At 40.6% G+C, this 72,089-nt stretch overlaps 1 protein-coding gene across 1 annotated transcript; it reads right to left on the bottom strand.

The window, feature by feature from the left end:
• Positions 1-27,293: 27,293 nt before the first annotated feature.
• On the bottom strand, positions 27,294-44,784 carry LOC122862131. The gene is made up of 3 exons (XM_044167395.1): positions 44,652-44,784; positions 28,404-28,686; positions 27,294-28,267 (listed from the first exon to the last, which is right to left on the bottom strand). The coding sequence occupies exons 2-3, from the start codon at positions 28,674-28,676 to the stop codon at positions 27,599-27,601; spliced, it is 942 nt and encodes a 313-aa protein (XP_044023330.1). The 5' UTR covers positions 28,677-28,686; positions 44,652-44,784; the 3' UTR covers positions 27,294-27,598.
• Positions 44,785-72,089: the final 27,305 nt, after the last annotated feature.

Raw genomic sequence — 72,089 nt, 5'->3', positions numbered from 1 at the left:
TATGAGCAGAATTCTTTTGCAACTTGTGTTTTAGCAAAGAAAAATGTGTTAAGATTTATGAGAACGGAGGATTGTGTATTGTGAATTGTGTCTTTATAATGACTAATAAAGAGCCAACATGCTACTAATACGCATGCTAATAAGCAACTAGTTAATGGTGTACCTTTTTAAAGTATTACCAAATACTGATTAGTGCAGCTTTAATTTGTTAAATATTATTACCAACCACATCTTCTCTAAGCTTCATTACACTTGCATTATTAATAGGGATAGACATTTTCCAGGAAGTATTGGAAGTTTAATGATAAGGGAAATGCATCCTTTTTGTAATATTTTTGGCATTTATTGGATATTATTAATGTATTATGTCATGTGAAATCGCCACACAATTTGAATAAATCTGTTTTTATTTTGTTGTGACAATGTGCACTAGGGCACAACCTGTGGCTTGCTGTTGTGGTGTCGTGGCGCAGAAAAATATCTGCGACCTGAGGCTAAGTTTGGAATTCAGCAAGCTCAAATTGACGATCTGAGGAAGAAGAACGATTTATTGAAAGGTACTGTGGCTACTATTCAGAGAACAATGGAGAATATCACAAAAGAAAAAAAACATCTTAAGGAAACTTTGCTTGATGTGCAAAGTAGATTGATGCGGGTAAATCTGACATTTTTTCTGGGATTCCTGAGAGAGACAATGACGTCGTAGAGCAAACCAATATGGGATTGTATGTGCCAGTAATTAAAATTATCCCAGGAATCAGTGCAGGACATTTCCTTCTTGAGGGTCCACATGCTGGGAATGAAGGAGAGGAATAAAACTCATCCCATCATCGCTCGGTTCGAGCATTTTAAACAAAAGGAGCTAGTGAAGTCCGATGTCAAGGCTCTTAAGGGTACAAACTTTTGGATGAATGATCAATTCCAGATGGAGACTAATGAGAGGCGGCAAAAACTGATTCCCATCCTAAGGGAGTATAAGATAAACCATAGAGTTTCCTTAGTTGTGGACAAATTATAAATTGATGGGGCAGTTCAGTACAGAGATTCAGAGATCACTCTGTGGCTGTTTTAAAGTTTAACTGCCTTGTCAGTGTGTTTTATCTTTTAGAATGAAATGGTACACTCTCAGCAATTTAATCCAACACAACCTAGTTACACTGACTTTATTAACTTACACTTTACATATTTACATTGCCCTGGATGAAAGGTGAGAATTTTATGTGTGGGGACTATAATTTTGACTGGATAACAAGAGTAAGTTTACTCAATATAAAGAGAGTCAATTTATTTCAAATGGTACAAGGTATCACAAGGTCCAAATTTGGGCATATAACTGAAAGTATTATTGATCTGATATTCTGTAATGCTCCGAATAAATGCTTAAATGCTAAATCTGCCCTGTTGTCTTGGGCAGATCATAATATTGTGTGCATTACTAAATACATTACTAAAGTGCCAGAAAGACCTCCTAGAGTGACTGTAAGAATTTTAACTTAAAACACTGGAGATCTGGTCACTGTTTCATGGGACCTTGTGTATCTTGAGGATGATTTGGATTGTGCTGTTGATTGTTTTACAAAATTGTTTACAGATGTTGTTGAGCACTATGCTCCTATAAGGAAAAGTACAATTAAAGCCAAACCATCCCCCTGGATTGACAAGCAATATCTCAGAGGAATGAGGCAAAAGCTGTGGCATCTAGGTCAAGATTAGATTTAGATATTTAGATATATAGATATATAGATAAAATTTGTTTATATTGACAGAAAAGACCCTATGTTATAAAACAGCTTTTGAGGGATGCAGAAACAATTCAAAACAGATATGGCATACGTCTGCTTGGTAGGTCAAATAGTGTAAGTCCTGGTAGTGTGGAGGTTAATGGAAAGACAAAACCAGTAGACATTGCCAGTTACTTTGCCGACTATTTTGAATCAAAGGTAAATGACCTCAGGTCCAATATGAATCATAATGCCTCAAATAAATTACTGGTAGGAGAAAGACAAAAAGATTATGAAGGGGAAAATTGCAGCTTTGTATTACCTGTATATCATTAGATGAAATTGAGAAAATATTTTTCACTTTCTGATAATAAATCCCCAGGGTATGATCTTGTTGACATGAACTTGCTGAAATCTGCAGTCCCATATATTGCTAGACCAGTAAAGTATGTATTCGATCTTTCTTTGCAACAAGGAAAGTTTCCCACAGAATGGAAACATGCAAAAATTTGCCCCATTCCTAAGGATGCTAAAATCGTTTTTACCGCACCCAACAGTTGCCCAATTAGCTTGCTCTCCTCCTTAAGCAAAATGTTGTAAAGAGTAATAAGTGATCACATTTGGAAATATATGGAAACTAATAACCTTCATGCATGTTGAGCATGGGTTAGCTCAACATACATATCGTAAAAATCATTCTACTGAAACTGCTTTGATACATATGACAGATGAGTGGCTTGATCAAGGTAAACTTGTGTCCCTACTTCTTGATTTCACTGCAGCATTCAATTTAATAGATCACACAATTCTACTTAAAAAATGTATTCATTATGGCTTCAGTAAGAATGCTATCAATTAGATGAAATCCTATTTAAATGGTAGAAAGCATTCTGTCTATGTTAATAGATCCTTTTCTTCCCCACGTAAGATCACCTGTGGCAGCCCACAAGGGAGTTGCCTCAGACCATTATTGTTTATTGTATTATATACACAAAAGATCTTCCTTTAGTGTTAGCCAACCCAAATGCACATATGTTTGCAGAAGATACAACAATCACTGCAGTAGCAGATTCACAAACTCAGCTGTATGAATATTTATCAAATGGGGGGAAACAATAAATTCGTATCAAATGTAAATAAAACTAAAAATGTAATATGTACTGCAAGAAAGTCAAAGACATCGAAGCCATGGTACTTAACATATGGCAGTGTTTGAATTAAAGAGGTTACAGAAGTCCATTTATTGGAAATTAAAAATACAAAATCTCTCATGGACGGCTCATATTACAGATCTTTCTAAAAGAGTGATGAAAATGGCAGGAATGGTTGGACAAATTGCAAAGTTTTTATCTAATCCTAAAATCAACGATCATCTCCTTGGTTTTGCTGACGTTGAGCAGTAGGTTGTTCTCTGTGCACCACTCTAAGATTTTTGATTTCCTCTCGATATGAAGTCTCATTGTTGTTTGCTGTGAAGTTTGCGGATGACACCACCATCATCAGCCGGATTACAGAGTTGTCTCCATGTCGGGGGTTACAATCGTGGGTGTACAGCGTGAACAGGAGGGGGCTGGGCACACAGCCCTTCGGGGCTCCAGTGTTAAGCACTAGAGTGGAGGAGGTGCGACCGCCAATCTGACCTATCCTGTTTGTAAGGAAGTCCAATATCCTGTTACAGAGTGTGATACCACAATGAGTTTCATGGGGGAGATTGTGTTGAATGCTGAGCTGAAATCAACAAACAATATTCTGATGTAGGTGTTGTTGGATATCTCTCTCTCTAATCTACAGTCACATTAATTATTGCTGTGCAGTGCAGGGCAATGCAGCTCAGAGATATGAGGAGACTACAGATCAAACTAAACAAGGCAGCATGAATGCTCTTAAGGTGTAGGTTCGAAAAAGGAGTGACTGAACTACATATTATAATGGGATGGCCAACAGTAGAGCATGTGAGACAACATTTTATTGTACTAATTTAAAAAATTCAAATGTTTAAAAAGCCAGTTAGTATTGAGGACAAACTATTATTAGTATGTGATAAACATCAAGTTAACATAAGAGTTAAAAATGATGTACTACCAAAAATAAAAACCTTTTTACATACTTTACATTTCAACAGCTTATTAGTTGAGATTTAACAATTCAACTGTTTCACAAATAAAACAGTTTTCTAGCCCCTCTACCACTCACATGCCATGCTCACAGAAGCTGTTCTACAAAAGCTCATTACAAACATAATACACACAGATATTGGTCACATACACCTACAGTTATTTCTCCATATTTGTTGTCTTGTTCTGAACCAGTTCCTGCTCATTGTTAGCTCATGAGGAAGCTAATAGCATATTTGGCTGTTGATTCTTTGTATCTGTATGCAAGGTCTCAGTGTGGCATTTCGCTGAGAGATATGCTTGTGCAGCATGACATTATGACAGCTTTGACATTTTAGATCTTAATGTTGTGCACACTGTTTTGCATCATAATATGTCTCTCTAAAATCATGAATCTTATTTCCTCTACCTTTATTTTCAAATACCAACATTTGACCCCAGCTTTCAACACAAATAATGAATTTAAGGCCTAATTTAAAAGTATTTTTAATTAAATTTTATTAGACAAAGGAAAGAATGCTATTTGCAAGCCAGGCTATCAAGTGGACCAAAAATACTGAATATTGTTTTAGTAAAGGACCCACTTAAGACAGCCCAGCCGTTTCATCAGTGTTTTCCCTTGTATTTTACCCCTCCCGCGTCTCCTGTCAGTCTCTGTGTGAGTGTGCGTGTGTTGTGTGGGCGTGCCTTCCTACTGGCGTTCTCCCAGTTCTCTCCTGATTACATGATTCAACTCACCTGCTCCGACATACACACCTGCCAGCCATCTACTCAGCAGTATTTCTACTCTGGTCTTTCATCCACTCATCACCAGATCGTTGTTTCTCCTACGGTAGTCACAGTCATGGCCGCTTAGCAGTATTCGCCTGAGTTTATTCTCCTCATGTTTTTGTGTGCTAGTAACACCATTCGATAAATTTGTTCAGGCCTGCCTGCCTCCTTGCTTGCTAACCAGAAATACACAAAGAAATGAAACATGTCTAAGATCAGGAGCAAATACAAAAAGTAGGGACAAAACTGTATTTATATATTATCTTCAGGATATTTAGGTCACTCAGAGATGCCATAATTTTGCATGTCAGTGGTGACCACTAGGGGGCAGCAGGACAAGCTGCACATGCTGCCAAACAGTCCTCTATTTACACATCCAGAAAACACAGAACAATATAATAACTTATTGAGCAGTGTTTCTGGCTGTCTGACAAATAAGTCCAATATTCACTCATTTAAAATTACTATATCAACATTTTTATTAAAAACAATGTATTAAATGACAATGTGAAAGAGGTTGCTTGTAGGGATGAACCTACAGAAAATAACTGAATCTGCCGCTCCCCTCTGCATTACTATATAGTGAGTTTCAACTCATTGTATAACTTTTTAGCATAGCGTTGTTTTTGGCCGCAGCTGTTTTGAGTGAAAAAGTTCTGATAAACCCACTTTACACTACCTGCTCAGGAGTTGGTAGAGACCAAAAACAGAGTGAATACTGAACATTCATCAGGTGCAAACACAACTCTAATGAATACTAATGTTGCTTCGTAACTGCTGGATGTGCAACTGCAACTGTTAGCTAAGTTAAAATCTGATGACATGTCAATGTTGTGTTCAAAACTTGTTTCTGCTGCCCCCAAGTGGCCCACCCAAAAAAAGTAAGTCATTGCAGGTTTAAGCTCTGTTTTGGTCTCCAACTCCTGAGAAAAATGTTCCACTATGTTCACCAGCTAGTCTCTCTTTGTGTCTGTCTGTTTGGTGCTGGCCAGGTAGTGCACGATGGGGTTTTAGAGCTTTTTCATTGAAAACAGCTGCCTGCTGCAGCTAGAGACACGGCTGATGAGAGCTGTGAGACTGAACCAAATTAGAAAAGTGGAGGGCCATAAAATCAAAACAATGAAATGCTCCCTAAACAGGGGAACTACAGAATTTGTGAAAAATCTGTGGGTTCCTCACTACAACCAACCCCTTTCACATTTTTTATCCATTGTTAATTTAAAAATATTGATTAGTGCAGCTTTAAGTTCCTACAGAGGAAAAGTCTACAAGTGGCTCTAAAGTAAGTGCAAGGTGACAAAAACATCAGTGATAGCATGCATAGCAACAAGGAATAAAATCCTGGAAAAAGCATCTTCCACTACATCTAATATGTCCAGTGGTTGAGTGTGAAGGAAGAAACACAAAGGATATGTGGTAAGGATAAGAATGCAAAAACATTAAGGGATTGTGGTCAAACACAATTGTCCGTAGCTTAAGTTGACTTGGTGTAAACTACATGATATTTCAGTAACCAGATCCAGCCCTTTCTCATTCCCAGGGCGTCAAATACCGACATTTTGTCACGCCCCTCAGCGTCATATAAACACGCACAAGGTGCTGTCCTATTAATTTTGCGCGTTTAGATAAACATTCTATTGGCGTCTTTCGTCTTCTACCACGCATGATAGAGCTGTGTCAAGTCATAGGCTAACCTTCAATTTGGATAAGAGACAGTTATGAATGCAAAACAGGCATTAGACTTGCTTTATGCATTGAGTGAAGGAGTGTCCTGGGTTGATTGACGAGTCATCATCTGACAGTGATCCAGAGCCTTCGTGAAAAGTGTGGCAATACTATTATACTTAAATTATCGAATGTAGCCTATAAACATTTATGAAATAGACTTATTCTAAAGTACTCTTTCCTTCTGACACAGGTGTGTATTGCGGTCCCTTCAGGTAGTGTGCGGCTCACTCATTATGTGTTGTGTAGGCCTATTGTTTGGCAAAAGTGGTCATTATAGATTTTTTTAATGGATAAAAATCTACTTTGAATTTTGGAATTGATACGAATTCTTTTCAATAAATATTTTTGTATGCGTAATTGTTTGGATGCATGCCAGTCTGAAACAAGCAAGCAGGAAGAACACCTTAGATTATTATTCTACATTATTATCATCATCATGTAGGCCTAAAAAAACACTGCAATAGTCAGTATTTTTTTTTCTAAATTGCATGCTGCATTTAAATTCAAACTGTGTTTAGAGTATAAGTACAACAGCGCAGAGCGAGTGGCATCAGAAGAACCACGGACGTTCATGGACGTGAACCTCATAGGTGCAGCAGAGCGCAGGAGAAAATGCCTGTATGGTGAAGGCGGAATGCAAACACAATAAACCATTCTGTAAATGCCTGAAGTGCTGAGAATCTGTTTGTGGGAAGTACACACCCAAGGTGCTGAATGTCTGTGCAAAGTGTGTTTGAGCAACGTGTAGCAGAAATAATCACAAAATCAATGCATTCTAATAGCGGGTAAATTTTACCCATTGATGGTTTTAGGTATACAGCGATTCCTGAAAGTTCTAGTGTTGAGGAGGAGATGGGGTGGTTGGATGGGCCAAACAAACCCAGGACTTTCCCCCAGGAGAAGGAGGGTTTGTGTCCCGGGTGAAACCAAAAGTTAACGTTGACTTTAAAGTTTTAAGTTACGCTACATGTCACGTGACGTGTCACCAGGTAACTCTTTGTCACCTGGTATGCCCAATATCACCACTTAATTACTGCATCTCATTATTTTTAGTTAACAAATGCTTTGTATTTAGCAATATTCTGGGAAGTGAAAATGTATTTTTCTTGGTATGGAATTTCAAATAACTAAATGAGTATTTAAGGCAAATATTAAGCAAATAAACTGTACAACTCATCTGAAACTGTGTTTTAGTGTCTCAAGGACATACAGTACATAAGTGTGAAGAAAAACTTGTTGGTTCTGAGTGCTCCTATCCATTTTCCCAAACCCAGAAAACATGCTGATGATAAAATTGATCACTGCACCAGGCTTTTAGCCTCCCCTACACCACCACCACCTGGAACGATAAGCTTTTGGTCAACTTGGGAGTGAGGTAATCAATGAATCAAATCAACACCACCACCATCACAGCAGATTTATTTCATGTCCATCATGGAAGGTTGGGGAAGACATGACTGACTTCAGACAAGGGGAGCAGGGCTAGAAGAGGCCCAATGGAGCTATTAGATGCTGGAGTGATCAGCCTCTGATGAGCTATCAGACAGGCCCAGGATTGGGGCAGTGGGAGATGCTGCAGAGGTTCATTACAGCTGGTTCATCTTGTGTTGTGCTGCCTTCAGCTGCATTCTCACCCAGGTCCACTCCCTGGGGAAGCCTGGACCCTTATCTGCCTCAGTCTAATCAAGCTCTCTTCAATGATGAAAGCTTTTCAGGGGTGGGAAGACTAGAAACAACAGGACTGACATGGCTGGGTCACACTGAACTTTAGATCTCTAAAAGGTGTAAGATTATGCCGTCAAGACAGTATTACTGAAGGAGTTGCTCATAGAGGTAATTATGTAAAAAGGACCATAGTAAAGAATAATTATAGTTTAACTTGTACCTTATCTTTCTAGTTTTGGCCGTCATTTCTAACAGTTATGATAACATTGTACACACCAAAGCAAAGATCTTTTTACATGAAGTGCATACCAAATAAATGTCATGAAAATGTGAAAAAGTCATTGTCAAAATTGTGGCATCAACAGTATTTACATCTAGCGCAATGCAAATTTAAGACAGTTCCCCCCATTATTTCCACAATATAATGCTTTACAAAAGGGCAAGATGACAGCGAGACAGTTTGAATATCAGTCTTGGAGATGCAAGGCCTGCATTTGAGAAGAGCCACTCTGATATCAGCCATGTCAAATATGGCAAGTAGATCAACTTATGGAGAAGTGGACAGGGGAGAGCTCAGCCCAGTCCCAACTTGGCCTGCTTAGAAGAATTGAGTCTACAGTCATAACATACACATAAACCAAGGCTGTGGCAAAAACACAGCTAAAAAAAAACCAAAAAAAAAAAACCACAGCTGCTGTGAATTTTTGATCATGTAAATTCTTACACTACTTGCTGTCACTACCTTCAGCCTACATTCACGCTGGTGCCAGCACCTATGTACCTTTGTCGACTGTAAGCATCTATTAATAAGAACGTGTTCTCATTTGACTTCTGAGTCCGAAGTAACACTGGGCGATACCACATCAATATCACGATTAATTACCACATTTACCTTGGTAATGATTAATAAACAATATCTTATTAAACAAAACATCATCTTTCTTTTTGCTTCTTTCAGGTATTTCTGCCTCCGGAGCTGCAGAGTCTGGATCTGATTGTGGGCCACCTACTGCACCCATGGTCCTGCTCAACAATCGCTACTACAGTTATTATTATTATTAATCTTATTATTGTATTAATATTATTACCACTACCATTACTTTTACTTATTTTTTACTTTTTTTCTATCTCTATATCCCCCCCAATTTGTTATTGTACAGTTCTGGAAATTCAACAACACAAATAATTAGTTTTTCATCTATCTTTCAGTTCAAGCAGTAGTCAACAGCGATTGGCTGCGGCCACAAAGGTCAGAGCAGCTTGGGTCAAAGTTCAACAAATTTGAACTGTGCATCCGTGTAGAGCTGTTACAACACACCGCATACACAATAATGGCAAGGCACACGTAAAAGCGTTTTTTCCGCAATAATGTGAATATCCCATTTACTCTTATCTAACAGATAACAACCTTATTTTCCCTTGATTTGACAAGGAAAGAAAAAAACTAAACCATCTCCATGAAAACTTAGCACACATTATTTGCTGATTAAGACAGTGGGATGTGACAGAAAGCTATGAGTAAGTGAGTACGTGGACCTTGAGTACATGTGTACTTGTCTCTTACATTAAACACATGCTACAAAGTTATTGAAAGCCTGGTAATTATTTTTTTTTTTTTGGTCAACAAATCCCATGTGCAGAGCAAAAACTAAAAATGAATGTATCCTACCAACAAGTATTGAGTGTGTATCCAAAGCCTGTTGTATCTTATTCATCTATGCCGTAGAGCTCCATTGTTGTCAAAAAAACTATTAAAAACATATCATTGAGCCACATTTTTCTTCATTACCATGAACACACACTGTAGTTTATTTTGACTCCACATACACCGTCCTGCTGTCCCAAATACTCACTAGAGAACCAAATGTGGATTAATCCATTGCTGAAAATAGTCAAGGTTCAAGGTTGAATGTATTGTCATTCTCACCATATACAATATTCAGTATACAAGAGAACAAAACTTTGTTCCTTTAGTGCAACGGTGTACACAATAAAAACAGATACATTTAAGTCCCCAACAAATGCACTATTTCCTCCTGTTTGAGTAGCTTTTTATAAAAACTACAATGGCCAGCTGTTTTAGGAAATGACAGGCTTTTTTAAAAATGAAACTATATATTTGGAAGGTGTTTTTAAAGATTTCAGTAGGAACCAGTGGGCTTGGAGTTTAGAGCCAAAGACAGGGAAGAGAATTCAGAAAGTATTGTGTGAAAAATAATTTAGTATTACTCGTTATGTTTATCATTTATTCATTTCCTTTTAGTTTTTAGTAACTATTGTGACTATCCTATACTTTTCTCTGTTCCTTCCATTTAACTTGGGATGTTTATCTTGGGACCCCCATCATGCGGAGATGTGTTTGAGTGAAACCAGAAGTCTTGGATATGGTTTAGGCCAAGTGAGCCACTGGACATTATGTTCTCAGAAAGACTTGGCCTCCTTCCATTGGATGTAAAGCGTTATCTTCAGATTTACATCCAATCACAGTAAGGTTCTTTGCTCTGTAACCAGTATATACTATATGGTATCAGAAGTGTTCGGGGAGATACTTGGGTGGAATTGATGGGGTAAGACCTAGCAATCTCCTTAAAATTAATTACAAATATATATTTTATATACTTCAACCCTTCTGTGCTTTGTGTTTATTGTGTCCTGAGTGCATTATTAGATCATTTCCACGACATTTTTGGAGGTTCCACCGAGACGGTTTAACCTACTGGGCCATTCCTCAGAAAGATCTACGTTTCCAACGGGACAGTCTTAGGTGACTGAGAGACCTCGAACCCCAAAGTAACTGAAGGGGTTTTTTGGAGACACCTGAAGACCCATCATTTTAAGGAACGAGACTGCAGTAAGTCATCACATTTAGAGGGTCAAATAGGCATGCTATAATTGTGTGGAAATTATATTTGGATGTTTTTCTTAAATTCTAAAAAGAAAATTGTATTGGGTAATTTAAGCACTGAAGTGGCAGAAGGTTAGTTTTGATTGCGTTGTTGGGCTAAACTTAGTAACTGACAGGGGCAGCGTCCCCCGTCTAAGAGGCAGAAACGGCGATTTCTGGCCTCGATCTTGTCCCATGGGCATAACCCTTCTTGTCAAAACTTCATGTGGTGACAAGCCTATGGTTGAGTGATGTCTGTCTTATACATTAACACTAGGGAGAGAAAAGAGACCCAATCTAGCTGTGTCTCTTCCATTATCTTGGTGAGCTTGTTTTTTTTAACACCCCATTAGCTCTTTCAACAGCACCCCCACTCTCTGGGTGGTAGGCACAATGTCATTTCCCCACCTGGAATTCCCCACCTAGGAGCGATGTTCTGTAACAAATGTTTAGCTGTTGATTTTGCATCTGCATGTTTACAGGAAAAACCTCGACCCATTAAGAAACCATATCAACCACAACTAGACAATACTTGTATCCTCTAGCTGATGTTAATTCAATACAATCCATCATAAGATGCTGAAATGGGTTTTTACAAATGGGAAATGCTGCTTGTGTTGTGTACACAAGACATCTTTTGCAGAAATTTTCAGCTGCTGTGCTGAACCCAACTGAGTACCAGTTCTGAGCAATGAAATCGTTCATACCCCCCTTAGAAACATGGTCTAGCCCATGTGAGAGCTTAAACATGCAAAAAAAAAAAAAAAAAAAGAAATCAGGAAGGGGGCAAACACTTTTTCACACCACTGTATGGCTGTCACACTTAAATGGTTCAGATCAAACAAATTTAAATATTAGTCAAAGATAACAAAAGTAAACAAAAATGAAATTTGTTATTATTAAGGGAAAACAAAATCCAAACATACATGGCCCTGTGTGAAATAATCTGTGATCTCTGTGATCACAATGCCATTACCTTGCAACTCCTCCACATCATTTCTCCCACTCTCTCTCAAACAACTAATTCACCGCTTCCTGAGATACACATTTATAAGTACAGATATAATTTTTTATGAGCGTTTCGCCATTGTGGGCCTCAACAAAATCATGCAAATCCTCTATAGCTAAAGATGGGTCAATGTTCCAACAATAATCATACTTAGGAGCAGTTGGGGAGTGGCTTCCCATGACAGTTGAGGGGTCATCGTCAGAGTCAAATTTTCTCAACACCAAGCCAGTTTCAGGACAGTTAATGGTCAGTCCCAAGGCACATAGTAAGTCTTTGCCTGCCAGGTTCACTGGACATTCTGGAATGATGACACATTTATTGTGTATGTTTGAAACACCAAAATCTTCACACTCAACTGCACACAGCTTAGTGACTCCACACTTTATAGGTGTTCCTGAAACTCCAATGCATGTTTTGGTTCTTTGAGACATCTGGAAGGCTTCTGTTGTCAGTCTTAATGATGACTCAGTGGCTCCTGTGTCTGCCAACATTTCATAGACAACACCATGAACTGTAATCTTAAAGATTGGACGTTCTTCAGATTTGTAGTGGAGTGAAGGACAAAATAGATAAAGGTCTTCAGAATCATTCGTGTGGGAGCTTTCACTCTCCTCCTGACGAACAGTGGCAGGATTTCAGGCTTGCTCAAAAAGTCATGATCTTTGTGGTGGGTGTCGTCTTTAAAATAAAAAATGCCCTATTCAAATAAAAATAAAGAGAAAACAGAAGAACCAAACCAAAAGTAGAATTATAATAAATCAAAAATAAAATAAACCAGCACCTTTTAAAAGTACCAAAAAATATTTCATAAACAAGCAGTAAAAACAAAAACAACCCCTATATTTATCAATGTCTAGCAAAAATCTCTCAAAGCAGACAGTAGTCTACTTATTTATCTATTATTAGTACTATTATAATTCTTCTTCACACATTAGCAGGACATATGGATTCCTTTAAACACAGACAGATAAGAGGAGGAAAAAGAGATTCCTCCTCAAGGAAATTAAAACTCACTTATTCAAGAATCTCTTACTCACTAACCCCATACACCAAGATCAACCAAACACGTATAGGTCAAAAGATATTAATGACAGTGAGTTCCCATCTCTTTTATCGGAGGCAAAGGTTACCAACCTTCCCTCTTTATGCACTTTAGGCCAGAAATCGCCGTTTCTGCCTCTTAGACGGGGGACGCTGCCCCTGTCAGTTACTAAGTTTAGCCCAACAACGCAATCAAAACTAACCTTCTGCCACTTCAGTGCTTAAATTACCCAATACAATTTTCTTTTTAGAATTTAAGAAAAACATCCAAATATAATTTCCACACAATTAGCATGCCAATTTGACCCTCTAAATGTGATGACTTACTGCAGTCTCGTTCCTTAAAATGATGGGTCTTCAGGTGTCTCCAAAAAACCCTTTCAGTTACTTTGGGGTTCGAGGTCTCTCAGTCACCTAAGACCGTTGGAAAGGTCGATCTTTCTGAGGAATGGCCCAGTAGGTTAAACCGTCTCGGTGGAACCTCCAAAAATGTCGTGGAAATGATCTAATAATGCACTCAGGACACAATAAACACAAAGCACAGAAGGGTTGAAGTATATAAAATATATATTTGTAATTAATTTTAAGGAGATTGCTAGGTCTTACCCCATCAATTCCACCCAAGTATCTCCCCGAACACTTCTGATACCATATAGTATATACTGGTTACAGAGCAAAGAACCTTACTGTGATTGGATGTAAATCTGAAGATAACGCTTTACATCCAATGGAAGGAGGCCAAGTCTTTCTGAGAACATAATGTCCAGTGGCTCACTTGGCCTAAACCATATCCAAGACTTCTGGTTTCACTCAAACACATCTCCGCATGATGGGGGTCCCAAGATAAACATCCCAAGTTAAATGGAAGGAACAGAGAAAAGTATAGGATAGTCACAATAGTTACTAAAAACTAAAAGGAAATGAATAAATGATAAACATAACGAGTAATACTAAATTATTTTTCACACAATACTTTCTGAATTCTCTTCCCTGTCTTTGGCTCTAAACTCCAAGCCCACTGGTTCCTACTGAAATCTTTAAAAACACCTTTCAAATATATAGTTTCATTTTTAAAAAAGCCTGTCATTTCCTAAAACAGCTGGCCATTATAGTTTTTATAAAAAGCTACTCAAACAGGAGGAAATAGTGCATTTGTTGGGGACTTAAATGTATCTGTTTTTATTGTGTACACCGTTGCACTAAAGGAACAAAGTTTTGTTCTCTTGTATACTGAATATTGTATATGGTGAGAATGACAATACATTCAACCTTGAACCTTGACTATTTTCAGCAATGGATTAATCCACATTTGGTTCTCTAGTGAGTATTTGGGACAGCAGGACGGTGTATGTGGAGTCAAAATATCTGAGGAGGTGCCATTGGCATTCTCTGAGCTGGACAGATGTTATTTCTAACTATTTTCGGTCTGCTCTACTCCCTAGGTCCAGCCACAGTGATCCTTTTCGTGACTGGTTGACTAGTGTTTTTGGATCATGGGGAACATAAATACTACAGTTGATCTAGCCTGTCATCGAGACCATGCTACTGTTTTTCCTGATAATCATGTGTTTTATGAGTTGTGTCAAAGCTTTGATCCGTAGGTTTGTCTCCACCTCATTAACTGCTGTAATGATACAATCCGATTTGAAAGCCAATGGTATTTGTGGGGACACTGAGGAAAGGCATCTCCACCAGCTACAACTGTTCTTGGAATGAAAAAGGTGTTTAATGGCCGCTGTATGTTTTCATCATGTTGCTCAGATAGCAGCATCAGCTACAGAAGTGTTAATTAATTCTTTTGATTCACATAGTACAATGTTTGTTTATTCAAGTACATTGTTTTGAAAAATAGCTGCACAAAGTAATCATAGGCTTACTCAAAAATATGTTTGCTCAAAAACAGCATTTGGCAATAAAATGTGTTAGAAATCTGTGGAAGGGAATAGAGTGTAAACTAGTGCAGAAGGACCTTTTTCCTCCTGGAGATAATGAGGTTTTTTCTCCTTCAGTATTGGTTAGGGAGTTAGATACAATTTAGATTTGTACTCCTCCCCGCCAGTTAGGAAGGAGACATTTATTAGATTGTATGCTTGTGATAACAGATCCCCTCCGGACGAAAAGAGCCATGTTCATGGTCATCCGTGATGTGATGAAATGTAAAGCTGCAGAGCTACATTGCTTAGCCACAGATGGACTCTGTCATCACAGGCTAGAGAAGGAGATGTTTATTCACTGTGACATTTATTGGTTTCCTGTATTACCATGTATTTTGTATTATGAACCCACTCAGAAGTGTTCGGGGAGATACTTGGGTGGAATTGACGGGGTAAGAACTGGCGATCTCCTTGTAATTAATTACAAATATATATTTTATAACCCTTCTGTGCTTTGTGTTTGTGTCCTCAGGGCATTATTAGATAATTTCCACGCCAATTGAAGTTGTTGGTCTTGGTCTTTTCATGGGATTTGTTGACAATTAGAAAAATATAGAATAAAGCCATCTTTATCCTTTAAAAATCTTTCCCTCTACTTGCCTGAATGACCACATATGTTGAGGAGAGATACTGTCAGGGGTTGGGACAGCTTCCAAGCAAGACCAGGTCAACATTGTTTCCTCCCCCTGCAAGGGCACAGTGGAAATGTAAAGTGTGCTCTGCAAGCACAGAAATGCAGCTTTGGGTAAAACTTTGGGTAGAAATTGGTCGCCGTCAACCATAACTTCCTTCTCTGTAATCTTTAAAGCACAAAAGGTATACCATGTCATCAGTACTGTAGCCGTAGACCTGTAGACCACTGCATACAGAGGTGCAATTGGACCTTTTTTGAAATCTCCACAATCATTCAAAACAGAGTGACATATCAAACAAACACCTTACAGTGGGAAAAGGTGGTTTGACCCCTGTGGTACCTGAGTCTGAGGGAAAGGTCTGGGACACAAGGATCTAATTTAATCCTAGATGGAAGTGCACACAGTTGCTACTCTGAAGAGAAACAGTGAAACTTAGGGTTGGCTGGATTACATCTGTCTCTCTTCCTCATGTCTCTCTGTGGCTGGGTGAAGAGCAGTAATTACCTGTAAATCTGTGGCAATGCCAGATCAAGGCAAAGTCTATTTACACGGTTAATACACTAGCCCTTGGCAATGTAAATCTGTCTCTCTCTGATAACATCATGACTTCATCCTCCATACTGGAGACTCTCCTCCACTTGGACGGACGCTGTGTGACAGGAATCGTAATACTTGTAATACAGTGTGAGAACCAAATTTCACATCTTGTCCTGAAAAGATCAAGACATGATGTGACTTTTTCATCACCACTCGGTGCAGCGATTGGGGACGTTCTATAGTAGTGGTCCCCTAAACGTTCCAAGGACCTTTCCTCTTTGTCTCTACACTACATTCACAGAACATTCTGAGAAAGGTGTAATTGACATCACCTTGTAACGTTCCCAGAACGTTCCTGGATGGTCACGAGGTGGAAGGGATGTTACTGGACAAGTGTCAGGGAACATTCAGGATGTCCTGGGAATGTTTGGGGGACCATTACTATAGGACGTTCCCTCTAGGTCTCTACATTACGTTCTCATAACATTTTCAGAACCTTTAGTAACATTACAGGAACTCTTAGTGGACCAACCTTTAATGTTCTTTTTTGGTCCTATTTAGGTACTTCCATCACGTTCCCAGAACATTTAGTAACATTACAAGAACCTTTCAGGGACCAACCTAAAAAGTTTTTGGGCTTTGCATCACTTTCCCAGAACGTTTGCAGAACTTTGGTAACATTACAGGAACTTTTGCAGAACCTTTAGGGGAACTAAAATTGGCATCATGAAATACCATAAAAATATGTTTACACCATTAAACACTCAGTTCTTATAAATTATTTTATTGAGCATGTTAAATGTTGCTGTGGTAGATGTAGACTACTGGAAAGTGCATCTGGTTTGATTGAAAATTTAAAATATTGTATAGCATTTCTGTGCTGGACTTGATATCCCCAACGCATGCTAGAAATAACATTATCTTAGTTCATTTATAAATACCGGGCAGAGTGGAAGGAGCAGCGACACCAGATGGTGACACTGTTTCGCTGAGTGGTGTGACTGTACTCAAGGTGGCTGAATAGAAAATGAGATGAGCAATGCATACACTGGTGCCGAGGCAGAGCCTTGTATGGGTAAACCAATAGCAAAGCCCGTTAGCACATACAAAATAGAACTTGAAGAGTTAATATGCTTATAATGTGCTAATCCACGTCTGGTTAACACATTGGTAACTATACATTACCAATCACACTATGTGCATGTAAATGTCTATTTAACAAGCAGGGTGCAATACTGTACATATTTTGAGCTGCAGTAACAAAGATGTCACCCCCATGATACAAATTGCACCCTGATTTTAATACAAAACTGATCACGTGTAACTGGTGAAATAGATGTAAGCTCAGTAGGTTCAAACTTAAAACAGAGCATTCATAGAAAACTGACATGGACACGCCAGGCTCCACAACACCACACCTGTCACTAATCACACACCTGAGATTCATCTGCACCACATCACCCCAGTATAAAACCACCTCAATTACCTCAATCAGTGTCCGGTCTCGTTCGTAACAAGGACAGTACTCTGTATCCTGCAATCCAACGTCTCGGACTCCTACCTAGCGACAAAGAGTGTCTTCCCTTCTCCTGAGCTCCCGATTCCTGCCCTGTGTTTCTCCTGTCTCCAGTGTGTGTGTCTTCTACCTCGGATCTCCACCTTGGCTAGCTAAAGGACGGTATCAGTACCATCATCCATTCATCTACCCACTGTCTATTTACATAGTTTGTAATAAAACTACCTGTGTCTCCATCTTGGTGTCTCCGGCCTACTCTGTCCGTAACAAAAACTAATTTGACAGAATTTAGATTAGACTGGATTCAACTTTATTGAGTATGAGTATGAGGTAGTAGTATGAAAAGTCCTACTAACAAGTACTCTGTGTGTGTGTGCATGTGTATGTTCCTCTGTGCCATAGAGCTTCATTGTTGTCCAGAAACTATTAAAACACATAAGTGAGCCACACTGTTGCACTGGGTAACATGTTCCTTCATCACCAGGAACACACACACTGTAGTTTATTTTGACTCAATCCCACAATGTGAGGATATATATATACAGTATCTGCTGAAAGGAATACTTTAACTTCACACCACACAGGAGCCCTTCATGTCAGTTTGCTCTGATCATGGGTTTACTAGGTAACAGGCAGCTCCCAAAATAAACAGTCAACGAAAAATCTAAGTACCTGAGGCATACTGGCATTTTTGGTGGGCCAATAGCAAATCAGAACCTAAAACATTTCAGGAAAAAGTTAATCACACGTCTTACTTTTTCCGAACTATAGATTTTTACACGTGTGTGCCCTTACCCCATTCAACTCCTCTACCCATGATGCAGGCGCCACAGCAACTGAGTTTTTCTTCACAGAAATAATCACGTAGAAACGAATCTGTACTACAAAAATAACATACACTCTTAAAAATGAGGCGAGAAAATAATTAAAACATTAAGGCAATGACAGAAAAATCTTTTCTTAAATTAGATCATGGAGGACTGAAAGGGAAACTCTTTGGCCCTTCCTTGTAAGTTTGTCTTGTCCAGAACCTCCATTTTTGATGGACCACATAAAAAGGCTTCACAGATTCTTGAATCACTTGGCTTGCAAAGGTATGGTGTCAACTGCTCTACATAAGAGCTTTCCTGAGTTGGTCCTCTCTAGAACTTCACAGCAGAATGTTGGGCTAACAAAGTAAACACTATTAAGATGTTTCATATGTATTGGTTTCTCTTCACTTGCTTGTATCTGAATCTGTGAACGCACATGAAGTCCTTTTGCTAGTTGACTTAGGACGTGGTTTCCTGCACCATCTTTTTCAGCAGGTAAGGTATATGGAGGCAGAACAAAGACACATACCTTTTGGCGCGCACCAAGACCTGTGCACAGACACACACACCCCTGTCTTCTGTAGTTTAGTATTCAGAGTTAGTGTTCATATTGTGTGTTTTTGTTTTGTTTATCTTTTTAAAATAAATGCTTGTGTATAATTATGCTGGGTTCTTCAATGCTGCATAAGAGTAAGTAATTTGCCCACCTCTGCTATGTTAAACTCAAAATACTCCAAAACTAGCTATTAATGGTAATTATGGTTATAGTTATTAATCTGAGTTCCAAATTAATAGTTTAATGTATTTTATGAGACTGAGTTAATTAATTGTCTATCATTTCTCTTCTTTAAGAAGAGTGGTGCCCCCACGGACTTTATTCATTAAACATATTTAGTCATCTTTGATAATTCTGATATAATTAATTGATCGCACCCACACAAGTGGGTGCCCCCTTTAAACATGATGAATCCCAACAGTAGTGTACAGTCCGTAAAACCGAAGGGAGCTGTAGATTCAGATGGTAATTCTCTGTAGGTCCATCACTACGAGCAATGCCTTTCATATTGTCACACTGTTTTCAAGGTTCAACATTTGAGGTACATTTATTTGTCATTCTACAACACAGGCCCCCTTCATGCTACACACACAAAACATATATACAAATATTAAAAATTAGAATAGAATAAAAACAATATAGTTACGACCAACTACGTGTTGTGAGGCCATATAGAGATCAAGACGATGGCGGGGACTGGAGTTGTCCTCAAAGGCGATGGAGTGGGAGAACTGCAGCGGAGGAGATACACTGTCCTTGAATTGCCTCTTCCTATCTTTTCAGCTGACAGAGGTGGGCAAGGAAGAAACTGTGTAGGGGCTTGCTGGACTCACTCGCTTCGTGGACGGCTTTTGGATTACGGAAAGCAGGGTCTCAACTGGCAGTGAAGTTTTCAGCTTCTATTGCTAGGTCTGCTGGTGAGGGTTGATGGAAATTTTGAAACTTTTTCATCGTCTGATGGGGATAGTGAGATGAAGTCCATTTTCGAGATAAGGTGAGTGGATGGATGAAGTTGCTTGTAGGGTGAAGTAGTAACATTAGCTCACTTTATTGCCTTTTTTCACTTACGTAACATTGCAAAAATCAGGCACATCCTGTCTCAAAATGATGCAGAAAAACTAGTTGATGCATTTGTTACCTCTTGGCTGGATTATTGCAATTCCTTATTATCAGGCTGCCCGAATAAGTCCCTTAAGACTCTCCAGTTGATCCAGAATGCTGCGGCACGTGTACTGACAAGAACTAGGAAAAGAGATCATATTTCTCCAATATTAGCTTCTCTGCACTGGCTCCCTGTAAAATCCAGAATAGAATTAAAAATCCTTCTCCTCGCCTACAAAGCTCTTAATGGTCAAGCACCATTACATCTTAAAGAGCTCATAATACCCTATCAGACTAGAAGCGTTGGACAAACCGTACGGCATCACCAGATATTCGTAGTGGCCAGAAGGGGTTTTAAACGCCGTCTTCCATTCATCCCCCTCCCGGATCCGAACGAAATTGTAGGCGCTCCGCAGGTCCAGTTTGGTGAAGATGTGAGCCCCACAGAGTTCCTCGAGGGCAGCAGGGACCAGAGGAAGAGGATAGGGGAGTTTGACGGTCTGACTGTTGAGGGTCTGGTAATTGATGCAGGTCTGCAAGCCTCCGTCCTTCTTGCCCACAAAGAAGAAGCTCGACGCCATGGGTGAGGTGGAAGGTCGGATGAAGTTCTGCTGGTGAGCCTCCTGGATGTACTCCTCCATGGCCTTGCGCTCCAGGATGGACAGGGGATATACACGTCCTTTGGGTGGTGTGGCCCCAGGCAGCAGGTCTATGGCACAGTCCCATGGCCGATGTGGTGGTAAGAGGGTGGCTGCCTGTTTGCTGAAGACATCCTGGAACACCACATAGTCAGATGGGATGTCGAGGTCTGGCGGTGGGTCAGGACTCTGCACTCGGGTGGAATATACATGGACGGGGGAGTGACTGACAGTGGTTTGGGAACAGAGGAGACACACTGTCGAAGGCAGGCTGGACTCCACCGCAGAATCTCGTTGGACTTCTGACTTCCGGAGAGTGTTGAGCGAGCAAGTCTACGGTGGGTCCCTCCAGTACCAGGAAGGAGATTTGCTTTCTGTGCAGGCAACCTACGCGTAGGGTGATGGGTGGTGATGGTGGGCATGCGCTGATCTGGTGCTCAGGGGCCCCACAATACAAGCACCGGCCCTGGGTCAGACGTCGTGCATGTTCTTGGGGAGTGAGCCGGTGGGTGTCAATTTGCATGGGCTCTGGTACTGGAGGACAGGCTTTGGGTGAGAGCGGTGAATGAGCGGTTTCCTCCGGTTGGCATGCAGTTAGAAACTGACAGATTTTCACGGTTTTCTTCATGAATGTTGAGTCCAGTGCTGTTATTGTAGATTACCATCTTTTGGCGGATTTGGGAATTCAGACCTTGGCGATAAGCAGTTATCAGCGCAGTTTCATTCCACCCACTAGCGGCCGCTAGCGTGCGGAACTGCAAGGTGTAGTCACTCGCCGAAGAACTGCCTTGCCGCAGGCGGAAGAGCTGGTCGGAAACAGCCAGGTCCCCTGTGGCGAGACCGAACACTTCCTGGAAGTGAGACGAGAAGTTGGAAAAAGAGTTAATCAGGGGGGATTGTGCTCCAAAGGGTTTGAGCCCAGAGCAACGCTCTTCTGGAGAGGAGGGAAATGAGAAAGGCCACTTTAGCTCATTCAGTAGTGAATTTTTGTGAGTTCATCTTGATGTACAGGGAGACTTGAAGCAGAAAACCGCTACATCCTACCACCTCACCTGAATAGCTGGGGGGAAGGGCCATGGGAATGGCAGAGGCAGATTGTTGGTGGGGATCCGGAGACAAAGCCGCTCGAAGGGCGCTGACCAACCCTTCGTAGGGATTATCCGCAATGGGAGCGGAGCGCTCCATCTCCAGATGAGTTGAGGTCTGGTCTTCTGTCAGCAGGCAGACACAGAACACGGAGGTAAGTGCAGTGACGAGGTAGTTTATTGCAACACAAGACTGAAATATGGGTAAAGCAAATACAGCGGATAAGGTGGGCAGGAGCTAGGAATGTCTGAGTCTTATCTTGTTTGGAGTAGTCCGTTCAGTACACTGGATGAGACGGGGAGCAGGAGAGCTAGGAGATGAACATGAACACGAACACACACACACACACACACACACACTGTGGGGAGTCCAAAGTCCAAATACAGTCGGGTAGAACCACATAGTAGGTTTGAGACCAGACAATGAGTGAACCGGGGGAGTGTTGCTTTTTAGTGTAGGGTGGAGATTGGTGGCAGGTGTGTGATATCAGTACTCAGGTGATTGAGATCTGTTGATTGCGGTGGGTGGAGCTGGTGGTGTCTGTGTTGGCTCCCTGACAAGTATTATGATGCAGTGAACAGTAGTGCAATGAATATTAAGTAGTGCAGATTATTAAGATTGCACACATTGCATTTTAGGTCAGCTTCAGCTCTGTATTTGTTAGTAGTAGTGTGGAGGTTCTGTGCAGAGAGACGGGCAGTGCTAGTGGCTGGTAATTGTCAAAACGCGCCTAAGGCATGGTAAGAGCCGCTTATCCATCGCTAAACAATCTCCCTTTTAAAAAAATATTTTAACTACCATTAGTATTTATTGATGGGTAACAGGTAACACTTAGAACAAAGTTCTTGCGCTGCAGAAAGTGTTATAGATGGATGGGTCCTTAGATAAAGGTCTAAGGGCCAAAACATTGTAAATAAAGGGAGTACAAGTGCTCAACAGTGTACAGGATTATTTTTGGTTCTTTTACAATCAAAGCAGCCAGTTGCAGTCAACTGTCTTAGACGTTTAACAACCAACTTGCTTTAGTTTACGATGTTTAAAGCAAATATGATGTTGATATTCATAGTGTAAAAATGTAACACAAAATAATCATAATCATGTTATTGGAAAGCAAAGAAAAAATAGCCATGTTGATCAATTCTGACCTTTTTTTAAATGTGCACAAGTGTTGAATTGAGTTAGTGACAATAATCAAATAGATGAACAGGCTGATGATGGATAGTGAATATACAATGACATATTGGAAAAAGCCATCCACCAACTGAAGCCTTGCAGGATGCTGCTGTATGTGACCTCTTTTTATTTATCCAACTATATGTGCTCTTCTCTTACCTGGATTCCCTCTAATTCAGGGTCACATTGAAAAATCTGTTTGTGTGATGTGTGTGTGCATGTGTGTGTGAACACATTTGCATACTGTATTTGCTGTTGATAATCAATTTGCATAGAAATCAGGGAGGATGTCCTAATGTGCCTTTCCCTTGCCTTTGCTTCTCATGTGGTCCGTCGTGGGTCAATTAAGTCATGGGATTTATTATTTCAGCTCCACAGAGAAAATGTGAAAAGGCCACTGAATGTCAGCAGAGACTTCTGGAGCTTACATGATTGGCAAGTACCCAGACTGGTTCCCAAGCCTTTGGAATATGACTGCAATTATCAATGAAGCAAATTAACCACCACCATGTAATGAGCCAAAGTACTATCTCATGAAGACAAAGCATTTTTAAACACTTTAATTTTCATGTTTTCAAAAATGTCACAATTCAAAATGCGGCCAATCAAATGGTTGGGCAAACTATTTAAGTAACTCTGATGATATTCTATATCTATTTTACTGTCAACAAATCTCATGTGCAGAGCAAAACCAACACTGATGTATCCTACTAACAAGTATTTTGTATCCAAAGCCTAATATATCTTCTTCCTCTGTACCATATGGTAAATGTACTGTACTCAAAGCACTTCACACACACTACATATCACATTCACCCACTGATGACAGATGCTAAGTCCAAAGAAACTAACTAATCATTCACACACATACTCACACACCAAAGACACAGTTTGGGGTTCAGTGTTTTGCCCAAGGACACTTTCACATGTGGGCTAGGGGATGCCGGGATCGAACCGCTGACCTACTGACTTGGAGGATAACCCGCTCTACTACTAAGCCACAGCTGCCCACTGGGCTCCAATGTTGTCACTCAGTGATGTGTTTTTTAATAGTTTTTGGACATGTTCCTTCATTACAGTGAACACACACACTGTAGTTTATTTTGACTCAATCCCACATACGCCGTCTTGCTGTCAGAAATATTCACTAGAGCTCCAAATGTGGATTAATCCGCTGCTGAAAATAGCCCCCAACAATGGAGAGGACTGGCAGTGGCAATCAAGATATAATCAAACATAATTATTATTAATCCTCCATGTCATCTCTCAGGTTCATTAGCTGGAACATTCGGGGCATTTAGCTTCTGCCTTCTGCAGGAAACACATCGGACAACATCTGAACATCTAAAACTTAAAATGGATAGATCAAATTTTTTCTGCATCATACAAATCTAAAAAAAAGAAATGAAATACCATACTATAACATAACCACAATAATAGACCCAGATGGTTGTTTTGTTATCATCAATGGAACATTGTTGTCATCAATGGAACATCAGAAATGTTAAAATAACAATAGCCAATATTTACAGAACTAATGACAACAATCCAAACACAGTATTTCCACATCTCAAAATTGTTTCTGATTCAGCAATCATAGTAGGGGGAGACTTTTTCACTTTGCAAACCTATTACATGCACACAAAAAATATATAACACAACAAAAGGAAAGGTAAAAAGTCAAAAAGCACAATATGACCACTTTAACACAGTTCAAAAATATCATACATCAACAGACCCAGTTCCACATGTAGAGAATAGGACTGAATTACTTGGAACACAATGAAAAAAACTGGTAAATTCTTTGCTAATCAGCTGAAAAGAAACAAAGAAATCATTCATTACAGCATTTCAAGATACACAGATATATATATATATATATATATATATATATATATATATATATATATATATATATAAAAAACCTTTGTCCTTCACCCTCCGCGGGTGGTCTCATCCTTCGAGCTCGGGTCCTCTACCAGAGGCCTGGGAGCTTGAGGGTTCTGCGCAGTATCTTTGCTGTTCCTAGTACTGCACTCTTCTGGACTGAGATGTCTGGTGTTCTTCCAGGGATCTGCTGTAGCCACTCCTCCAGTTTGGGGGTCACTGCCCCGAGTGCTCCGATGACCACGGGCACCACTGTCGCCTTCACCTTCCAGGTCTTCTCCAGCTCTTCTCTGAGCCCTTGGTACTTCTCTAGTTTCTCATGTTCCTTTTTCCTGATGTTGCCATCGCTTGGTATTGCCACGTCAACCACAACGGCTTTCCTCTGCTGTTTGTCCACCACCCCGATGTCAGGCTGGTTCGCCATTACCATTCTGTCAGTCTGAATCTGGAAGTCCCACAGGATCTTGGCTCGGTCATTCTCTACCACCTTTGGAGGTGTTTCCCACTCTAATCTGGGGGTTTCCAGTCCATACTCAGTGCAGATGTTCCTGTACACTATGCCAGCTACTTGGTTATGGCGCTCCATGTATGCTTTTCCTGCCAGCATCTTACACCCTGCCGTCATGTGCTGGATTGTCTCAGGGGCCTCTTTGCACAGCCTACACCTTGGGTCTTGTCTGGTGTGGTAGATCTGGGCCTCTATTGCTCTGGTGCTCAGGGCCTGCTCCTGTGCAGCCATGATGAGTGCCTCTGTGCTGTCCTTCAGTCCAGCCCGCTCTTGCCATTGGTAGGACTTCTTGATATCAGCCACTTCAGTTATGTTCCGGTGGTACATCCCGTGTAGGGGTTTGTCCTCCCATGATAGTCCTTCCTCCAGCACGTCTTCCTCTGTTCCCCATTGCCTGAGACATTCCCTGAGCATGTCATCTGTTGGGGCCTTATCTTGGATGTACTTGTGGATCTTGGATGTTTCATCCTGGATAGTGGCTCTCAAACTCACTAGTCCACGGCCGCCTTCCTTACGGCTAGCGTACAGTCTCAGGGTGCTGGATTTGGGATGGAACCCTCCATGCATGGTGAGGAGGTTTCGCGTCTTAACGTCTGTGGTCTGTATCTCTTCCTTTGGCCACCTTATTATTCCCGCAGGGTATCTGATCACTGGCAGGGCGTAGCTGTTTATTGCCTGGGCCTTGTTCTTGCCATTGAGCTGATTTCTTAGGACTTGCCTTACTCGTTGAAGGTATTTGGCCGTTGCTGTCTTCCTTGTTGCCTCTTCGAGGTTGCCATTTGCCTGTGGTATTCCAAGGTACTTGTAACCATCCTCAATGTCTGCTATTGTTCCTTCTGGGAGTGAGACCCCTTCTGTGTGGACTACCTTCCCTCTCTGTCACCATTCGACTACACTTCTCAAGCCCGAATGACATCCCAATGTCAGAGCTGTAGATCCTGGTGGTGTGGATCAGTGAGTCGATGTCCCGCTCGCTCTTAGCGTATAGCTTGATGTCATCCATGTAGAGGAGGTGACTGATGGTGGCCCCGTTCCTGAGTCGGTATCCATAGCCAGTCTTGTTGATTATTTGGCTGAGGGGGTTCAGACCTATGCAGAACAGCAGTGGGGACAGAGCATCTCCTTGGTATATGCCACATTTGATGGATACTTGTGCAAGTGGCTTGCCATTGGCCTCAAGCGTGGTTTTCCACAATGAAGTCTCTTAGACTCACGCTGAACGGATAGATTAATCCATCCAGACCAAACAGAATTTATAAAGGACAGGCATTCATCCACCAATATGGGTAATATATTCCACCTCATCAATTTATAATTGGCAGACTTTATGGGGAAGACCTGGTCTGATTAGGAGAGATGACATTCATCCCATTTTGGATGGAGCAGCTTTCATATCCAGAAATCTGACTGAGTTTATTAGTGGGCCAAAACCTCAGAGTTGAGACCAGGAGGCAGAGTTGCAGTCCTACACACTTCTCTGCACTTCCAGAGCAGTTATCCATCCAAAACTCCTTAGTGATGGTGTTTGCCCCCCGACCACTTAGATTAATAAAACCAAAAGTTAACAGAAGAGGAGTTATACATAAAAACCTAAACAAAAACACTGAAATAGCACAACAAAATAGGAGAATAAAATGGGTCACATTACAGTTTTCCTCAAATGCTAAAACACATTTCACAAACGTTTCCTCCATGTTCTCCAATGTCTAAACACAACACCCTTTTCTAAAGCTACCTTCTCACTTCAAAACTCTAACTTTCACACCAAAAGAGCAGCTCGAAGCTTTCAAAAATGTAAACACTATACACATCATTCGTAGAAAAGGTTTCAGTCGTAGTCATCTGGACGTGAGAATGACTTCCGGATGGGAGCCGAAACGTCTTGATTCTGAAAACAGTGTCCAGATGACTACGACTGAAACCTTTTCTACGATAGAACACTCCTGGACGAATGAGGGACTACACCGTCCTATACACATCATTACACACTACAGCAAAACAATTGAAAACACAATGCTCAATTTGTGAGAAGGTTCTTTGTTTCATAACTGCCAATGCATATTTTTAGAAACTTTACAGTAATGGATGTTCTTAGATCTCTGCAGAAGATTAGGCATTTAGATTTGTGAGTTTCATATGAAGAGTATAAATCTATAGTAAATTCTGCATGTACACTACTGTAACACAACTCAATGCAAAAACAGAATCTATTGCACACAACAGTACTCTTGAAAACATGATCAGGGTGTGAAGTTTTTTTATTTACTTTATTCACACCACAATCACTGTGCGGCATCATGTTGCTGAGCTGCATTGGGCCACATCACCTCATCCACATCGCAGGCTATATTGTCTCTTGCCAGGCACCGCAGGAAAAACGCCCTGGAATGGCAAATCCATCCTTGGAAGGTCTCCACTGGGATGTCAACACAGGCGAGCTCCATTGCCCTTAGGATTTTCTCTCTAGTGTATGGTTGTCTGTCATAAACCTTCCATCTCCACGATGAGAAGAACTCCTCTATAGGGTTCAGGAAAGGGGAGTAGGGTGGCAGACAGACGTTTAAAAAGTGGTTCCTGTTGGTGGTGAACCACTCTCTGATTTGGTTTGTTTTGTGGAAGCGTACATTGTCCCAAATGATCACATAAATGTGATGTGCGGGCCCAGGATGGTGGTGTTGGCGGTCCTGGAGGATGTCTTTTAGCTCCTCTAGGAAGGTGAGGAGACGTTGGGTGTTGTAAGACCCAAGGACAGCATGCCGGCGGACAAGCCCCTCCAAACCCATGGCCGCACAAAGAGTAATATTACCCCCCTGTTGGCCAGGAACCTCAGTGATGGCTCTTTGGCCAATGATGTTACGGCCTCTTTGCCTTCGTTTCTGCAGGTTGAAGCCAGCCTCATCCAGGAAGAGGTACTCATGAGGTCTGGCCATCGCATCCAACTGTAATATCCTCTGTGAAAATGTGAAAGTGCACAGGTGTTCAGAACAACAGTCAATCAGGTAGCACAGTATTGTCCAGAAGTAATGTAGGCCACTGAGCAACACAGTATGTCCACTAACTGTACTGTGAACATGGATGTATACTTACTTGCACATACTCGTAACGTAGGTCTTTGTGTCGCGCAGAATTGCGCTCAAAGGGAACCCTATAGACCTGTTTCATCCGCATCTTTTGGCGCCGGAGAACTCGGTCTATTGTGGCCAAGCTGACATCATCAGTGCTCTCAAAGTTGACATTATCGGCAATGACTTTGTCTCTCATCTCCCAGAGTCTGATGAGGTTGTTCTCACGAACCATATCCACAATGAGGGTTTCTTGTGCCGCTGTAAATATGGCAACCCCCCCACCTCTATGTGGCATTCTTTCAACTCTAAAGAAAGAAACATATGTTGTCAATTGACATGTTTTACAATACATTAACAACTGATTTGAAACCAATAGACTACTTTCACAGGCTTGTAAAATTGTATTGACAAAGAAAGCAATAGTCCTGCTTCAGCCATTGTCATGCCATGGACAATGACATGGTCAATGACTGTTGCTCGCATCTCGTCCGTAATGATGGTGCGAGGTTGTCTTGCTCTCCCTCCTGGACTTTCTCCTCTCCCTTGTTGGCCTGCTTCTCTTCCTCCTCTGATTTGAACTCCTCTTCCTCGTTGGCCTGCTCCTCTTCTCCCTCCTCTGACTCGAATTCCTCTTCCCCTGACGCACTCTGAACTTGCTTTTATACATGTGGTCACAGCATTAGCAACAAGTGTCTTCAATTTTGAGTCGTTGTGTGTAATGAATGACGCCAGGTGTGTTCATTGTGTTCAAATATTGCTGACTGTGGCAAGCATTTTGCATCACATGAGCAGAGTTCTTTTGCGACTTGTGTTTTAGCAAAGAAAAATGTGTTAAGATTTATGAGAAGACTAGATTAGAAGTCTCGAGGTTTTAAATCAGCTCGAGGTTTCTGCCTCTTAAAGGAAGCTTTTCCTTACTATTTTACAATTCTAGGTGAAATTTGCATTGTGCTTCCCTCTCCCCCAATCTCTCTCTCTCCAATCATACACTAACATGCGAGCCATATTTAACAGATTTCCTCTATAACACTTGGTTATTACACTAACTTAAATCACAATAACTGCATAATGTTATTATTATTATTATTTCATCCTTCTTTGTATGTCACCCTGTTTTTCTTTGTCTGCCCTTGTGTATTTTATCCCAGTTTCAACGTGTTGTCATACCTAAACAACAGAATAGGTTGATTGCCAATAGCTCCCAAAACAAGGAGGTGTGTTGGGTGTCAAGAGAGGGAGTGCCACGTCCACAACACAGACACACAGAGGGAAACGGACAGAGACAACAGAGAAACTCTAAGGTTAACAATGGGCCTCATGCAAGAACATTTTCGTATTCTTATCTTAACTTTCGCATACTTTTTTTTGTATGGTGGGCTCGTGCGAGTGTGCCACGTCAGATTCAGCAAACGCTCCTAACTTCAGAAAACTGTGTAAACTGCTTAAACATGATAAATGCCACCTGTGCGCAATTGAGTGAATGTTCATGAGAATTGTAAATTTGCATAAATAACGCCCCATTAATACCATATAAGGCCAAGCGTCCTGCCTCATATGCAGGAATTGGTCATTCATGAAAATGACATGTAAAGTTCTTCTTTTAACTTAAGGAGTTTGGAGATTGAAGTCCTGCTTTCGGAGATCCATAAAGTTAAGTATCATTTTCAATAGTGTCAGCAGTGGAATTAAGGGAATAGGGTTAGGTCGGCATGTCTGTCTGCGGGGCTCTAACAAGTTACACATTTGTAGAAGCATAGCCTGTGGTGATCTAAACAGCAACAACCATTAATCTGTCTCTGTCAATATATCAGCACGCTATCTAAAGACACACTCTCTTCCAAGGGCAATTGAATTGCAAGTCATCTGGAGGGGGACATGAATATCAATATTTATATATATATTTTAAGTATAAAAAACAATAATTCAGATTTATCAGTTCCAAATCAAATGTGATAGTTGTCATCAGTTAAGTGCTGCAGGACAGAGCTGCAGTACATTCTATCAGTGACTGTAGCACAATGCAGTCACCACTGCGTACATTATGTCTACTGAAGCTTCTCCTGAACTAGCCTCCTGCAGTATTTCTCTGCCAACTCACGCTCTGTGTAATTGGAATGAATTGTTTATTAATATGTTTTGATTCCAATCAGGTCAAACGACCTTGGCAGTGTGGAGAGGCTGGTGTCAGCACCGGAGTGTATATTAACGGGATGGCAGCAGGAATTACTCTCAGCCACTGTATGCTGATCTCAGACCTGCAGCACAGTTAATAATGTGGAAGCGACACACTTTCCATCACTCCTAATATAGATATTGTCATAGCCCTGCCACTGCCAATACCTGCAGAGCTGATGGGAAATAGATGGTGCCTGCAATCTTTATCTCTCCTTCCTTCCCTCTGTGTGGGGATGACTTCTCTTTTACTAAATGTCTGTCCACTCACTCCCAAGTCACATTTGCACTGAATAAAATTATCATCAGGGTGACACAATACAGCTTATCAATTTAATAAACTGAACTTTTATCAGAAACCGCAGAATGTGTTTTTGCCTGATAAGATTTTGGGCCTAAAGATGTCAATGCTGCTCAGTTGCTTTGTTTGTCTGTCCACCAGTTTGTCTCTAGTGGATGAACCTTTCCATTTTGGTCACTCCATGAGCTTTTCTCTAGCATTGGCCTCAGGACTAAATGTCAACTTTGCACACAAGATATCTCCTAATGTAGAGGGCAGAATGTCATGAAATGTACAGTGCACATTCATGCTCCCTTTTAGAGAAAGCTGTACTTTTGCAATTGCAACAATTTGTAGACACACATGGCATCCTTGAGATGTTCCAATCTGGTTTTAAAGCCCTTCACAGCACTGAATGTCCAATCAGGTGCAGCCAGAAAGTGTTTCCTGTTGTGTTTCAGGGAAGGAGAGCACCAGTCCATCATTTATCGTGACAACTAGTGGCACGCCTATCAAGCGTCCAATGCTGGGAAGCGGCGCGACACGTACCATTATGCTTTTCGATCTCTCAGCTGCATTTGACACAGTAGACCATAATATCCTCATCTCTTGCCTAGAGCACTGTGTCGGCATTACAGGTATCCCTCTGGAGTGGTTTAAATCATACTTGTCTGACAGAAGTTTTTCGGTCAGCCTTGGTGACTGTGTATCCTCCTCAGCGCCTCTTCCATGTGGATTTCCCCAGGTCTCTATCCTCGGGCCAATCCTCTTTCCCATTTACAGTGGTGTGCAAGTGTTTGCCCCCTTCCCAATTCCTTATTTTTTTGCATGTTTGACTAATATTTAAATTTGTTTGATGATCTGAAACATTTAAGTGCGACAAAGATAACACAAGTAAACACAAAATGCAGTTTTTAAACGAAGGTTGTTATTATTAAGAGAAAACAAAATCCAAACCTACATTGCCCTGTGGGAAATACACTGTATATGCTCCCCTTAGGGTCCATTTTTAGAAATCACAGCATCTCATTGTTATGCAGGTGATTTCAAAGGGAAAGATGCAAACTCGTTAAAAGCACTGTTTGATTGTGTCAAGGACATTAAAGCTTGAATGACATTAAATGTTTTACACTTTAATGGTCAGCTGACCATTTACTCCTCGTCGTCCCAATAATAATATTATTATCATTATTATTATTAAGAGTGGGAGGACAGTCTCTGCTTTGATGGACATTATTGTCTCACAGTGAAATCGAAATGTAGGAGCTATTCACAGCTGGAAAAATTAAAACAAATCGTACTGTAGATGCTGTAACAGCTAACTATAATAAGTATATTTACTCAAGTACTGTACTTAAATAAAGAATAGGTACCTCAAAATTGTACTTGAGTGTTTACTTTTTATGCTACTTTATACTTCTACACTACATTTTTTAAGGCAGATATTGTACTTTTTACTCCACAACATTTAGTTGACAGATGTCCTTAGTTCCTTTGAACACAAAGAATTTATATGTACAAAACATATGGTCATCTGATGCTATGAAACATGATATATTAAACTGAACTGTTTATTAACTACCCACTAGTATACAGTAGGGTAGTTATTTAGCACCTCCTTAACCAGCTAAACATTAAAATGCTGCTTACACAGGAAAACATCAGTAATAATGATCTAATAGTATAACACTAACAGGCCATTCTGCCGCCCAATGAGTACTTTTACTTTTGATATTTCAGTACATTTTGCTGCTAATACGTTTGTACTTCACTTTACTTGTAATGGCTGCCTCAGCTCAGGCTGCAGGAGACAAGGGATTGATTTTCAGCATGTGTATTTGTTGGCTCTATTTATCAGGAAGATAGTTAAATTTTTGTTAGAGTAACATTAGACCTCCCATGCTTATAAGGTCTTGCCCAGAGCCAGTTGTATTTAATGGTAGCTTTATTCTCTCTAAATAATCATTTGGGTTGAGGCACATCAGGCTTAGAGCTCAGGCAGCCTTGCAGCTCAATCACTTCATTGTTCCCATGCATGTCCTTACACACCGCTGTGGTCTGCACTGGCTTTGGTCTGTTTTATTATGCAGGCATTAAGTCTACTGCTTTCACTCTTTATCTTATACAGTTATCTGATGGAACATGGAGAGATTGCAAGGCTGGTTGAATCCAAATTAAATTGTGAAGTTCTCAGAATGTTTTTCCCCCAGAACTCAAAAAAGGTTAACAGTTTATTTAAATTGTAAAAACTGAATGTGTTTACCTTCTTGGCAACTTTTTTTTTTTTTTTTTTTTTTTTTGGTGGTAGTCATCTATATAATCTTTAAATTCTGTATGTGCCACATCAAACCAGATTTTCCATGATTACCATGAGGATCTCTACCACTCTGATAATGAATGCAGCACCTCAAGCATCCACTCATTTCTTGACAATGTCAAACTCCCTAAATTATCTATTGAGCAGGCCAAAACATTACACCAACCCATAACTCCAGAAGAACTCAAGAAAGCTCTCCCCTCCATGCCTAATAATAAATCACCCGGTTCAGATGGACATCCCAATAGAGTTCTTTAAACAGTTTTGGCACCTCATATCTCCCCTGTTTTCAGAATGGTTAACAAAATCAAATGATCAGGAAATATACCACTACACATGAATACCACTCTCATTTCAGTCCTGCTCAAACCCAATAAAGTGTTACGATTAGTCAGCCTGGGAAACAGGGAATGCCAGGGAATAGGACCCAAACACAGACTAGCAGGCAGAACTCGTGCAGATTACTATTTAGTATTAATATTATATAAAGGCTTACACTGAATTGGTGGGCAAAGCAAAGCTCAGCAGGTAAACAGTCCAAAACAGAAAAACAAGTCCAATGGTGAGCAGGCAAAATCCACAGACATGCAAGGTACAAGGGAAACTTCTTCTTCTCGTAAAGTTTTATGGCGATTGTCAATCAACGTTATGGTGCATTACCGCCACCAACTGGAATGGAGTGTGGATTGGGACTCTAACTATACATTCACTAATGATTAAATAAAAGAAAATAAACTGAGATGAATCCATAAAAAAAATGTAAATAAAAATTTAAACACACACAAAACTAAACACACCATATCTATATTCTCTTTATCAAATTTGTTCTCCTAAGATAATGAAACAACAATAGATAACACTTCTCTCTAGAACTTCTTAAGTTCTAACTTCTTCTTAGTAAATCATAACATGTTCTAAAGTTTCTTCTTGATCACAGAATGTACATCTTCCTGTATTATGTTTTCCTATTTTATATAATGCACTGTTTAATCCTGTATGCTCAAAACGTAGCCAGGGCCCAGTTTTTTAAAAGTAATCCACTAGGATTTTGGATAACGGATTGGATCAAATCTTGAAAATGTGTTTTTCAAAAGAAAAAACGGATTACATAATCGGATTAGATCACGTAATCCAATCTTGGTTTTGATCTGGATCAAACCTTTAGTTTGGGTTTTTCAGAACTTTTTTGTAGGATTTGGATCACTTTGATCCAAAAAAATCTGGATTGAACTGATCCCATCAGAAGGGTGGATTCAGCGTGGATTTCATGGCCAAAATGTAATGAAAACTTTAAAAATGTATCAAATAATACTATATTTGGATCATGCAGTATCTTACAAGATATCCTATTTATTCATAAGGTTTTAATTTTATTTGTTCATCCGTCAGGCTACAGTGATTTGGTAGGCTTTAAAGTATTCAGCCTTTCAGTATAGGCCTGCAGCAAAGTAGAAAGAGTTTAGCCTCATAAAATAATCCCCCAAACAGCTGTCAAAATTGAGCAAAAACAATAAATTATATTCTGTCACTAATTGATATATATATTCATCACAATCACATTTTTTTTATTTAGAATATTTATTAGTGATGCATGCAATGATTACAGAATAACAAAAAAAAATGCAAAGAATGGCAATCACTGATTTTTGAAATCCAAAACAAATCCAAATCAGAAATAGTGTCTAACTATTGCGTCCCTTGTTGCACGTCCTGTTTGCTCGTTCTGGCAGAATGCAGGAGGTTGGTTAGGGTCTCCAAGGGGCTCAGGTGCATCATTGTCAGCACAGAGAGGGACATTGCGCTTAGTAGCGATGTTGTGCAGGACAATACAGGCAAGGGTTATGTTGCATGCTTTCTGTGGTTCCGCTCTCAGGTAGTTAAGGCATGCAAAGCGCCTCTTAAAAACTCCATTTAAACGCTCAATTGCACATCTTGCTCTGCAATGAGCAGTGTTGAAGCATGCCTGCGCCGGTGTATTTGCTGTTAGAAAAGGAGTCATCAGCCATGGTAGGAGTGGGTAGGCACTGTCTCCTAATATTATGCCATCCGGTCGGTTGGTTTGGAGGTCTCTATATAGAGCGCTCTCCCTCAGGATGCGTGCATCATGGACAGACCCAGGCCACTTGACAACGCAGTTGGTGATGATGAGGTCAGCATCACACAGCATCAAGTTGGGCATTGATGCTGTGCCTCCCCTTTCTGTTTATAAACTCCCATTCATTCTCACAAGGTGCTTGTATATGCACATGTGTGCAGTCGATTGCTCCAATAGTATTGGGCATATTCCCCAAAAGAAAAAAGCTGCGCTTGGCCTGGGCAATCTGGTTGTCCTTTGGAAAAGAAACAAATGCATTGACCAGGCTAGCCAGTGCGATTGACACATCTCTCACCACATCACACACAGCTGATTTCACCACTCCCATATAGTCACCAACAACTTGAAAGAAAGTCCCACATGCATAAAATCGGAGAGCAATGAGGATCTGGTCTTCCACAGACAGACTATGACTCCTTTGGGTTCTGTGTTGAAGTTTTGGCCTGAGAAGGTTCACAAGGTACTTTATATCAGCCTTCCCAAAGCGAAACCGGACATACAGCTCCTCAGTGGTGTATTGCTCCAGTGGCTTGGTACGTTCAACATACACCCTTTGACAGTATCCTCTCCTGGCAAAGTGGTGGTGGCGGTGGACAACACCTGCCATTTCACTGTCTCTCTGTGAATCCTCTGAGAAAGGCTGATTTATATGGCTGTATAGTTGGTCTTTTCAAACACACCTATTACAACTGATAAGTTTTGGCTTGTGTTCAATTGAGGCAATTGGACCCAAGGCCTATAATTGATGAACAATGTTCACTATAGTAAAGCAACGGAACCATGGACTCAAGAAGCTGTAACTTCACTGCTGCTGAAACCAATGCACTACTAAAGGGTGTTCGGTGCCATTATGGAACAATAGTCGGAAGTTTTAATTCTGCTAAGGATACCAACAAAAAGAAAAATGATGTTTGGATTTTAATCACAGAAAATGTGAATGCCATAGGGTCTGGCCAGAGGAGGACCACAGACCAAATCAAATTGTGGTGGAAGAATCTTAAGGCCAGGGCAACAAAGGACCATGCTGAAGCCAAAAACCCACAAACAGGCAACAAGCCATTTAAGAGGGGAGATTACACAGATGTGGTCCTCGACATCATTGGAGGTGAGAAGTCGCAAGCTCTCCATGGTATTCAAGGTGTTGTAGGGGATGGCGAGCCTTGGATTGAGGAGGAGGAGGAGAATCTGCCAGTTCCTCCTGAGGCTGATCCAGAAAGCGTATTTATATTGAATCTCAGCTCTGTTCCTGAGGAAGAAGCTGAATCCTCATTAGTTGAGCCAGTAGTAGTTGCCACAGGATCTCAGAGGAAAGGCTTGAAGCGCCCTTCATCAAACAAAGATGATGATTACAAGGCACTTCTGCAAAAAGAGACTGAAAGGGCAGAAGCACAGCTTCGTCTGGCAGAGGAACAACTGACTCTGACCAAACTGCAGCAAACCAAGGCCAGACTTGAGATCCGCCTCCTAAAGGCTACGCTCAGACAAGCTGGTCTCTCCACATCAGATGAGAAAGTCTGAAATTATTGTGGAGTATTTGACATTAAGTCTTTTTTTTTAATTCAATACATCTATACTTGATACTTGTTATAAATATCCGCAATGTACAGTGTTTGTGTTGTAGGTCTCAGATGAGCGGACTGCTGGAAGAGGATGGGGTGGGGTTTTTCTTGTTTTTAGTTTTTTTTAAATGTGTGTGTTTTCATTTCAAATAAAAATAAACTTATATTGACCCCACACTGGCTATTCTACTTGTTGCTCTTTACATATCTATAGTTCTACATTGTGATTTCCTATCCTGTTTGGTGCACTGGTTATCCAGCACTGGTTATCCAGATTTGGTGATCCTGTAAAGTTCCTATCTGGATCAGATTGATCCAATCCGATGTTGCTTTAAAAAACTGGCTCCAAAAGTAAACTGGATTACGTGATCACGGATCGCAAAAAAAGGATTACTAAATCCGGATCAATTTTATCCGGATTAAACCTTTTGAAAAACCGGGCCCTGGATATTATTGTTTCCTCTTTCCTGGTTCTCCCCGTTTTCCTCATCACACCTACTTTTCTTTGAATTTTGTATAACCACCTTCCTGTTCTCTCTTCTTCCCACTGCTTTTGCCATCTTTCTTTCAACTTCTCCTTAACTATGGTTTTCATTTCCGTTTTACTAAGGGCTATTGTAATGTCAATGTGATTCGTTTTTTGTGGCTTCCTTTGCACACTTGTCATCTATTTCATTTCCTCTGATTCCTATATGTGCTGGTATCCATACAAATGTCATATTTAGCCCCATCATTCGAATTCCATATAATGTTTGTTGTATCTCTATTAAGACATCTGGTCTGCTGTATGAATGGCTGTGCTTCAAGCTAGTTAATGACGAGCTGGAATCAGAGCATATTGCTTCTCTCAAAAGGTCTCACATCTTCAACCCATTGCATTGCTAAAAAAATTGCCAGCATCTCCCCTGTATACACCGATACTCCATCCATTTGTTTGCCAATTTTAATGTTGAAATCTGGAACTATGAATGAAATACCAATTTTGTTAGTTGTGTTCTTTGAAGCATCTGTATAAATTTTAACATAGCTGTGATAGATACTTTCTCTATATGTCTGTATTATCTGTGGATATAAAATAAGCTTTTTGCCAAGCAATGTGAGATCTACTATAGGGTCGGGGAGTATCCAAGGATGTATTACTGGCAGTGGTACTGTTGGACTAATGTTTATTTCAGTTATTCCTAGTTCTTTTGCAATCTGCTCAATTGTCTCTCTCCTCTCCTTTTCCCAACAGCGTTTTAGTGTATCTTGCGTTGGATGATCTTCATTATGTCCTTTTACATTAACCCAGTAGTTTAAAGATAGCTGTATTCTCCTTAGTTCCAGTGGCATTTCTCCCATTTCCACTTGTAATGCTGATGTTAGGGTTGTTCTGATGGCACCTGAACATAGTCTTAAAGCCTGATATTGAATGTTGTCTGACTTTCTGAGAGATGTATTTGCTGCAGATCCAAACACTACACACCCATAATCTAATACTGATCTTATTAATCCTATGTAGATGGTTTTCAATGCTGATCTCTCTGCCCCCCATTCACTTCCCACCAGACATCTCATTACATTTAATACTTTTTTACACTTGTCAGTTATCTTCTGAATATGTACTGCCCATGTGTTTTTTTTCATTAAACCACAACCCTAGAAATTTAAATTGTTTCACTCTCTCCAATTCTTGATAATATAATTTTAATTTTTCTGTGTAAAGAACATTGTCTTTGTTTTATCTACTGAGAACTTAAATCCCCATTCTTCTATTTTAACAATAGCCTCCTGTATTTTCTTCACACTAAATTCCAAATTCCTAACTCGTCATCTGCAAAAAGAGAGAATCCCATCCCATTCTCCAAATTCAGAAAAACATAATTTATCATAATAGAAAATAACACAGGACGCAATATACTCCCTTGAGGAGTTCCATTTTCAGCAAAAAAAAAAAAAAAATCTAAATAACATTTCCATATTTTTCGATGAATCGATCTCCCATATAAAAAGTTATCTATACCACCTATACATTAGGCCTTTAACCCCTAATTTATTTAGTTTAATTAATAATCCTTCCTTCCACATCATATCATAAGCCGTATCTATATCAAAAAAGATGGCCACTATGTTTTCCCTATTAATCTTCGCTTTCCTTATTTCATGTTCTAAACATATAGCAGGATCCATGGCATTTCTTACTTTTCTTGTTTTCACCTGACATAGGTGAAAACAATGAAAGCAATCAAAGACAGGAAGCTAAACTACCAGACACAAGAGGGAGGGAGAATATTACAGAATAATTCCCATTCCGACTGGGAAAAAGACCTAGCTGTTACCACCAATATCAACTATTGGAATCAAATATGCAGTAACACTTTTTCAATGTCCTCAAACACTAAAATACAAAATTCCTGCACAAAGTACACTACACTCAACAAAAAATGTTCAAAATAGAATTCACAGACAACAATATTTGCACACATGCACTCTCGCACACTAAGCACCACAGACGACTACATGCCACCTGGCTCTGCCCACCCATTATAAAATTCTGGACAGCTCAGAAATTATCCTCCATTCTAGGTTGCAGCATTCCAGTCTCCCCATCTGTATGTCTCTTAAGAAAACTCTCTTCAGCTGAACCACCATTCAGCAATGAACAACCAACTTGGATCGCCTTAACAATCCCCAAGAAAACAATTCTACTAAATTGGAAAAATCGACACAACCTCTCTACACCCCAGTGGCTTCACCTATTGTCTGAAGACATTGCAATGGAAAGATGCAAAGCAATAACAAAAAACCAAGTCGACCTGTTTAATTGGCTCCCATTCACCCCACTCCTCACTTCTATAGACTTACCAGTATAATTAACCCTATTAGCATACAAACATATACAGTGCAATTACTCACTCACAGTCAGTCACATATAACCAAATGGGCCGATATGGGACAGCAGGGGGAAAGAGGGCCTGACCGCCACCAAATCCAAATAAAAAGCTGTTCCTAAGACCCAACAGCTCCCTCCTATAGGGGTGGGTGGGGTCTGTTCCAGAGGTGGCCTGACCTGATACAGGCCGGCAACCTCCTACAGGTTTGGGGCCGCTCAAAGCAGTAGAGCACAAATACAGCAAGGAAAAAGTAGGAAGGAAAAGAAAAAACAAGCAAAGAAAAAAAATAGGGAGGATATGACCTCCTATGGGTCTGGGGGCAGCCTAAAGCAGGAGAACCCTGTCCTACCCCAGCTGTTCCAACCTGTCCTGTCCTGGTTCTACCCCGGCACAAAATTCCGTATATGCTAGGTTTTAATTGCTGTGGAATTTTTTACTGCCTCCCAGAGATTACTAATCAAGCAGTGTGTTCAGTGCTCATATATTGTTGTCGTTGGATTTTCTGTTGACTGTCTGTAGATGGCTCTCTTTTCTTGTTCAGCTATGATTGATATCAAGGCTCGTACCATCTATACAGATTTATTTCAAAACTCACATAACCAGACCACTGCTGGCTATTGACATCTAGGAACACTGTAACATGGCGAAAAAAACAGGTCAAGAAAGACAAGCAGTGAGATGATCAGACAGGTTGAAACTTATTTGGAAGAGAATACGGAGGCAACTTTTACCTACTGTACTTACTTTGCTTCCAATTCAGGAGTGCTCTCTTCCAATTTGCCTTCCAAATAAAGTGATTTAGATAATGTGGAATCTGTTGGACTGTTTACAATCTGTCTGACTGCTCGTGTTCAGACCCATCCAACATTGTTGTAGCTATGTTGCCATGTTCCTAGTAGAGGTCTCTAATGGGCTTCACTATTGGTTATTTTATTTTTTATTATTTATATAGTGCCAATTCATAACAGAAGTTATCTCATTGCACGTAGATCGTACTCTTTATAATATTAGGTAGCAACCACATACTATAAAACACCAGCACACCCGCTGTTCACCTCCCTTTTGAACTCAACCACCTTGAGTACTGACGCAGCACTCAGCGAAACATTTGTCACCCTCTGGTGTCGCTGAGATGTCCTTCTTAGTAGTCCTGTCTAAGTTTTGTCGCACCTATTTTCTCCTGCTCGCTCCCTCCACTTTGCCCGGCGCTGCCGAGGGAGGCGGCAGTGGCTAACTAGCCATGGTAAGATTACCCATTCCTGCATTCCCACTGCCTCCTCGACAACGTTCCGCACACTTCTGCTAACTGCTAGGCTAGCTATTGCTGGTCAGGCTGCATCACTAACACTAGCTGGCTAGCTGTAGCTACAACATGACTTGCTAGCATCTGCTATTAGTTTTAGCACTAGCTAGCAATACTGCTTCCCTTACTGGCTCGTTCGGCCATGTTTCCTCAACTATTGGGCTTACCGACTTTGAAGAAGCATGGCTTACTGTACTACACTTCAGTACAGGCTGTTGTTTAGTCGTAAACCATACATTGATTAGAGGCACCCCACCTCTGGGGGTGAAAGATGGGGGTTGCTTCTTTTCGTGAATGAGGGAGTGACTGCCAGATGTTTGCGCTCTCCCCCAGCCTCCACCATTCCTTTACCACATGCCTCATTTCACCAGTCAAGAGCAACCTAAGCACTTCCATATTGCTACACTGTTTCTGATCCATGTCATAGGTTGACTAGAAGAACCCATCGAGGAATGGTGTTGCTTCTGTCTCCCCAACTGAGGTAAATAAAGGGAAGGTTATGTCTGATGCTCGTTCTTCCCTGGCCTCTAATTTGCAGCATTTTCCCTACGCTGGGGGCATGGGAGCATGTTACAATGCTTCTTCTTGAAGTTTATTTTGTATACCCCAAGTGCTGGGTGATAGCTCAGGCCCCCGGTGATGGGACTGTAATTTTCTCCTAGCGGCAGAGGCGAGCAATTTTCTCCTCCCATTTCCATTATTACACTTCACTTTCACTTGTAACTGCAACTGTGCCAGATGCACGGGAGCACATGACCAGGCTCCCACACAGATAATTAGTAATGATTCTGTCCGGGCCATGGTCATGGACAGTTTTATCTCCTAGTGTGATGTAATTCTCCAGTTACTTTTCTCCCATACTGGAGTGTAAGCGGCTTAAAGGCGAGTTGTTTTTTCTCCCGCATTTTCATTATCATCATCCGCTTTAACTCGTGCCCTAACTGTACCAGGCACACAGGAGTGCATACAGATAACTGGTGTCTACTGCCAACGTCCTCTATTCTGGAACATTTTACATACCTTCCTCTCCAGCTCCAATTTGACAGTGGCACTGAAGGAGGAAATAAAGTAAAGGAGCCATCACTAGGCTCTTTATGTGGAGGTGCACACATTTCTATGATTTTCTGGTTCACAAGAGATCTGGATACATGCGGCCGATAATGGATCTGTCCATGTTTTTGGACTGCTACATCATGAAATGGCTTTTTCTCATGCTGTAACATCTGTTGATGCATCTACATGTGACTGGATGATTGCCATAGATGTGACAGACACACATCTCTACATCACACATATTGCTCTGCCACAGAAAATGCTAAGGTTTTTGAAACTGCCACCTCCCTTTAGGCTATTTGCTGGCCCATGTGCATGTTTTACCAAGTGTGTGGAAACTGTGCTGAACTCTCTCAGAGTCAGAGACGAGAGTTCTAACCTATAGACATGGCTTATTCTCGCCCCTTCATGAAGCTGAAGCCCATAAGACTCTGTGATGATTACAATGAGGCCCAGACACATGTGACTTCAAATCACCAGAGAGGGCTTTCCAGCTAAGTTAGTGAATTCAGTCTTGTGCTCTGCCTGGATTCATGCACTATGAATGCAGGTCTGTCAGATGAACGCATAGCGGCTCTATTGTGCCGGCTACAGCGAGTGGAGCTGATTGCTAGGGTCAGGGCGGAGACTATCTTGTCTCTGTTTTTGACTGAGGTCAACCACGACATTATACCATGATAACAATGCAGGCTCCACATCCCCACTTTAGTCCCGGCATTGTCGCCTTTTGGAGCTCATCTGGTTGTCACCGGGTGTGTGTGTGTGTGTGTGTGTGTGGGGGGATATGGTTCTATCACGGACTGCGGCGGGGTATGGTTCCTTCACGGACTGGGGCGGGACGGTCTGTCAGCCCAGCATAATGGCTGTCTCCTCACATCAACCTTCATTCACTACAGTACAGCAAGTTCTGCTCCATTTCCACTTCAGTTACTAGCAAACTCGTCATGCTGAGGTTGGACAACATCACTGTGGTGGCCTGTCTGTACAGGCAAAGGGGTGCGAGGTTCCCCACCTCCCGCAGGAAGGCTGACAGTCAATTTTTGAGAGCTTGGCACATTCCCAAGTATCCCAACAAGTGGACTCTCTTCCTGGACAAAGTTTCATCAATATGGCAGCGTTTGTGGCTGACCTGTTTGCAAGCAGAGTAATTGCACAGTGTTCTCCCTGGTTCACAGTGATGCTCCCCCACAGGGTGTGGTACTTTAGCTCATCAAGTATGGCCCCCTAGCCTGCTCCATGTCTTCCTGCCTGTCATGCTGGTAATGCATTTGCTCCACAGAATCAAGACAGATCACAGAGGGCAGCGACTTGGATCGGCTGATGTCATTTCGCCCTGTCCTGGAATACCACCTCATCCTTTGATGACTGAGAGGGAGAAGCTGAGCAGCTTAGTTCTCCCAGCCGCAGTACTTCCACTAAAAAGCATGAACCTCCTCCACTCCCAGGACGTAATGGACAAATACATTTAGGATTCCCTGGCTGCAGGAATCTTCAGGCCTTGTCATACATTTCGGCCATACCAATGTCCCTGCTGTTTTTCAAAATCTGGTGAATGATGTGTTATCATGATCGGACAATTTGTTTTTGTCTACTTGGATGACATTCTGATTTTTTTCCAAGGGACCTGAAGTGCACAAGCAGCAGGTCCATCAAGTTCTCCATCAGCTGTGGCAGAAGCTTTTTGTCAAGGCAGAAAAATTGTGAGTTTAATGATTCATCTGTGTCGTTTTTGGGATAAGTCATTGCTCAAGGTCTCAGCAGTGATGGAGTGGCCCGCACCTACCAACCTGAAGCAACTGCAGCATTTCCTGGGCTTTGCAAACTTTTATCGTCGCTTTATACGCAACTACAGTCGACTGGCAGCTCCTCTCACCACTGGGAAATTGAGTCCTGCGTTCGTCAAGCCCAGCAAGAACAACCTGACCCAGGCCCTAATAATGCTCTGTTTGTCCCTGATTCTGATGTTCTCCAGTGAGCTCATGCAACCTGTCTGACCTGTCACCCTGGCCTACGCTGAACCCTCACCTTTCTACATCACCCTCAATGGAGAAGGATGCCCAGGAGTTTGTCTCTGCTTGCTCGGTCTGTGCCTGAAGCAAGATCTCCACAAGACCCTTACCCGGTCTACTGAAGCCTCTGCCCATATCCAACTGACCCTGGTCTGATATAGCCCTGGACTTTGTCACCTGTCTTCCTCTATCTAACAACAACACCACCATCCTCTTCATAATTGATCAATTCTCCAAGATGGCTCACTTTATGGGTTATCAACCCATCTGCTGTATGCCTTAAACTTCCCACCTCCCTGAAGATTCATCCCATCTTTTACGTTTCTTTGATTAAACCTGTACACTCTAGTTCGCTGTCCCATCCTATTTCAGCCCTTCCGCCACCCTGTATGATTGACAACCATCCTGCCTATACAGTTCGTGCATCGCCATGGCTGCAGCTTCCAATACTTGGTGGATTGGAAGGTATACAGGAGCGCAGTTGTGTGGCCCCCTCTCTGATATTGGATCACACTCATTCAGGACTTCCATGCTTCACATCCGGACAAGACAGATATCTGCTTTCTTAAGCAGAGAAATTAAATCTTAACACACAGACATCATACATACCTTGTTCCAATAGGCGAAATTCACACTTTACAGTGGTGTCAGGATCTCTGATGTCCATCAACGATAGATGTCCATAAATCCATTTGGAATTCATATGAAAAAGGAGTTCCTTATAATTTCAGATGTCATAATATTCATCAGTGTGACCGTCATCATTAACATCACAGGAGAAACGCGTGTATTTTGAACCCCCAGAGCGTGGGCCACAACCTGAGATTTTATTAATGGAATGCTGTGACTGGTGGAGTAACGGGGGCTTGGTGGTATTCCTCCTGCCCTTGCCAGTGTTGTGGGGGTAGTTGATCTTGGCCAGCAGGGCTGCCAGGTTTGCTGTTATCCGAACTGATGTTACCAGGGGATGGGTGAGGTAGGGATTGGGAGGTGGAGGGGCAAGTGGATTTTGGGGATTGGGGATAAGACCAGAGAAATCTGCCCTCAAGGGTCCGAAGAAAATCACATCCAGAGGTTTTAGGATGTTGGACGTCTGTGGTGGCTGGCAGAATTATCCCCCACCCTCTGTGCCACCGGGACCAGCTCTGAATCCAGGTAGGATTGATGACCATCCATGACGAGCAACATCATCTGCATTGAGGCAGGCCAGGCCTGTAAAAGATATAAAAATATCTTACACACACACACACACACACCATACCTACCTTTCGTACTTTAACTCCCTGTCTCGTCTTCTTTCTCCTTCCTGTCTCTTTTCTCCTGGTCTCATTTCTAGTCTCTCCTTCTGTCTCCTTTATTTAATTTATTAAATCATGGTGCATGAATATATTTACATTTGAATAGCTAATTCGAATTATTATTATTTTTATTGCATTAAATCATGTATGTCAATGTTTGTCTTTCCCACAGCGGTAGCTTTTTTTTCCTCATACATTCAACATTTCTGCCTCCCTCCAACTCGACTACAGATTATGTCACACAATATCCTATATTTTCATTGGCTAGACTTATAAACATTTATAAATTACTTCTACTTGCACTGCAATGGCAACCATCAAGTGGAAATCCCATGAAAAGACCAGAAAGTACCGAACATACTAGCTAGCGGTGTCCAACTCAGGAAACAGTTCCGCTACATCCGATATGTAATCCTTTCTGTAGCATATATCTGCATCTTAAAAACCAGTGTAATAATTACTTAGTATATTTTTATGTTATTACGTAACATTGTTATACTTGTCTGTTTTAATTGGTGTCAGAGGTTAAGGGAAAGATGCCTCGCACAGCTGCAGCTTTTGCACTATTGCACTGGGCCAGGGTGGTCATCACAAACACATACACACCTGGAGACACGCACATCTGCGCCACAGTTGTATGTGTTACTATTGGCCAGAGGAAACTCTAGGGCCACACTTGATAGCTGTACTGCCTCATTTATCACTGATGACTTTAGCACATGAAAAGATGTGTGTTGCCTAGGTTACTGGATCGGTGGATGGCAATCTGAGGTGCTGTGTTGTCTGAGGGACATCGGAGCTGACAGCACAAGTCCTGCAGTAAAGTAGCCACTTTGGTGAGATTAAACTGGTGTGATTAAACCTGAATTTTGACTTTGATACAAGCACCTACCTAATATTTATGAATGTTACTGGGATGTTGTTTTTTCTTGCTTTGAGCAGATTTTGCACAGGGAGTTTGATATGCCAAAATCAGTGTGTTTGAGGTTGTCTCAGGTAAGACCAGACAAAAGTTGTTGTTTAATATGTTGGTTGTTTAAGTTAGGTTTTATTTGGTTAAAGATATTTAGATCTCAAGGAAACACTGTTTTAAAAACAGAGGAATTTTCCATAATTTTCCATAAAAATATGAAACAGAAAACTGGACGAATCCAAGTCAAGCAAACTTATACTAAGTCAAGCAGAGATATATTAAATGTTTTGTTTGTGTGTGTGTGTGTGTGTGTGTGTGTACTGACAGATTTGCCTGTGGGAGTTTCTGAGTTTCCTGCAGGAGGAGAAGAACTCTCAGATGAAACAGAAGAAGGCGTTGTGTGCTGAGATCAGCAGGCTACTGGGTCCCCATCTGACTGACAGTCTCCTCCAGTATGTGGGAGAGGTAAGCTTGTTTACCACCTGTCATCATGACTGGAGTTTAGTATCTTGCATGGCACATGTCATTGCACTTTCCTGTATAGGTTGAGGTCTATGGCACACCCTTCAGATGCAGGCCTTTGATCAAAACTGGCTGGTATTGGTAATAGCATACTTTATGAGGCTTTGTGCATCCTGCCAACATCCAAGCATCCTCTTGTTCACGACTGAAGTGTTGGTAGAATTGTACTCAATAGTGTGTGTTTGGGCTAAAGAAGCCACACTGAGAACTGGCTAGGGACATGCTCAGGACCAAAACAGAAGCTAGCCTGACGCCAGAAACCAGTTGGATCATCTTCTCACCTGTCGCCAATGTCTGACCTCAGCTTGGTTTTTCTTAGTTTATCCAGTGTTGTCATTTTCACTTGCTATTTTAGATTCGTGTTGTGTTCACATTCTATGTCTTTATACAACGGCTTATTCATTGTATTTAATCACTGTAAATTCAGACATAGCGATACAGTATATTCTCTCATTTTGAGACATTTCTGTATATTTTTCAACATTTTGATAAGCAGTTGATCTCTCAACAGAATTTAGTATTAAAATCTCTGATGGAGTCCGTTTCTGTGGCTTTCTCTTTCGCACACAGGATGTCCTCATTCCTTTACTGCCTGCAGCAACTAGCAGAGCAGACAATCTCTCAATTACCATGTGGCACTGAGATGATTACACAACAAAAAGGTGATCGTGCCTTTGAAGTGGTGGCTCCGACACTGTGGGAATACGCTTCCTATAGACCTTCGTTCTGTGGTCTCTGTTGACGCCTTTAAAAAGCAGCTGAAGACTCCTATTCAAACGGGCCTTTGTCTCGCCTCGTGTTGTCTAGTATTTGTAATCTTGTGTGTTGTTACAGAACAAAGGGTGTTGGTGTGTGTGATCCAAATTGGCTGCTTGGGTCCAAAATGGTGTCAAACAAAAGAAATCTAATTCAGAATGGCGGCTGAGCAGCAGCCGCATGGTTAGACAAAGAAAGGAAATTCAAAATGGTGGCAAGGCCACATATGTTAAAGAGTATGGCTCTGTTAATGTGCCAATTTGAAGTTGTGGCTACCAAAATAACCTCACAGTGAAAACACATCACAACAATAAAACTCAATAAACCAAATCATACATATACATTCACAAAAGTAACACAGTTCTGTGCTTAGCCATGTACTCTGCTATGCTATGTTATGCCCAGTTATATGTCCAGTGGTTACGTTACCAGTCTGTAAAGGAAGAAGTTGTTTTGCAGTCCTCCTTATTGCTGGCCATGTGAATGAGCCAGGCAGGGAAGGATTTTGGTTCCTGATTGGAGAAAAGTCCTTGCTGTGCAGTCCGTTTGTGCAGATGGAGAAACTGGTCACTCCGTCTGTTGTTCTCCTCAAAGTTAGTTCTTAAAGTTAGCTGGCAGACTTTGTGTAGTAGCCGTTGGCGCTAACCTTTGTTGCAGAAATCTTATGCAGCCTTTGTGTCGCTGCTGTGTGAGAGAGAGAGAGTTCAGTTGTGCTGTGTTTTTGCTTCAAGCAGACCACAGTAAGAGGGCAGCTGCTGCTGAGCAACAGTGCTGTAGATGAAGATAGGAGGAAAAGAGAGAACAATGGCCGCTGACCCTTTTATTGACCTGGTGACATCATGGGTCACAGGTCAGACTGACCAATGATAGCTGGAAGCTGGGTCCATGGGAGAAATTCACAGCTACGTGTGAATACCTGGAGGATTGTGGGAGCCTGAGCTCAATGGTTCTGCTTTGTTTACAGAACAAAAGAGCATGCTGTCTCCTAATAAAAGTTCAGTTAAAGTCCCACAAATTAATTAATTCAAATGGTGGAGTGCCAGTGGTGTCTGAGTCCAATTAGAATTTATTCTTCTCTCAGCAAATAGCAGGTGTTTGGCTATTACTGAGTTCAGAAATATGGAGTTTGTTGCTGTTGCTAACAAAACCAAGTTTGCTTATGTAGCTGCAAGAAAAGTAAGGTATGCTGAGCTAGTTATCTTACTGTCAGTACAGGGGTAGACTGTGTTGTTAGCTAATATAGTGAGGAGCTAACTCTGGAGCTCTTGTGCCTTAAGTTTGTCTTAACTCATGGCTCAGGGCTGTAATGCTCCAGATAGCATTCAGATGTGCTGTCATTGTCTGATGGATTATGAGCATGGATTATGACCATGTTCTGAACTGTGGTCAGAGATGCTGCGGCCATCATCTGAACAGTCTATTGGCTGATCATACTGCTGGGCCAGAATTACTGAGAATGGCCTTCTACAGCTTCTATTGTGTGAGTGCCTATCCCGGCGCAGTTGGTGGACATGGCGGTTGCGCTCTGTGTCCCTGTGCTGCGTTTTGTCACCCCCCTTCGAGTTGTTGTGAGGGTGATGTTTTGAGGCAGTAGGTCTCTGTGACGCTGCAGTGTTTGAGCTGGCAGGCTCAGTGGTTTTCCCTGCTGCTTTGGAAGTGACAACAGTTTCCCAAGCCACCTGTGTCATTTTTAGCTCCTGCGTTGAGTGGTTACCTTGATGCGTCATAAGTACAATGTGAGTGTGTACACATGGGTGAAGGTTCTGCAAGAACAAGGACTTGAAGGTGGAGCTTTCTTCTAAACCTGGTGCATTCTTGCCCTGGAAGCACGCATGCCTCAAATGTTTGGAGTAAGCTCTGGGATGCTCATGACGAGAATGTTTAATTTGGAGGGCTGCAACCATTGATGCGATCTTGTCAGCAGTAGAAGAGAATTCTATTAGTGCATGACGGAGCTTTTTGTAGTCATTTCTGACACTGGGAGGTTGCGACTGTATAAACTTATGGATGGATTTAGAGCTGGTCTTCCACACAAGTTTAACCCTTTGGGTTGCATGGGGCAATTCAATTAGATGGTAATCTAATTCACTAAAATAATTGTCAATGTGGCGATCGCAGTTGTCTGGATCTAAATGTTTAATATCCTTAGCTATAAACTCAAGCACTTCAAGGCGGAGACACTGAGGTAATTTCCAGTGAAGGCGAGTCTAAGCTAGCATTATTGTAGACATGTAGCTCACGTGCTACACTTCTCTCTGGTTGAGAGGCTGGGACTGAATAGCTCTGAAATGCTGAATCTGCTGAATGGAGAGGGAGTTGACCTCTCATTAAGGGAGGAGTGTGAATCAGAGTAACCAGAATCACATGAATCACAAATGTGGTGGGGACGTTCTGATCTAAGCTTTAACAATACTTCCTTGTTTGAGAAGAGATCTGACTCTGCTAAATGGTAAATGGACTGTACTTATATAGCGCCTTTCTAGTCTTTTCCGACTACTCAAATCACTTCATCTAAGCCACAGTCGCCCTAGCTGCTGAGTACAAGTCTTCTAAATAGCGCATGGCTTTGTTATTAGCTGTCTGAACTTCATGAAGGAGACAAACATTTTGTGCTTTAAGGGACTCTATCTCCATTTCTAGGGATGCTTTGGTCTGAAAGGCAAAACTGGTTTGCCTGTGGAAGTTCAGAAGCAAATGTCAACAATGGGCCTGTGGATGTGGTCTGTACATCACACCTGTCCTTAAGTAGTGAGAGTATCTCTTTCCTGTACTCACTGAGATTCAACCAGCTGATGAATTCAGGGTAGCCAGGCTTTAGGCTCTGTGCTAGGTCAGACTGACCAATGGTAGCTGGAAGCTGGGTCCATGGGTGGAGTTCACCACCTACGTGTGAATACCTGGAAGATTTTGGGAGAATGAGTTCAATGTCTCTCCTTTGTTTACAGCACAAAAGAACATGCAGTTTCCTAATAAAAGTTCAGTTCAAGTACCACAAATGAATGAATTCAAATGGTGGATTGCCAGTGGTCCCAACAATAGCAAAATGGTTTCTTGTAAAACAAGAGTCAGAAGCTTGCAAACTTATTTGCAACTTCATTCTTTGCAACCTTAATTGTGAGCCTATGTGTAGTATTATAATCACAAACTGTATTTACCAAAGCTCTTTAAAGAGCATTTATGCAGTGGTTAATTTTTCCTCTAAGACAGGAAGAAAGGAACAGTGTGTAAGGCTGGTGAATAACAGCAGCCAAGTCAGCCTCAGGGTAATTTTATTCACATTTTGCATTAGAGGCACCTCCAGTGTTTTATTAATTTCACTGTTGAGTGACCTGCCTATAGTAACCCATTTGTATCTGAGCAGCACCCCATGGTGCAGCTTTTTACTGAAACAAATACTTGGAACTGTATTAAAATGAGAAACTTAATTTACAGTTTTTCTGGAACTAAACCTTCAGGCCAATGAGTTTTTAATTTCTCTGTTGACGTCAGAGTCACTTTGCTGAAAGGTACATTTTAGAATAATCAATAAACCCCAGTGTCTGTTTGTTTGTCTGTATTCATTCATCATAAGGACAGTGGGCAGGCCTTCTCCTTTTCTTGTATTTCAACGGTAGAGGAGATGAGCGGATACTTGAGAGAATGTTCCGGCTGGACACAATCCAAGGTTAGCAGAAATACAAGTAGGGGCCTACACTACACCATCTCAGTCAATGATGCACTAAAGAATCATATTTCCATGTAAAAGGTTAGCAAAGTCACTCTTCTTGGCAGGCGACTTCCAAAATGATAGAAAATGTCCAGATTACGGTTAACTCTTTTTTCCACAGAAAAGACAAGGAACAAGACTTGAGCTGATGTTCAACTCAACAGGAAGATGTTAAACATGAGGAAATAGCTGATTATAAGCATTATTAGTATTATTAGACTGCAAATCAACTGTATGTTCTGAATAATGACAAACATGTAGAGATAGAACAAAAAAGTTTGTACAGCAATATAATAATAAAGAATAATAATAAAACTTTATTTATAGAGCACTTATCAAAACAAAGTACAAAGTGCTTCACAACAAGAGAAATAAAATACCACAGTGAATGACGAAATATAAAGAAATAAAATACATAAAATACACAAAAGCAATAAAATAAACAGTAACATAAACAACCAGTTCAGGTAAAATCAGGATCTGCTTTCAGATAAAAATGTGTTTTGAGACGAGACTTAAACGAAGACACTGATTTAGACAACCTAATTTCTTCGGGCAAGTTGTTCCAGAGCCTTGGGGCCCTGATAGCAAAAGCTCTGTCCCCCTTAGTTTTCATCCTGGACTCAGGAACAGACAGGAGACCCTTGCCCGAAGATCTCAAACTACGTGAAGGTTCATAAAACCTAAAAAAATAAAATTTAAAATAGATCGGATTTTTGCAATATTTCTGAGGGGATAAAAACATGATTGAACGAGCTTAGTGATATGTTGCTCAAAACATAAATTGCTATCAAACGGGACACCAAGATTTCTTGCAACAGGCTTGATATGTTGTGACAGGTTACCAGTAGATGGCAGTATTTGTTTAGTGATGTGTTGGGGCCCAATAACAAGGATTTCAGTTTTAATTGAGTTGAGCTGAAGAAATATACTGTGGGATCATTATGTCATTCATTGTGTAATGGACTTAAATGCACCAGGGGTTCGTTTTAACCGAATCAAACTGGTTCACCTGTAGTGATGTCGAATTTCCTGTGGGATTTCTCGCCATAAATGAAATTTCATTCTAAACACTAAACACTTTTTTAAAATAATTAATCATAAAATGGTGTTTATTTTTAAAGTTGAGGGATCACAAAAGTACAATTCATCCTGGGGAAAGCATGAATGTCTGTACCAAATTTAATGGAATTTTTATGGAATAGTAGTTAAATATGTGGAGATATTTCATTCAAAACCACAAATGTCAACCTCACAAAAAGAAAAGTCAGGGGATTTTGTGACAATTCATAAAGTAGCTCAGATGTCGAAACATGAAAGTGAAAAGTGAAAACTTTTGACCTATCGGTGGCGCTAGATAAGAAGTCAGGGGATCATTAGGAGTCATACAGAGATGCAGTAAAACTTGGACTGGTTATCCAAACTGTTTTTAAAATATTATTTTAACTTAGGCTTTGAAGGTGAGCAGAAGCTGTTTGCAGAAACTAATCAATCCTCCTACAGAGTCTTTGCTTGACTCTGGCAGAAATACCCCCCACCTTAATATCCTGTGAGTGCTGGACTCCAATGTGATTTAGTTACTGATTCCTTGTCACAGAGTAATTTATGGTGCAGCCTTTGGTATTCCAGGATCCACTCCTCAGCACTGTAACAAAATGCAGACTCTGTGGTCAGTGTGTGGCCATATTTGGCTTGGTTAATTCTGAATTAACAGATTATGAATCATAATCTGTAAACCAGGCTATGTGTCAGTCAACAAGGGCAGGTCCTCTAATAAAATGCCAGAGAGATTTATTTTTGTTGAAAATTGGATAAGTGACACTTTTATAACACTTACCAACCTTTTTAAAATTTTGTTACCACACTAAATAACATGAGATAATAGTATGTATTATAAAGCACGTTTTACCCCCATGTAGAGTTGAGGTCATTGTAAGCATTAGAAATTGCATTTCTGGCATAATTTTACATAGTGGGTGCTGGAACCAATTCCAGCTGACATTGGGTGAGAAACACTTACAGCCACATTAAAATTTGTAAGATGATACAATTAGTTTTGGTCCTGATTAGCCGAGGTAAAGTAGGCTAAGTGTAAAAGTGGTAATGGTTGTCATGCTAATATGCTCAAAATGACAATGTTAATGTAACCCATCTAGAGTTCACAGAATACTCAAATATATTAAGGACCAGTATCAAAGTACATAGGAGGGGTTGAAAGAAAGAATGACAGCAAATGTATTGAGAGCATGGCTTCGTAAAAAAATAAAATATATATATATATTTCCTCTCTAACCCGGCATTCTAATGCCAACAACCGGCACAGTACTTAATGCATTCAGTGCAACAATAACTGTTTAACACTGCTTCACAGTACAAATGAACATAAATCGCATGAAAATGGTAATACTTAGAGACATTTTCTTTCGTTGCTGTGAAATGTGTTTTGTGTTAGAGTTCAGGATTCCTTTGGTCCGTTAATTCAAGTTTAACTTTGTTCCTTCGTTGTGGTCAGTTCAGCTAGCTTCAGTCAGATAGTTAGTTTCACTTCCAAAGTGCTTTTAGGATGTCTAAGAGTCAAGTAGTAAGATGTGGGGCTTTAACAGTCCTACCACACTGATCTATACTCAAGTGATGGTGAATGAAGGAAGAGGTCGTCTCCTCCTCAGGGCAAAAAGTGATCTTGGTCCAACTCCTTGGGATAAGGACGTGATCGGGTTCAGTACTGGCTCGTCATCTCCTTCGTCAAGGAGAATCCAAATCCGAAATCTAAGGGTATTTCCAGGGGATCTCAAAACCTAGCCTGTGTAAAAACAAGGCTATTACTATATTGAGTCATGAAATTCCAGTCGTCTGTGGCCATGATAAATATCACATCAAAATTCTCAAAATACTACTGAAACACAATAGTGATTAAATTAATTAAATGCTTTTAACTGTTTTTAAATTAAGTGTACAGTGTTTCTCATTCATATTATCTACCATAATATACATCAGAAAAAGCTATCTTACTCTCTGCATGTTTAACCCAGAACCCTACTGAACATCACATGCTGTGGTATTCACTTAGGGATATTATCTATACTTTGAAGAATAGGACTGGTTGATATATGGTGCATTAATTATGGCACTATCAACAGATAATGTCCCATTTGCAACTTCAATCACAACATATAAGAAATGTATCAAAATCTGAAATGTAAATATATATATAAGAAGTCACACATTGTTAGTAGTTTCATCAAGATCACTGCAAATGAATGTGTTAGCTTTTCTTTATGTTCCAGTCCAGTGTCTAAGTACTCTTTATTATGAGGAAAACTATGATTATAGCTTCTCACTTGTTGGGATTTACAATGGTTAAAGGGCGCACCATATTGAGTAGGTGGAATTAATTAATTATGGCTGTCAAAATGATCAAAGATAGTCATAAATAATAACTTTAATTAATAAAGTCGAAGAATTGAATTGATTCAGTCTCATAAAATACACTATCAATTTAGAACTCTAATAATTCTAACCACAATACCTATAATAACTAGTAGGTTGAAGGATTTGGAGTTCAGCACAGAAGAGGTAGGTGAATTATTAACTCTTGTGCAACATTAAAGAAATAAGCATAATTATACACAAACATTTATTAAAAGATAAACAAAGCAAAAACACACACTATGAAGTCTAACTCTAAATACACTAAACTACAGAACAAAGGGTGTATGTGTGTTTTTGTGTGTGTTTCTGTTTTCAAAATGGCTGCCTGGATCCAAGCCAAAGCTGTCTGCTGCAATGAAGAATTCCTGGAGAGAGAGAGAGCTTGCTCTCTCAGGTAGCAGTGAGCTAACCAGGAATCTTAAAACAAAGGCAGGCCCTCGTGTTGTGGCCTAGTGTCCTTTCGTCGGTGGGTCTGTGTAACGCAGACCTCCCCGAGGTCCGGGCGTAGAGCGAGGAGAATAGAGAAGAGAAAAGAGAACAATGGCCGCTGACCTTTTTATTGACCTGGTGACAGGTCAGACTGACCAATGGTAGCTGGAAGCTGGGTCCATGGGGCTAGTTCACACCTATAGTAGTGTGAAGTCTGGAGGATTGTGAGAAACTGAGTTCTATGGCTTTCCTTAGTTTACAGAACAAAAGGTCTGTAAACTGTAAACATGTGGTCTCATAATAAAAAGTTCAGGTAAAGTCCCACAAATGAATTCATCTGTGGAGTGCCAGTGGTCCTAACACATTGTAACTCAAAATACATGCCTTTTTTACTCCCTTTTTTAAAAATCCTTTTACATTTTAAGATGGTAAAAGACATCTATTAATCAATGACACAGGGTTCAATTAATCAAACTTGCTGTTGTTGGCGATGCTTCATTTTTTAATTTTTCTATCGCAAAACTCTACCAGTAACGTTACCACTACACTTTACCACTCCAAATGGTCCATAAGAAAAGGTTAATGGGAAAACATGGCAGCAGCTGCTGCAGTTTGAAATCTATTCACATGACTCAAATACTGCTCCATGAATTCCAATACACACATCTGCAAAATGTGACTGTGAGTGTGTGCATTTGTCTAGCATTGATCAAAAGGTCATGATGAGACACTGATGGAGTTTTGGATCTGATCTTCTGACTGTCCTCTAGGTAAGCACACACCGTCAGGATGTGCTATCTGAACACACTCACAGACAGGGAGACTGTTGCCAGATGCTGCTGTCTTACCAGCTGAACACTACAGCTCCACTACCTGTCTGCACTGTTGGCTTAACTACAGGCAGACACACAAACACACATTTAGTCTACTAAATGCTAGTCATTTAGTCTACACTAGTGGCCAAGGGTTTGTTTACATTCAGTAAAAGACATAACAGCACAGGATGACATGTTTCTGGACAGTTTTGAGGAGAGGGACATTTTGTGTTTTACTTTGATAAGTAGAAGAAAAGTCATTTAAATGTTGTCAGGCAGAAGTATTGAATCTACGTTGACGCCCAACATTGAAACCAAATTGAAAGAGCTCATTATGATTGATGTTGAATAAACATTAGATTTTCAACCATAACTGACACTGAATCAATATTGATTCAACCGTCACCTAAAAGTCAGTCTGCAGCTACATTTTAGCTGATTATATATTGAAACAATGTTAGTGAATCAACACTGAGTCACCTATTATCTAAAAGGGTGCCTGGGATTGAATTTTGGTTGATTTTGATATATTGAAACAATGTTGCACTAATTAACTACATGAAACCAGACCTTTTCATGACATCTTCTTTATTTATACATTTGTACAACATGATATTGTTCAACATGTAAATGAATTTCAAGAAAACTTTTGCTTTAATAAAAAAAGAAGAAAATTAGCTAACTAATACACATTTCCAAAAACATCAATGACAGTAGGATACATTTAAATTTACATAGTAAATGATTAAATGTGCTTTGGAATATTTATGAAAATTAAATGTCATATATAAAGTGAAATATAATATCACTGCATGTTTTTTAAACAGTGAGTGAAATACTTAAATAACTTTTTTTTTACATTTTAAAATCTTAAAGGCCGGGACCGTTTAGTCAGCATTCAAAACAAGAAATAAGAGAACACTGTTCAATATTTTGATGGTCAACACACAGTTTATCATTCACATTACTGAAAACAGTCACTATTCAGCTGTCAACATACAGTATATTGCTAAAACTGAAGTATGAATTATGTTCTTCTTGCTAACAAACCAGATTAAACAAAACCAAATATAATAATATTTATTTTAATGTGGGCATAAATTAATTAATTAATCCATATTATACATAGTTTATTGTGGTACAAACTCACATAACATACAGTCTCATTGAAGGGCCTCTTGTCTGCCTTGCATTCCCACCTGAAGCTCACAGTAGACCGTTTGTAGTAGTGGACGTTTTCTGTAGATCACTGTGCAGTCCAACCTTGACAGACTGGAGAGAGAGTGGTTGGCTGGAGTAGCTAAGGGTGTGGACAGAAAGTAACATCTGTCCAATATGTAATGCACTTAATTGCAGTTGTTGTATTTGACTGAATTTTAATGTACAGTACGTGCTTGTGGACAAAATAACAACTTACAGTGTAATACAATCCCATTAAAAATACCAACAACCATGGCCTCAGAAATGACCATAAAGCTCATTCTGACACAGTAACTAGCAGAATAGTGCCTTCCCCCAAGTTTCTCCTGAGTGCAGACAGTAAAGTAGTATTGCTAGCAAACAAGGACATTTCAACAGCTCTCCACAACACAATATTGTGAAACATTTATTTGGTGCAAGTTATGTAGGAAGGTCTCAAAGGAGGTGTCAGCACACAGCTTGAAATACTGTTAACATGAATCCTGAAGAGGAACCCACAGAAAGGTTCCCTTTATCTGAAAGGATGACTTTAAAATGTTTTTGAAGAATTTTGTTTCTCTAAAGGATTTGAAGTCAAACTAACCTGCTAAATCTTTAATGTTCTTTTAATAAACAATCATCCATTTGCATACCTTGGATTAGTATCCACAGTAAGTATAAAAGTATAGAAATGGATGTATATAATCTTACTAGTTTGAGCACCAGCAAAGGTAAGTAAGTAAAACTTTATTTGTATAGCACTTTTTAAAACACAGTTACAAAGTCCTTCACACGCACACACAGAAAATATAAATTAATAGATAAATAAAGCTATATTACAATACAAAAACACAGCACAAAACCAAATTGAAACAAACCAAAACATAAGGGATTGAGATGGAGATCTATAAAAATGCTTGCCTATAGAGATGGGTTTTTAGAAGCCATTTAAAGCAGTCCAAAGATTCAGCAAATCTGATAGTTTGTAAAAATCCCACTTTTCCCTCTGTGGTCTGTGCAGCTGACCCCTGCACATCCTCTTATCTCAACTCGGGACATCCTTCAACACTCATCTGCAACAAACACTCAGCATTTACAACTGTCTTTATTAACATGTTTCAGTATAAGTGTGTCCATCATTTAGCCAATAACCAATGTATTGTGGTTACAAATAGCTGTAAAGTTGACCCATCCTTTGTCCTTTACAGTGCTAGGCAGACACATCCTTTGATTTTGTACAGGTTTTTGGCCAATAAAAAAAAATGGAAGGATGCCTCCAGTCCATAGGTGTTATTTACACTGGGGACATGTCCCACCACTTTTTGAAATGGCTGATTTTTTCCCCATCACTTGAATGAATGAATACAAAATTAAATTGCAACATTACAAATTAATGATTTGAGTTTGTTTAAAGTTAATATGGATAAATAAATAGAAATAATCTAATCCCTGCTCCAGTTTAATTTGTGTTCTCACAAATCGATATTTAAACCTTATGCTTAGAATGAGTCATGATTGGTTGAACTTGACTCATGAACTCATGTGAACTCTGCAGCCTTGAAACAACAAGGCAGTTTAACTTAACATCTAATGGTAAGGTTGATTTATTATCTTTAGCTAACATTAACGTTATTCCTTCAATTGTTTCTAGTTTGTCATATTTTAGGGCAGTGATATTGGAAATTGTTATCGCTGGGTTGACTGACGTGCACTGGTGCTTTCTACAGTAGATGTGATTTTGGCATTGTTTTATTGACATGACAGCTGTGGATGTGATGGATGACTGTTACTTGTGCCGATGACGTTGTTGTGTGTTTTTTGCTGAGTATTTTCATATTGTTTACTCTGTAGTAGCCTAGACTATGCCCTTTTGATGCGTTATGCAATTTTTTTGCCAACTCGCCATAATTACATGTCCTAAATTTGCATATGAACACAAAGTGATGCCCTTGCTCCAGTCTCATGACTTTTCTTTCATCCTGTGCTGAGCCCAGTTAAAAAGCAGCTACTGTAAGTTAAATTAGAAAAACTAACAGAATTCAGTTTACACAAATGTATATATGACTGATATTCTCACTTTCTTGGTGAGTGTTCCTGGCAAAGTAGGTCTTCAGAGTGTGGTTGCAGACCAAAGACCCATTTCCTAAAAGCATCTTAAAGCTGAGACGATCTTAGTCCCATTTTAACTCCATGGACTAGGATCATTTTATATAGACATATACAGTACATTTTTTTTAAATTATTAAAGATATTCATTATACCGTTACCGTCCTTATATCAAGCAAAATATCATCCCCTCACCATCATCTTATTACTGCTTAATATTTCTGATATTGGTCATATTAATAACAATAATGATAATAATAATAATGAAAATACTCATAATATTACTAAAACCTTGTATAAATATGTATAATAAATGAATACATAATTAATTAGTGTGTCAGATTTGTAATAGCTGAATGAGGTCTGATCTGGAGTGTTGTGGTTCCGATATACAGTTGTAATGAGGTGAAAAATATTCTAGGGAGATGTAGTCTGTGAGCAAATTTTTCCAATGTGTTATGTGAATAGTGTTTCGGGATTTCCAGTTCAAGAAGATAGTTTTCTTGGCGATGGCTAAGGCTACGAAGAGCATCTTTTTGTTTGTTATTTCCTGATTGAGAGTTGATAGATCACCCAGTAGACAGAGTAAGGGGGATAATGTGATGTGGCAGCCCAAGAGGCGGGATAGGGATTCAGTGACGTCTTTCCAAAAGTGTTTAATGGGTGGGCAGTGCCATGTGGCGTGGATATATGTGTCCGGACAATTTTGTGAGCAGTGTGAGCAAATTTCTGATGTGAATCCCATTTTAGACAGCCTTTCTCCAGTGTAGTGTGTTCTATGAAGAGTCTTATACTGTATGAGCTGAAGGTTGGCATTTTTAGTCATGGAATAATCCTTCTTTAGTCATGGAATAATCCACAGAATCCTTCTTTATCGGACCATTATTTAATAACTTTTGAACTCCTATTACTGGACTACACACCATTAGGCAAAAACTCGTACTCTAGATGTCTATCTGATAGTCCTGTAGCTAAATTTACGGAAGTGATTCCATCTGCATTGTGTTCATATAACAGAGGACTCCTATGCTAATTTCAGTCCCTCCCAAATTGATCATCTTGTTGATAGTGCTGCACTGTGAACAACACTCGACTTGATTGCCCCTCTGAAAAAGACGAAAATAAAGCAAAGAAGATTAGCTCCATGGTATAACCCCCATACCTGCAAATTAAAGCAAACATTGCAAAAACTTGAAAGGGAAATGGTGTTCCACCAATCTGGAAGAATCTCATTTGGTCTGATAAGATAGACTTAAAACATATAGACAAGCCCTCCGTAATGCCAGAGCAGCCTACTACTCATCATTAATAGAGGAAAACAACCCAAGGTCTTTACATAAGTAATGACTTCATGACTTAGTAGAGCCAAAATTCATCACATCGTGCCCCCAACCGGTGCTGATTTATCATCAAACACAGGGACCTTAGAAACAGCTGTAAAACCTGATATTTAGACTGTTTTTCTCTTAACGACCTTCTTCAACTAACTTCAACAATTTCTTCATCTAAGCCATCAACCTGTCTATTAGACCCAATCCCAAGTAGGCTGCTTTAAGAAGTTTTAACCTTACTTCTTTACTTGATATGATCAATCTGTCTTTATTAACAGGCTATGTACCACATTCTTTTAAAGTAGCTGTAAGTAAATCTTTTCTTAAAAAACCCACTCTTGATCCAGGGGTCTTAGCCAATTATAGTCCTATAGCTAACCTCCCCTTTCTCTCTAAGATCATTGAGATAGCAGTCGCCGATCAGTTGTGTGACTTTTTACATAACAATAGTTTATTGATTGATTGATTTTTGAGGATATGAGGACAGTCAAAACTTGGTTTTGGATGATACAGTGAAGTATATTTCCAATGGCTCGAATTTGAAAAATTTGTTTATACATTTTACTTTACATGATGTATACAATATCAGCTCATAATCATCTGAGTTCAAAGATTTTATGTTTAAAGTTTGAATATTGTGGTTTATTTTGATGACACCATGCAGCAACCTCCGGTGATGAAGCAAACGCAGAAGTGCCAACAACTGCAGTAGAATAGCCACTTGAGGCTGGCTCCAAACGCGAGTCAATCCCAATAGAACCCCATGCTAAAATGCCCAACTTTACAGCAGAAATAAACATGTTTACTACCTGGTACAAAAACGGCTTTGGTCTTTATAGCTAATTTCCCCCTTCATGACAACTGCTAGGGGTTGACTTTTTTAATAACTCACCCATTTAAATTACATTAAGGCTTAAAGTTATGCATAATTAAGCCACTTTGAGTGAGGTGGGTGCCTTCTCAGGTGGCTAGCCACCAGGTGATTCAGCAACCAGGCTTCTTTCGGCCCGCCTCAGCTCCACCTCTTTGCCCATTTTTTAAATTAGCCGGAGTCAGGGACTGGCTGGAGCCCTAATTATAAGCCTTATTTATCAAAGAGGAAAGTCTTAAGTCTACTCTTAAATGTGGAGATAATGCTTGTCTCCCAAACCTAAATTGGGACCTGATTCCACAGGAGAGGAGCTTGATAGCTGAAGGCTCTGGCTCCCATTCTACTTTTGGAGACTCTAGGAACCACAAGTAACCCTACTTTCTGGGAGCACAGTGTTCTAGTCAGGTAATAGGGTACTATGAGCTCTTTAAGATATGATGGTGTCTGACCATTAACAGCTTTGTAGGCAAGGAGAAGGATTTTAAATTATATTCTGGATTTTACGGGAAACCAGTGCAGATAAGCTAATATTGGAGAGATATGATCTCTTTTCCTAGTTTTTGTCAGTACACGTGCCGCAGCAGTCTGGATCAACTGGAGAGTCTTAATGGACTTATTCAGGCAGCCTGATAATATGGAACTGCAATAATCCAGCCTAGAAGTAACTAATGTATTGACTAGTTTTTCTGCATCATTTTGAGTCAGGATGTTCCAGGTTTTTGCAATGTTACATAGGTGAAAAAAGGCAGTCCTTGAAGTTTGTTTGAGTTAAGGTTGAGTTAAAGGACAAATCCTGATCAAAGATAACTATGAGGCCAGGGCAATGCCATCTAGAGTAACTATATCTTTAGATAATGTGTCTCTGAGATGTTTGGGGCCAAGTACAAAAAGATATACAGTGGTCTGAAAAAGTGTTTGCACCCTTCCTGATTTCTTTTTTTATGTTTGTCACACTTGTTTCACACAAATGTTTCAGATCATCAAACAAATGTAAATATTAGTCAAAGATTACACAAGTAAACACAAAATGCAGTTTTTAAATGAAGGTTGTTATTAAGGGAAAACAAAATCCAAACCTACATGACCATGTGTGAAATAGTGATTGCCCCCTAAATCTAATAACTGGTTGGGCCACCCTTAGCAGCAACAACTGCAATCAAGCGTTTGTGATAACTTGCAATGAGTCTTTTACAGCGCTGTGGAGGAATATTGGCCCACTCATCTTTGCAGAATTGTTGTAATTCACCCACATTGGAGGGTTTTCGAGCATGAACTGCCTTTCTAAGGTCATGCCACAGCATCCTAGGCCACTCCAATGTCTTCATTTTGTTCTTCTTTAGCCATTCAGAGGTGGACTTGCTGGTGTGTTTTGGATCACTGTCCTACTGCAGAACCCAAGTTCGCTTCAGCTTGAGGTCAGGAACAGATGGCCGGACATTCTCCTTCAGGAGTTTTTGGTAGACAGCAGAATTCATGGTTCCATTTATCACAGCAAGTCTTCCAGGTCCTGAAGCAGCAAAACAGCCCCAGACTATCACACTACCACCACCATATTTTAGTGTTGGTATGATGCTCTTTTTCTGAAATGCGGTGTTACTTTTACGTCAGATGTAATGGGACCCACACCTACCAAAAAGTTCAACTTTTGTCTCATCAGTCCACAGAGTATTTTCCCAAAAGTCTTGGGGATCATCAAGATGTTTTCTGGCAAAAATGAGATGAGCCTTAATGTTCTTTTTGCTCAGCAGTGGTTTTCATCTTGGAACTCTGCCAAGCAGACAATTTTTGCCCAGTCTCTTTCTTATGGTGGAGTCATGAACACTGACCTTAACTGAGGCAAGTGAGGCCTGCAGTTCTTTGGATGTTCTTGTGGGGTCTTTTGTGTCCTCTTGGATGAGTCGTCACTGCGCTCTTGGGGTATTTGTGGTCGGCTCGCCACTCCTGGGAAGGTTCACCACTGTTCATTTGTTCCTGAATTTCTTTGGATCACGGCATGAAGTCTAGCTTTTGAAGATCTTTTGGTCTACTTCACTCTGTGAGGCAGGTCCTATTTAAGTGATTTCTTGATTGAGAACAGGTGTGGCAGTAATCAGGCCTGGGTGTGGCTAGAGAAATTGAACTCAGGTGTGATGAACCACAGTTAAGTTATGTTTTAACAGGGGGGGCAATCACTATTTTATACAGGGCCATGTAGGTTTGGATTTTGTTTTCCCTTAATAATAACAACCTTCATTTAAAAACTGCAGTTTGTGTTTACCCATGTTATCTTTGACTAATATTTAAATTTGTTTGATGATCTGAAACAAGTGTGACAAACATGCAAAAAAAATGAGAAATCAGGAAGGGTGCAAACACTTTTTCACACCACTGTAATTGGGTATCATCTGAATAACAATGAAAGTTTATGGAGTATTTCCTAATAATATTGCCTAAAGGAAGCATATATAAGGTGAATAGAATTGGTCTAAGCACAGAACCCTGTGGAACGCCATGACTAACTTTGGCGTGCACGGAGGACTCACCATTAACATGTACAAACTGAGATCTATCTGATAGATAGACTTAAACCAGCTTAGTGTGGTTCCTTTAATGCCAATTAAATGTTTCAGTCTCTGTAATAGGATGTGATGGTTAATGGCAAGACAAGTCCATTGTCTGATGCAATTAGAAGGTCATGAGTTTCATATGTGAACTGTAGGATTAGACACAAAAATATAGCAGGACACCGCAGGGAGTTGAACTCAGTAAACTGAGAGTCCATCACCAGTGTATTTTGTTTTTTGTGTCCTAAATATTAGTAAAAGCAAAACCTGCATTGCATGTGGTTTGTGGTCAATGTCACACTAATTTGAGAGACTGAGCTGTAGCCATAAAATGTGAAATAATTTCTGTTTTGTCAAAATTCTTGCAATGGCAAGGACAAATGGACTCTCTGATGTAACAGATACATGTGACTCTTTGTCTATCAGGCACATAACTGTTTGGCATTAATGCTGATCTGTGTACGACTGTTTGGACTACGTGATGAGAACAGTTCATTGATAATGATGATACGGAACTATAAAACATGCTATTGACTGTTATGTCCAGGCTTCAGGGACACTCTTCTCCCCAGGCTGAGGAGCCTGACCCTGAAGACTAGATAAATAACGGATGCTTCTTTCTCTCTGGTCTCATTCAGAGCAGATTATACTGATGTATGTTTTGCTGCTGTGAGTCCATTTGCAGACCTTGAAGTAAACCTACAGAAAGACAAGTGGTTGCCTTGAGTGTTTCTTTATTCTGCAGAAATTGCCACTACAGTCTGTAGCTTTGAAACTATTTTTGAATTATTCTGAATTTTTGATACATATTTTAAACAATGGCGCAATTAATGATGCTGCGGTGAGCAAACCGCCCAGTAATTGTTTTGGGTGATTCTTGCCACTGAGGTCCTCTTCAGTGACCAAGAACTTATGTATTTGTTTGAGGATGTGGACTGTTTGTTTTGCTTGCTCCACCATGTCATGGGTCTGGACATTGCTTAGTCTGCCCTCGGTCAATCTTGGTGGTAAGCGGATGTGTTTGCAGTACACGTTCCAGGGGTCTAAGTGTACATTGACTCTTTGGGTTTTGACCACATTAATGGTAAGGGTGACTCTTAGACTGAGGAGAATGCAAAGGATCCAGGGGAGCTTTATCCAGAAGCAAACCAGAGTTTGATTACTGTATGGAGAGGGGGTATTATTAGTGAGTTAGTGCATGCTGACGGGGTGAGTTGGAGCATGCAGATATTTTAATACTCTACTGGGAGGTGTGGCCTTCTCCTTGGGAGAGAGGCTGTTCCCCCCTTTCGGATGTAGAGGTTGTCCCTCTCCCTGGGTGTAGGCACGGCTTGTGGGGATTTATCTAGTTGCCATGGACCCATTTGTAGGCTGGTGGCTGCCTTGGTTGCGAGACCCAAATCCGGTAAGCTACGGATGATACCATCTCGAAGGGCCCTGAACAGCTTGGTAGGAACTTCCTGGGTGTTCAATGGGAATACGGACTCTGGTTTGGTGGTAGAGCGGGTCATCTACCAATCGGAAGGTTGGTGGTTCAATCCCGGCTTCCCCCTTGTCGAAGTGTCCTTGGGCAAGACACTGAACCCCAAATTGCCACTAAGTTAGTTTCTTTGTTCTGATGGCACCTGCCATCAGTGTGTGAATGGGGTGAATGTGATATGCTTAGAGTAGTCAGACGACTAGAAAGGCGCTGTACAAATACAGTCCATTTACCTGTGAGAAGACGGGCTGGAAATCGACGAATAATTTCCAGAGCGGGTCCCTCTGGTCCTCTGTGGTTATGTCTCCACCTAAGGTTGGGTCACAAGGGAATACATGACCATGTCACCTTTGTCGCTTAGGGCGGTTCCACAGATCTCTTCCTCCTGGAGCGTTTCATGGTGGATGGCAATGGTGATCATTTTGGTCGGGAAAGTGAAACAAGCATTGTCCAGGTTGTCGTTCCTGATCAAGGTCGGAAGCAGTTCTCTAATGACTGGGATTGTTAGTTCGAAATCGTGGAACGAACTGTCGATCATTACCCCCAATGTGCCCTTGCGTACAAGATCACCCAGAAAGTTCAAGAACGGAGGCCATAGGGCATCCAGAGTGGTGGTTTCAGGATGTGCCACGGGTTCTCTTGACTCTCTGCCTCAGCCGACAAAGTAGACTTTAGCGGTTCGGGGAGGGTCCACCTGGACTAGTCATGCTGACAGGGGATCAGTGTCGGGTCCCTTTGGCGGGTCCAACTTCGCGGATGAATGGCGGGATGTTTCAAACTAAAACATACTTTCAAAAGTATTTCCGAAGCATGTTCTCTATGTCTTGCTTTGACTTTTCCCTCCCAGGGTTGTCTTGGTTCTTACTGTTATGCCTGTTGTCTTGTCTCGGGTTCTGGTCGAACCGTGCATTTCCTTTTGATTGGAAGACGTTCGGTGGTGGTGGTTTGGATTGACTGTGGGGATGGGTCCCATTCCCACCCCCTTGGCTTGATCGCCCCCGTCCTGGCAGGAGTCCCTCATCCTTGGTATTCAGGCTTCCATTTAACCCGATGCATTTCGGTGCCTTCAAGCACGAGGTTTGGGTCTTCTGAGGCCTGGATTCCCAAGATTCTAGCAGCGTCTTCAGGCCTACTGGTAGGGAGTGCATGCATCTCCCATACCAGCTGGGCGTATTTCCTTATTTCCTGCATTGCAAGGTCTCCTTTACGGCACCGCATACCGCACCTCATGGAGCTTATGCAGCAATCAGGATTTGAAATGCTGTTCCTCCTCCAATCCTGGGGCATTGTGTCCCTGGAAGTACATGGCTCTCGTCTGTAGAACTCCCTTGGGGGCTCATACTTTTTCTGCACAAGAGCAAAGATGCTGAGGGTGGTGGAGGCCTGGTATACCGTATACAGTGAATATTCATTGCGCAGGGCTTGGCACAGTTCCAAGTATCAATCTCGGATTGTTTCCATAAAGACATGGACGCTCCTGGAAGTGGTTTTCCAGATAAGCTTCAGTTTTTCATGCGACGATGTTTGAGGTAGATCCAAAAGACAGCCCTCTATCTCTAAGATAGAGTCATCAGTGGTCAGTAGAGTGGTGAGAGCTGCTTTGTTCTCTGCGCGGCAGGGATGGATTTTTGGATTTCCCGAGGCGCTGGAACAAGCTGCGGGTTCTATATGGTTCACTAACCTGGCTTGCAAGTTAGTGTTAGTATGCTAACTTTTCTACCTCAACCTGCTTTTGTAGGGTGCTTAAATGAGGTGACTTTGTCCTTTTTAGAATAATAGCTAAGATAAGATCTCAAATCATTTTGATATAAAACTATCCAAAATTATCCATGAGTACGCACTAGTACAATCCACCACACGACTGAGTATGCTCGGCAACTTGCGCAGAATATTAACTTCCCAAAGAAGACATGAAAAACTGTCTCAAAGGTGGCTTTCCCCCTAAAAATGCTGATGTTTAAGCTACAATCTTACATTAATAATGGTGGACAGTGAAGGGTGAAGTCCGAGCACTGACTGTCGCAACCAGCTGTTACTACTGTTCGAATGGCAGCAGAGGGAAGCAGTAGTCAATGTCGTGGGGAGAGAGAGGCTCTCCATGAAGAAAAGGGTCAATCCCTTCCTTCTGCAGGTACGGGATCGTTGGGGGGAATAATGATCAAGATCCAAAAGTGTGTTCAGCAGAACACAAAACAGTCTGAAGGTCGTCCAGCAAATTGAGATTCTTCCTAGGGAGTTAAAGTTCATGTGAAAGCGTCTTCTGAGGCGTCCAAGGTCACAATAGAAAGACGTGATGCGCCTCCTGCAGTAAACAGAGGAAAAGTCGTCGGACAGTCTGTTGCGCCAGGATTTATAAAGGTGATGACATCATAGCTGTGCGCTGGGATTTAATGCACTGTATTGTGTGTCCCATCCAATAGGAATCCAGTGTGTTGATTCAACCAAGATCTTGCACCTGGGTGTGAATTAACAGGTGGTGGAGATTTGGTGTCGTTCTACAGTCTGGTGTTTTGTTTCCCATTCAGGCCTCAGGTCAAGGCTTTGCCCTTTCCAACTAGGCCGCTGTCTTTGTTGTCCACACGTGGTGGGGTGAGGCCCAACATTAGTCACAGAGATCCACATGGTTCTGTGCTAGGACCAATTCTATTCACCTTATATGCTTCCTTTAGACAATATTATTAGGAAACACATCCAATTTATCTGTAGATCAAGCCAGATGAAACTAATCAGTTAGCTAAACTTCAAGCATGTCTTAGTCGAAGTTATTGTACTTGACATTGCCCTGGCCTCCGGCATCACTGTAAGGAACCTCTGAGTTATCTTTGATCAGGATAACAAACTTACTTTTTTACAAACTTTTACAAACTTTTTTTCACCTACACAACATTGCAAAAAACAGGCACATCCTGACTCAAAATTTTGCAGAAAAGCTAGTCCATGCTTTTGTTACTTCTAGGCTGGATTATTGCAGTTCCTTATTATCAGGCTGCCCGAATAAGTTCCTTAAAACTCTCCAGTTGATCCAGAATGCTGCGGCACGTGTACTGATAAGAACTAGGAAAAGAGATCATATTTCATGCTTCTCTGCCCTGGCTCCCTGTAAAATCCAGAATAGAATTTAAAATCCTTCTGATCACCTACAAAGCTCTTAATGGTCAGGCACCATCATATCTTAAAGAGCTCATAGTACCCTATTACCTGACTAGAACACTCTGCTCCCAGAAAGTAAGGTTACTTGTGGTTCTTAGAGTCTCCAAAAGTAGAATGGGAGCCAGAGCCTTCAGCTATCAAGCTCCTCTCCTGTGGAATCACATCCCAGTTTGAGCTCTGGAGGCAGACACCATCTCCACATTTAAGAGTAGGCTAAAGACTTTCCTCTTTGATAAAGCTTATAGTTAGGGCTGGCTGAGATGAGTCCTGAACCATCCCTTAGTTATGATGCACCACTCTCCTCCTCTCCCTCTCCATCTGTATGCATTCTTATCCCATTAAGGCATGTTACTAACTCAGCATCTCTCTCCCGTAGTTTTGTGCTTTCTCGTCTCTCTCCTCTCTCCTCCTTTCACTTTTAGCAAGTATTTCTGCCTCCGGAGCTGCAGAGTCTGGATCTATGATTGTGGGCCACCTACTGCCCTCATGTTCCTGCTCGACAACCGCTACTACAATTATTATTATTAGTGTTATTACTTTAATTATCATTATTAATTTATTAACATTAATGACACCACCATTACATTATTATTTATAATAATAAAATGTATAATATTATTATTATTATTGTGCTACTGTATGCTCTTTTACCTCCTCTCTCTCTCTCTCTCTCTCTCAATCCAACCGGCAGCCGCAGATGGCCGCCCACCCTGACTGGGAAGTTTTTCCTTCCCACTGTCGCCAAACTGCTTGCGCATGGTGGGAATTGTTGGTTCTCTGTAAATAATATTATAAAGAGTACGGTCTAGACCTGCTATATATGATATGAAACTATATAGGAAAGTAATTTCTTTTATATAAATAAAATTGATTTGAGTGAAAATGAGACATCACACGAGCTAATGACTAACGATAGTTTAATGCTAGCTGGCCTAATTAATTTTTTTAACAGCAGGTACAACCGCTTTACAATATTTTTTTTTCTTTACTGAGCAAACAATCATATTGTTGCATGCTGCCCACCAGATCACTTTCAAATATTACAACTATTACAATCAATGGACCAGTTTGTCAATACAACAATGCAGCTATGAGTTGACATAGCATTTTGCTATCTGGGATAGTGTTCATCCCTAGATCAGTCACTAAAATCAGTCTGAATGTCAGCATATATCTGTCAACATATTTAATTAATTTTCCTACAAAATCTGCTCCTGGAAACTAAAGCATGATTAATATTATCAGCCAAGCTACTGTAGCAGCATGATTTTAGGGATGGCAGTTGATCCACCACTTTGGTCTAAACCAAAATTTCTCTGCAACTATTGTTTTGATGACATGGAATTTGATACAGACATTTATGGTTTCCAGATGATGAATCCTAATGACTTTTGTGATCCCCTGATGTTTCCACAAGCACAACCCTGATGTAGACATTTTTGGTTGCTAGCTATGCTAGCAGCATGGCTCTGTGGATGACATGGCTCTGTGGATGACAACGGTCTGTCTGTCAGTCAGTCCACCACTTTGGTACAGACTGAAATATCTTAACAACATTGTCTTACAACTATAAGATGGATATGGTTTGCAATGAAATGTCATATACACATTCATGGTTCCCTTCAGGATGAATTGTAATAACCATGGTGATCTCTGGCTTTTAATCTAGCGGCATCATCTGGTCAAAGTCTTTATTTGTCCAATATTTTGGTTTATGACCAAATACCGGCAAAATTCCCATCAGCCTCCGCTGTACTTTGCGTTTTGTGCTAACTAGCAAATGTTAGCATGCTAACACGCTAAACTAACATGGCATTGTTAGCATTGTTATTATGAGCATGTTAGCATGCTGACATTAGCATTTAGTTCAGAGTACAACCTCACAGAGCTGCTATCATGGCTACGGATTCTTAGTTTTACTTCGAGCACAATAATATAATATTAGTCACTTTATTGATTCTGGACCCAGTCTAGTGTCCATTGCCTTGGAAATGTCATGTTCACTCTTATCTGGGAAACACCCCCCTATCAAGACATAAAAACAGAAGTCAACTCTTGGCAAAGTAGAGAGCTGTATTTCATTCTTCCTGACTACCACAGAGGGTGGAAATCAGTCTGGCAGTCACCCTGAATTCATAAAACTGTAGTGTGCAACTCTTTGAAGTTGTAATTTGACAAAGGAGAAAATAGTTATGTTGCAGTTACATTGTCTGAGCAAACGCAAGCTTTCACAATGCTGGGGAGGTGCGCTCTGGATTTGAATGCATTTTTAATATTACTGTATGTGAAGGGGAAGTGTTCAAACTAAAATGGTATAGTTTACCGAGTGGTTTTCCATTGAAGAGCATATCACTGTGGTTTTGCTTGACAAAATTATGTATACTGTGCAATTAAGGCTAGCATATTGCAATTTATTGGTTACCATCTTTAATTTTACTTGTTTTGCCAGTATATGATAATTTGTTATGGCTTAAAACATTTTGGTTTCCTAAATGTATGGATCCAAGCAAACTGTAACTAAAAACTAACAAAATGGGTGACTGAAGTTCTTTTTTTTTTATCACAAGTTTTGTCTGGTGTAATGCTTAACAAGTAGAGCAGTTTGCACTAAACATAAGTTCTATTATTTTGTATGTGACTTTGCATACATTTACTACATTGTGATATCAATCTCAGAAAATTGACTTACTAATATTGCAATATTTCAACCATATTGTTGAGCCCTAACTGCAGTCATAAGTAAAATGTGTTTCATTATTATCTACCTACTATCTATAATTAAAACCAAATCAGTCACTGTGAAGGTTTCAGGATACTCAGGATGTCTTACACAGCAATGTTTAATGAAGCTCGGCCAAGGAGACAATGATATCAGCAGTACAAGGAGAAACCCAGTGTAGTGCCAAAACCAAGTCTGAAGTTTCTCTTCCTGGTCCACAATATTTATCCCTTACTAGCCCTATAGAGTCTAACGTGTTATCCCTACAAGGTTTTGCTTTTCTAGCCTAAATATGTGAATTCTAATGCTTACCTAAGTCAAGTTGAAATTAGGAGGTCACATGTATTACATTTTAAGGGGAGACAGTCTGTTACAGCTACATCTGAGACAGAGAATGCAATCTACTTCCTTGAGTGTCTCAGCAACAGATCTTCCTATCTACACAGCTGTCGTTAAGGGTCTACTGCAGGAGACAGCAAAATGAACTAATGCTAGAGACACAGAGGTCATTTTATTTCTAGGTTTGCAAGTGACCCCAAGCATGACATGGGTATGACCTGTACCTCACCTGACACTGACATTAGGACCCTCTAAGAAAAATTCCTTCACAGTTACAGTATGAAATCATTTCCATCATCAGCATTGAAAAGCAGACTGTCCAGGGCTGCTGGGTATATGGGTTCAGTCTTGGATGATGAATGGGGTGACACAGCAGCATTTGAAGTAACAGTGATTATCAGTGAGGCTGCGGGAGCAGACAGAAGCACGCTAACATGTCCTTGTAAAACAGGTGAGTACAC

Source organism: Siniperca chuatsi, linkage group LG15 (assembly GCF_020085105.1).
Source record: "Siniperca chuatsi isolate FFG_IHB_CAS linkage group LG15, ASM2008510v1, whole genome shotgun sequence".
Classification (NCBI taxonomy): domain Eukaryota; kingdom Metazoa; phylum Chordata; class Actinopteri; order Centrarchiformes; family Sinipercidae; genus Siniperca; species Siniperca chuatsi.
This window is presented reverse-complemented; position numbering and strand designations above follow the sequence as displayed.

Coding starts and splice junctions, on each gene's coding strand:
- LOC122862131 (XM_044167395.1), bottom strand. CDS start 28,676: ATGCCACATAGAGGTGGGGGGGTTGCCATATTTACAGCGGCACAAGAA. Junction 28,268..28,403: donor TACGTTACGAGTATGTGCAA/GTAAGTATACAT, acceptor ACATTTTCACAG/AGGATATTACAGTTGGATGC.